We start from the raw sequence: 70,132 nt of genomic DNA on the forward strand, positions 1-70,132 counted from the left end.
TGACCATTAGAAGAACTCACATACTGAGAATGTGGCTCAGTGGTAGAGCACCAGCCTAGCATGTGTGAGGCCCTGGCTCTCATTTATAGCAATGCAGCAAAAGGAATCTGTTTGTGACCTCCCCACAGTCATCCTAGATGCCTATGCTAAATGCCAAGGCTCCTGGTGGCTGGCCCTTCCTGTGGAATGCAGTCTCAGTGTCCACTGCTGTCCCTCTGTGCTCAGTCTCTGGTGACTAAGGAGGCTTTAGTCTGTCTGCAAGGGTCTGGCTGAGGGCTTTAGGAACTAAGGTTCTTGCTTCCATATCCTCCAGGACAGCTTCAGCAGAGTACCTGAAGGCAGCTCCACACTAAGATGGCTTAGAGTGCAGGGGTATCTTTTACCCTGTGTCTCTCAGGCTACCCACCTGTTGATAAAAGGCATTTAGTAACATCAAAAGGCATTTAGTATCATCAAGCATGGTGGTGCATGTTTATTATTCCCACACTGAGGAGGCAGAGGCAAGAAGGATGCTCTTGAGTTTTAGGCTACTTTGGATTATAGAATAAGACCCTATCTCAAGTCAGCTGGGCTGCCCTGAAGCCCCATGGGGGTACCAAGGCCACCATGGGACTGCCACATCATGGTGAGATCAGCACCCAGAATTGGGCAGATCACCTGGAGCATTCTGTGCTCACAGCCCATGACTCATGGACACATACTCATTGGCAGAGGCTGCCAACCTGGGACAGCTGTGCCCCTAGCCTTGGGCTCACCTTGCCTGTGCAAGCACCTTTTAAGGAGGGGGAACTTGGTTTCCCTCCCTCTGCCAGCTCTCCACATCTATCTAGGACAAATCAGACTCCTACCTGGGTTCATATCTGGTAACGTCTTTTTTTTTTTTTTTTAAATGTGATGTTGGGTAGGTCAATTTCTCTGAACCAGTTCCTTTGCTTATAATATGGAAATAATCCTTGCCTCATCAGAGTAGAATTAAATGAAGTAATTTATGTAAAAAGTGCTTGGCACCTTTTAAGGGGTGGCAGTGGGCTGTAGTAGGGCAGCCTGTAAGTTCTGACCACACCCCTTTTTTACCTGCTATCTTTAGTTACTCAACTCTGCTGGGCCCCTTTTCTGCAAAACAAACCCGCATTCCCTCTTGGCTTGTGAAGATGATACATTTTATAAGATGATGGAGGGCTGGGGATGTAGCTCAGTTGGCAGAGTCCTTGCCTATCATATATGAAGACCTGGGTTCAACACTCAGCACCAAATAAAACTAGGGGTGGTGGTGCATGCCTGCAACCCCAGAACTCCAGAGGGGGAGGAAGGACGATCAGGGGTTCAAGTCCATCCTTAGCAAGCTCAAGGCTAGCTGGGTGTACACGAGACTGTCCCCAAGCAACACGAGGACATAAAAGAGAAATGCCTGGCCACTGCTGGGTTTCACGACCTTGGCCATGTTCTCTAAACTTAATACTACTTGGAGGCTACTATAAATGAAGACAGGGCACCAGGAGGCTGCCATTCATTTACCTTGCTTGTGGTCTCAGTCAAACAGTCACTAGGTCAGTTTCCTTTTCCTGGACCTGAGGTCTTCTGGCCCCTGCACACCCATTCTGCTTCAGCAATGGCAGCCTTCTTGTTAAGTCTGCAGGTGGATCCCTTGGTCCCAGTGAGTTCTAATGGAACAACGTGTGCCACTGTGAACAAGGCACACACCAAAGGACACTGCAAACTCAGTTCGGAGGGTGTCAGGACTTTCTGTCATCAAGTACTACAGACTTGCAGACAGCAGACATCAGGTACAAGTGGCTACTTAGCCCCAGAAAGGCTTTAGGCTGGCTTTTCTTGGGTTGGGCAGCCTGGCACTCTTCATGGCCAAAGGAGCTGGAAAGAGAACAGGATGGGTAGAGGGTCCAGTCCCAAGGACCAGAACTTCCTGTGGGCATACTTAAGACGTGCCACCCAGCTAGGGGTCAGAAGCCAGTCTAGGAAGAAGGACCCTGAAGGGCTGAGGAGATCATGGCTAGAGTATAGGTATTTATTTGTTTGTTTATTTATTTATTTATTTATTTCAAGACAAGGTTTTTCTGTGTAGTCCAGGCTGTCCTGGAACTACATGGACCAGGCTGGCCTTGAACTCACAGAAATCCACCTGCCTCTGCCTCCCAAGTGCTGGGATTAAAGGCGTGCACCACCACCGCCCAGCTTAGTTCAGGGTTCTGAGACAACCATTTTTGGTAGAACCCCAGCCTGCATTCCTTGAGCCCACATCCACATTGGGGAAAGGCAGAATGTGCTCTGGGCCTTAGGAAGCATAGGCATGCATGACAGCATGATGGGAACAGAAGTCACCAGAGGGGCAGGCAGTCTAAGAGGGCTTGGGGACAGCAGTGGGCCCAGGAACACACATCCACCCCGAGCGCTCCTGGCCCATAGAACAGAAGTCGGTGGCAGTGCAAACCTGGTTTTATTGGTCTGACTCATTCACAGCTCCTCCTCCTGCTCAGGGAACCAGAACCAAGGCCCAGCTAACCCAGGGAGGGGACAAGGGAGAGAATGGACAGCTATGGTGTGTGGGCTGGGCTTTGCTCTTCTTGGCAAGAGGTAGAAGGGTCACATAAAGTTCTTTATTATAGACCTACAAAAAATGAGAGAAGTATACATTACTCTCCATTGTTCAGCCTCTGGTTTCCTTTTCTTTTCACAGAAGGACAGGAGAGGAAAATGCCAGAGGGAGGAGGGTGGGGCTGGTGGTTCTGATTGATCAGAGGAACTCAGGACCATATGGACAAGGACTGAGCTTGCAGCCAGGCTCCAGGCTAGCCCAGGCTCCTTCAGCATCTAGGGGAACAGTGACAGGCCTAGGAGGAGCAGACAGTAGGAGGCACACAGGAGGACCGCACACCATTGGCAGCACTGTTTCTCTGCAGGTCACCCTGGCGGAGGGCTGGCTCTGAAGCATCAGTGGCTTCTAGGTTTGGAGATCTGTTGCCAAAGGCTGGACCCACAGGGACAAAACAGAGGGGCAGTGCAGGAAGAATAACAGCTCAGGGCTGGGAGTTCTACTAGGCTCCTCCCCAAACAGGCTCCAGCAAGCAAGGGCAGCCAGGACTCTTTCCTGCTTGTCAGCCAATCAGCTTCTTCAGGAAGGCTTCCAGCTGGTCCTCATCCTTGATGCCCACAAACTTGTCCACCACGTCCCCATTCTTGATGGCCAGCACTGTAGGCACAGCTGACACCTGGGTGAGGGAACCACAGACCAAATCACTTAGAGGTGAATATGTCTCACGCACCTTTCTCTAGCCTCCGCAGAGAAGGCCAAAGTCACAGGTTGCGCCAAGGAAGGGGGTCTTCTCTGGGTGCAGAGCCTGGAGGCCCACCCACTGGAGCTTCTTCCATCACAAGCTCCCAGCGGTACCCTCCCCCCAACCACATGATGATTTGGGTGGAATGATGAGATGAAAATAACTGGTGTGAGCTACACGCTGGGCTGCTTTCTGAGCTCAAAGCCTTTCTTCAGGTGCCAGGCACGGCATGGTTTACCTAGAATGTTTGGGACAGACATCAGATGTCTACTGTGGTGGTCAGGGAAGCAAGCTCCACGGCTGGCTAACCTAACCTCATTTCTATCCTGGATGACCCCTTTACTACCTCAAGCCTTAGCTTTCCTCAGCAAGCAGAGACACTAAGAGCACTTTTAGTGGACTATGGGGATGGCAAGCGACACACCTGAAGATTCAGCACAGTGGGTGTGGTGAAGCTTGACCCCATGAGGACCACTTTGGTGGGCTACAGTCAATGGTATCAGAGACCAGAAATTCATACAGCCGCTTCCTGTGCACCGTGGAATGGAGACAGCCATATGTGGCCCGAGGCTTATTAGGGCTGGCAAAGGTGCATTCCTGACCCATGAGGCACCCACTCCCACAGCTCTGGGGACCTATATAGATTACATGAAATACAGATGAGGCTAGGGCGCCTGGCATGGCGTGCTGCCCAATGATTGGTATTTGCTGGCTTAATTTACATACAAGTTAATTAGGTCTTCCCACAGGCGGAGGGATGTGGGGTGAATCACCTCAGAGGCCAGACTGAGATAATGTCCAAAGTGAGGAAGAGAGAAATAAAGGCCACTTTGGCCCTATCATACAGGCCTCAACTGTTATGTGACAGGCCCTGCAGCCATTCCTAATGGGGAAAACCCAGCATGAAGGACACAGTTCCAACTTTTTTTTTTTTTTTTTAAAGTATCTCTGGCCCCTTGTCCTTGTCAGACTCTGGCATGGATGGTAGTATTAACAGCCCAAAAGCAGGCTTGCACTGTCTCCAGGAAAAGGCAGGGACCAGCAAAACAGGCCCTAGGAAACACCACTGGGTGTGTTCCTACACCATCTAGTGGTTGATGAATGAACTGCAGTACCCTAAGGCTGGCTTCGCTCAACCACTAACTTGGCTGAAACATTCCATTGGTGGACATTCCGTCCCTTTAAAATAAATACTCCATTTTTAAGATGTGGTCTAGGGTTGAGGGTGTGGCTCAGTGGTAGAGTACTTGCCTAGCAGGCATGAGGCCTGGGTTCCATCCTAGCACTAAACACCAAATCAAGCTTCCCTTTGTCCCAGTGCTCTTGGCAAGCCTCTCTGCTCTCTCACTGGACAGTTCAGAGTGGATGGAGTTTCCCTCCTGGGAGGTTCTGCTGTGTGTGCAAGCCTCTGTGCATGCTGGTCAAGGGCTTTCTCAAAGTCTGAACAACACACATGTAATCAGGCATGCACACAGCTACAGGCTCCCAGAACCCTGTTTCTAGTGGGGTAACTGGGTTGTGACAGAGGCCAAGGTGCCTGCTTAGTGTTTAGAACATGGCCATTGCTGCTAGTGCTCAGGCCCTTGTATGTGGTCTTAGGATGGGGGGCTGGATGGTGAAGGTACATGCCTCGGGAGGCAGAGGTAGGCAGATCTGAGTGAGTTTGGGGCCATCCTGGTCTACAGAGAGTTCCAGGACAGCCAGGGCTGTTACAAAGAGAAATGCTGTCTCAAAAAAAAAAAAAAAAAAAAAAAAAAAAAAGAAAGAAAAGAAAAGAAAAACCAACAACACTAACCCTCACCCCAACTGCTGCCAAAAAAATAAAAACATAAAAACGGTGGTGGGAACACAAACAGCCTTGGCTTCCTCCCCAGTTTTGTCGACAACATTGAATCGGGGTTAGGGAAAGGACATGCTCAGACCTGCTGCCTGTCCATCCTGTTCCAAGAAGCCACCTGAGGCCTTCTAGCCTGGTGGAGTGTGAATGCTCATGAGGCCTCTCCCCACCAACCTGAAACATATCTTGTCATACCCACTAGCAACATGGCTAAGAAACCACCAAGGCAGGATAGACACCACGGGATGCTGGTGACCTCTGTGGCCAACTGAAGAACTCACAGTGGGTGGAGGGTGTGTTCAGGTGTCAGGGAAGGCAGCAGACTAGACTACAGCCCCTAGGTTGCTGTCACTGAGTGACATCCTAACCCTCCTACCCCATTTTAGAGATGAGAAGACTGAGGCTCAAAGCACTTATTCTAAGAGGATTCAGAAAGTCAAGCAGGGATTCAAAACAAGAAACAAAGTCTGTCTGGTTTTGCTTTTGCTGGAGGGGGAAGGATCAGAGCCAGAGAACACAGACCCCAACAGGGTAAAGGCCATCAGAGAAGCATTCAAAGATTTCATGCTTTAAATGAGAAATGCCAAATGTCTTGTAAAAGGGCTTGGTTACAACAGAGTTATTAGAAAAACCATCATTTAACAAACAAACAAAACAGGGTTGGAAGGATGGCTTAGTGGGTAAAGGCACTTGCCACCAATCTTTTTTTCCCCCCTGGAGACAGGGTTTCTCTGTGACTTTGGAGCCTGTCCTGGAAGCTCTGTAGTCCAGGCTGGTCTCAAACTCACAGAGATCCACCTGCCTCTGCCTCCCGAGTGCTGGGATTAAAGGCATGCACCACCAATGCCTGGCTTGCCTCCAATCTTAATGCCCTGAATTCAATTTGTGGCTGGTACTCACATGATAGGAGAAATGACTCCCACATGTTATCCTAAACATGTTCAGATATGGGGCTGGGGAGATGGCTCTGATGTCATGTCAATATAAAGACCATGTAACCCTAACTCCCATGTAAATGCTGGATGGGTATGGTGACTGCCTAAATTCTCAGTGCTCCTGAGGCAGAAAATCCTGCCACAAATGGGCTAGCTGAACTAGCTGATCAGTGACCTCTGTGCTCAAATGAGAGACCTGCCTCAATGAGTAAATGAGAGACCTGCCTCAATGAGTAAATGGAGAGCAAGCAAGGAAGACAGCCAACAGCAACTTTAAGCCTGTACAGGCACCCAATACATACACATTTGTGTGTATACACAACCATTCCTGGAACTCTGGGTCATAATTTTCTTCAGGAAGAAACCCAATGTTTTTGGCAAGAGTGCTCTAGGTATATGCTTTACCATTGAGCTATACCCTCACCCCAGACTCTGTGCTTTGAGAATTCCATAAATGCCAGGGAGGTGTGGTATAATTCAGCCTTACAAGGCAGAGACAAGGGATCTCTACAGCAACATCGTTAGCAAGCTCCCAGTTTGAGAGCTTGTTTCAATGGATAGGTGGAAGATTGATAAAGGTGATTTCCAATGTCTACCATGGGCCTCCACATGTGCACACAGGCATGTGCACACAGATCCCTACACAAGAAGACCATGCATTACACATGTATGAAAAAATGGAAAGAAATAAAGAGAATATTCCAGGAGGACCAGTGGGGTTGCTTGGTGGATAAAGATACCTGCCATGAAGTCTGATAACCTGAGTTCAATCACTGAAACCCACATAATAGAGACAACTGATTCTCACAAGTTTCCCTTTGACCTCCACATGTGTCACGGCATGTGAATCCATGCACACACATACAGTGATGATAAAAAAAACCAACCCAGTTCATATTCAAGTTTGAGAGGCACTTATTTCCAAACAGAGCAATTAGAAATTATTAAAATACCATATATTTTGAATGGGTTAATGATTTGTCTATTGGGGTATACATGCAAAAAAGAAAAACAAAAAGCCAAACCAGGTTGCAGACATGGCAGTTGGTAGAGTGCTTGCCTCACATTCCATCCCAATTTAAACTGGGAGTGGTAGTACATGCTTCTAATCCCAGTGCTCAGGAAGCAGAGGCAGGAAGATAAGGAGTTCAAGGCATCTTTGCTATGTATTGAGATTGGGACCAGTCTGGAACATGATCCCCCACTGTCTCAAAAAAATTAAATAAAAGCTTTAGACAAATCACTCCAGTATTGACAGCAGCTGTGTCAAGATGGTCCAGGTTACAAGAGATGCCAGCTTGTCAGGATCACACCTTCAAGTGTAAGGCTGAGAGAGCCATGGGGGACAGCAGATGGCCTATTCCTTTTCTATTGCCCCTTGCCCCCAGGAACTAGCAAGGACTCAATGGTCAGGAGTGAGATGGGCATGTTGTGACAGTCTTGCACCCCCTAAGCTGAGATCATGCAGAATAGGAGTGGGGGTTGTCAGTGACACCCCAAAAACCTCAAGGATTCCCCCCCCTTTCAGGTGCAATGGAAGTCAAGAGTGGCCACGAAGAAGCATGCGGGAGTTAGGACAGCTTGAGGGCTTATGGTGGGTAGAGGGAGGACAAAGGTCCCAGAGGACTCCCTTACCTTCCTGTCTTGCCACAGGCTGTCAACACTCAAGCCATCCCATTTGCTGGAGTGTAGGAGTTATGGCTGGGAACTCATCATCTGTGGGACCTCTTTTGGTGGAAGTGTGATTTACATCTTACTAGTTCCCAGGCCTTGGCACATGGATAGTTTGCAGACCTCTGCCAAAGACATGATGCTGAGGCTGACATGGTAGCATCTGGAGGTCCCAGGAGGCAGCCTGGAAGTCTTAGGCTGACCCTTGCCCTACGTGGCTCCAGGCCTGAGTTCCTACCAGAAGGCCACACATTCACATTTGCTGAGACCCAGGGCCCAGGGTATGCAGTGAGTGAGCTAGGGAAAGTCGGGGGGGGGGGGGGGTCTCAAATGTTGAAGGGCCCTCTGACGGAGCAACTGGTGGGAGGGCTTTAAAAAAAAAAAAAAGCAACTCCTTTCACCCATGCCCTTGAGCGACCTGGTTTATGAAATCTCAAGGATGCTGTGCATCAGCAGCAGTCATCAGTGGCCCTGTCTTCCCACAATTCATTTCCTGTCTTCTGAACCAGGTAGCTTGACATCTTTTAACTAACCACCCTGTTCTCTGTCCAGCTCAAGGATGGACGGCAGCTTTCACACTGCTCACCCCTCTGTTTGTTGCCATGGGCTCTGGTCAGAGGGTGGATAACTATTACTTCAGCTGGTCTGGGGGATGTAGGCATGGTTAACTGAGTCTGGGTGTCTAAACTCTGAGAATGAAGCCCCACCCTGCTCCACATCCTCCAGCCTCTTGCATCCAGAGGGAGGGAGAGGTTTACCCTGGCCTTGGGGTTTCAAGGACTCCAAAGATGTGGATTTTCACAAGAATGTTTTTGGAGCCAAGGTCTTGCTATCTATCCCAGGCTGTCCTGACGCTGGGCTTTCAGGCATGTGCCACCATGCCTGGCTTGCACAAATTCTTCTGAGTTTTAAATATCAATGCCTAGTTTCCCCTTTCTTAAATCACTCTGACAGCCAGACCAAACATGCCCATGAACCAGGGCTGGCCCCCAGGCAGCCAGGTGTGACTTCGGCTCTGGGATAGGGTCACTGTCAGTACTAGGACCCCATGCTCCAGCCTGGTCTGCTTTTCCAGCCACAAGGCCTCTCTCCTACCTCAACTGTGGTGGTCTAAGGCCCACAGGATATCCCATAATCCTGGACAGGGTCTGTGGCCAGCTGTGGCCAGCTGAGTGGCTCTTTCCTGAGACATGCACACTTATGTCAGTACTCTGCTCTCATGTCACCTCCTTGGAAAAGACAGATGTAATGACACACACCCAGAGACACTGAACTTGGAAGGTAGCAGAGGATCAGAAATGCAGGGTCATTCTTACGTGGTAACACCGAGCCAACCTGAGCTTCAGAAGGCTCTCCCTCAAAAGACCAAACCAGAGAACAAAACCAAAAGGACAACAAAAGAAGTCCCCAATCCCCACCGCTTCCATCGTTCCACAGCACCCACCAGTGTTCAGATATTTACACAGATGTTATGGTCTGAGTGTCCCCAGGCTGAAACTCCAAAGCTCTCCAAAAGCCAAGTGTTTCCCCATAACTGCCAACTGAGAGTCTATATCTGACATCAGTAAGTGGACCACAGCCCTTGGGCCAAACTCCGTTTGCTGTCCATGTCTGTAAACACAGCTACTGGAACATGCCACAGCCTTTACTTCGTCCTGTGGCTGGAGACTTAGACAGCTGAGCTGCTGTAGCAGACACTGTCCTGCAAAGCCTCATGTATTTACCAACCCACCCCACCAGCTCCCTTAAAGATTTGAAGTTCTTTTTTTTTTTTTTTTAAAGAAGATGTATTTTGCTGGGTAGTGGCGCACACCTTCAATCCCAGCACTTGGAAGGCAGTTGTAGACAGATCTCCAGGTTTGAGGCCAGCTTGGTCTACACAGTGAGTTCCAGGACAGCCAAGGGTACACAGAGAAACCATGTCTTGGAAAAACCAACCAACCAACCCCCACCCCCAACCAAAACCCAGTATTTTATTTACTTACTTTTTTTTTTAATGGGTATGGGGATTTTGTCAACAAGGGCCAGAAGAGGATGTTTGATCATCTGGGACTGAAGTTACAGACAGTTGTGAGCTGCCAAGTGGTTGCTGGGAATTGACCCTGGGTCCTCTGCAAGAGTCAGTGCTCTTAACTGATGAGCCATTTCTCCAGCTCCACGGGTAAGTGTTGTCTGCTGCCACAACTAACACGTGGCACCAGGACTTCTGTTGGAGCGGAATGCTCACATAAACAAGCTAATTTGACCCTGTCTTTTTGTTGTTTTTGTACTGAGACTAAGGCTCACTTTGTACCCAGGCTGGCCTTGAACTCGTGGCATTCTCCCTGCCTCTGTCTCTGGATTGTAGGAGTGAGTTCCCACTTCTGGCTCCTGCAGGTATTTTGCTCACTGCTTCCATCTCTTTCCTTCCCTCTGTGTACCCTTCACTCACACTTCAGGTCAGAAGCTCTGGAATGCAAAGTCTTCCCTGTTCTGGTCACTTCCTCCCAAAACAACCTGCAGTGTCTTTCCTCATACAACTTTTCATTTCATTGCAATAAGCGTCTCACCATGTGCTTCCTTCCAACAGACCGAAGCATTTGGGGACAAGGATGTCCCCTTACCAGTGCCAGAATCACCCCTGCCTGTCTGTCAGGGCTCATAAGCAACAGCAGGTTGCATGTGAAGCAGTAGCTGGACATGGTGGCACAGTCCTATAATCCTACCACCTCAATGGCAAAAGCAGGAGTATCAGAAGTTCAAGGACAGCTCAAGCCATATGAAACCCTATCTCAATAAATAAATAAACAACAAAACAAAACAAAACAAAAACAATAGAGAATAACCTAGGGCCATGTAACCCATTTCTGAAGGGTGTCAGGAGACCTCCCTCCTAAGAGCGTTAGAAGAATACCAGACAAGCCACTTACTGGCTATTGGGTGATCGCCACCTTGGCTTCCCTGAGGCAACTCCATGCCAAAACATACCTCATACTCGATGGCAAGGTCTGTGTGGTCATCAATGTCCACTTTGGCCATCACCACCTTCCCATGTTGCTTGGCCACCATCTTCTCTAATCGCGGTCCTAGGATCTTACAGGGCCCACACCACCTCAGAAGGTAAGAAGGAACATAGTCAGCCCCGAGAATGCTCACTGCTCCACCTGTCTCCCCAGAGCCACCCTGAAACCCACATGGACTCTTGAGGGCAGAGCTGAGGGGTGGGGAATCCAGGAATTATGTGAAGGCCAGCCTTCTCAGGGATATGCAAAATCTTCAGAGAAGGCAACCCCTAAAGAAACCACAACCTGTGGAGTTCTTGCAGATGACAAAAGGGCAGCGAGAATAGCCTGGCATTGGGGGAGGGGTGTGAGTGTCCAGTCCAGTAATTCATGAACTAGGGAGAGGGATCTCTGGGCATGCTTGTAGGGGATGGATGATCTTGAGGTGGGAAGACCCACCAGTTGAGGGTGGGTGGCACCACCTCTGGGATACGACTGAGTTACATAAAAAGGAGAAAGTGAGTATGCAAGTTGGCTCAGTGGGTGAGCGTGCTTGCTGCTGGGCCTGACCAACAATGCAGTTTGTCTCAGGAGCTTACATGGTAGTAAAGAGTCAACTGCAGACGGCTGTCCTACCTCCACTTGTACACCACGGCTGGAGCATGCATGTATGCACACACACAATACATAAATGTTAAAAAGGAGGGGGCTGGGGAGTCGAGCACAAATATGCATCTTCCCTGATTCTTCATTAAGGACACGATGTGTCCAGCTGCCCCAAGCCCTTGCCACTGGGATGTCTCTGCCATAATGGGCTGCATTTGGCCCTGTGAGCCAAACCTTTTTTTTCCTTAAGTTTCTTTCATTAGGGTATTTTATCATAGCAACAAAAAAGTAACTAAGATAGGGAGAAAGAGGAATAGGAATTTGAGACTAGCCTGGACTACATAGTGAAGCCTGTTAGAGCTGGGTCAGGATCACTTCAGGGTTGCTAAAATCATCTTTGTTTCTTTCCCTTTGGCGGGGGGGGGGGAGTGGTTTGAGTCAAAGTCTCACTATGTAGCCCTTGTTAGTCTGGAACTCACTTTGTAGACTAAGGTAGCCTCAAACTCAGAGATCCATTTGTTTCTGCCTCCTGAGTGCTGAGGTTATTTTTTTGTTTTATTTTTTTTGGACAAGGTTTCTCTGTGTAACCCTTTTACTCCAGGACTCCCCGATTTCTTATTTTGTGTCATCTGCTGAGGATCACATTGTAATGGACATGAGTGATCCCTCCTTGGCTGGGGAGTGGGAACTCTCCTAGGACAGAAGCCGTGTTATCAGTATCATCTCTGTATATGGTGCCACAGATGTGCCTGGCACTAGGTGAATGAACCTGAATTTCGGTAATATTTTGTTTAAGATCTAACAAATAAAACTTGTCTGAAGACAGAGTGCAAAGCTAGCCACACTAGTCAGCCATAAGAGGTCAAACAGTGGTAGCACACACCTTTAATCCCAGCAGCCACACTAGTTGGCTATAGAAGCTGGGCAGTGATGCTGCATATCTTTAATCCCAGTACCAGAGAAGAATATAAGGCAGGAGAAGACAGGAGCCAATGCAATGTTCAGGCAGTCTGAGGACAGGATTGTCCTTTTGGTCTGAGCCTTGGTAGATGTAAGAACTCTTTAGTGGCTTGGATGATTTTCTTTTCTGATCTTCAGGCAATTTTTATTTATTTTTTAAACTTTTTAATTTTTTGTTTTTTCGAGACAGGGTTTCTCTGTGGTTTTAGAGGCTGTCCTGGAACTAGCTCTTGAAGCCCAGGCTGGTCTCGAACTCACAGAGATCTGCTTGCCTCTGCCTCCCGAGTGCTGGGACTAAAGGTATGTGCTACCACTGCTCGGTTCTTCAGGCAATTTTTAATTGTTAAATCATAAACAAAATATCACTACACTGAATCATACAACCTACCTTGTAGGGGAAAAAGAGTTAGCTCACTGATCATTCCTTTTCAAAAGCTCTCTACCATAGCAGGAGGGCAGAGTAATCGCCTCCCACAGGGCCCTGGCTGTCAACTCTTGCTTTATCCTTTTCTTAGACGGGGTTTCTCTGTCAACAGCTCTGGCTGTCCTGGAACTCACTTTGTAGTCCAGGCTGACCTCAAACTCATAGAGATTTACCTGCCTCTGCCTCCAGAGTGTTGGGATTTCAGGAGCATGCTACCACACTGCCCGGCTTCTGTTTTATCTTTTTCTATGAGCTGGCACATGCCAATCATCTCTTATATGGAGGAGGTGGAGGCAGGAGAGGCCCAAGTCTGACCTGGGTCACACAGTGAGACCTGTCTCAATCCAACATCCTTACCTCAAAAACTTCCATTTGTAGATTTCAATCAATGAATAAACCTAAATATCTACAAAGCCAGCCTGCAAAGCCTTATCTCAGGTGAAAAGGACACCCACTGGCTTGTCCAAGGTAACTTGGTGAGTCAGAGAAAGGACCAGAAAGAAAACAAAGAGCCCAAGAGATGTGTCTAGAAAACCTCCAAATGTTAATCGGACACACTAGTTTCTTCCAGGATGCTTTATTCTATGGGATCTGTTGGCTTTTTGTTTGAATCAAATCTAAAGGTCTGGAAATGAAAACCACGATAAAATGCAAGTGTTTATGTATCTCTAAACCACACTCCTATGGTACTGAGATGACACACCTCCTGCTTACCCCATACACACTTGGGTACCACTATGGTGGCACTGATAACGTTTTGCCCACTCCTTCCCATAGTTTTGTTAAAACAAAATGATGTTACTCCACACTGGATAAGACTGAGTTTTTCAGGCATCCAGATACAAGACAGAGGCACAATGCAGCACTCATCCTGGTCCGCTCTACAGACTATTTGTCAATAAATCTGTCTCCTACCACACTATGCTTCTTAAGGGTAGGTACTGGATCTCAAAATCTTCATAATGAGTTTATGACTGAAGCATTGAACATGGGTGTGAGCAATAGTGCACACTGATGGGCAATGCAAGACTGCCCCCAGTACTCACTGCGCATGAAAATCCACAACAACTGGCGTCTCACTGTTGACAACTCTGTCTTGAAAGTCAGGTCCATCCTGGACATTAAAGGTTGTTGAGCAGACTCTGGTGGTGTGTAATGTCCGGGCTGGGCTGGGTGTCCCTGTCAGACCACCAGGATTGTACTTCGGGGTCTGCAGGGTTCTAGAGGTGAGGGAAGTCCACCCACCCTGAGGGGGCTTCCTGGGGATGACCGAGGTCAGGAACCTCCTCAGGAGAAGCCGCTGAGCCATCTGTGAGTGAAAGAAGCAGGAAGAGCTGGGCTACACAACAGGATGACAACACACCAGGGAATTGAAAAGTATGTCGAAGTACTAAGGTGCTGGGAACGTGCAGAGCTAGAAGCAAAATGCAAGGAAATACTGCAATATATGATTTTTAAGGACCAGGACTTGTCATTCCTGCACTTGGGAGGCAGGAGGATATAAATCAAGTTCAGTTTGGGCTATAAAATAAAACCCTGTCTCTAAAATCTCCACACAACAACAATATATATAGAGGTGAGTGAGGAATGAGAATCACAGAATAGACATGTTAGACAGAAAACAGGCTGATAATCCAAAAAGAAATAAATTCTGAGGTGGAATTATAAAAGGTAGATGGAAGGAGGTACAAAGCTTACGTGTGTTACATGACTGGTTCTCCCAGATCAACTCTGAAGAAACTGTTTTAACACCATTCACATTCAGGGCAAGCCAGGGCTCAGGTAGTTTAAGTGACATGCCCAAAGTAGCCCAGTTTTAAAAAGGACAGTTAATTGGAACACAAGGCCATCTGTAAAATCTTTACTCTATCGATCGCTCTTTTAAACTGCGTTTCCATGGGAAATTAAGGAGAGAAAAGGGAGCTGTCGAAGGATAAGCAAAGAAGAATCCCAACTACGGAAGGAGGAACTAAGAAGCATAGGAACTAGACATGGGGTACCAAAGGAAAGGGGGGAACGTGTGAACGGAGGGAAACGGAGAGACCGGGAGCACAGGGCGTGCGGCTGCCGAGACCAGGTCCTCCCTCTCGGGTCCCCCCTCCGCTAGTGGCCGGCCGGCCTGCACAGCAGCGCGCCAACCCCGCCGCCCAGCCCACCCCGCGAGGTTCCTACCTCCCGGCAGCTTGAGCAGAGGGATGCACAGCTCAGTCGGCTGCCCGTCAAGGGCACTCCTGTTGTCACTTCCTCAGAGGCGGGACTAGCGTCATTTCCGGGAAAGATTACCCGGAGGCGTATCTTCGCAACTTGGGGGCGACTCAGTATTTTCCACCAATGAGGATAAAGGAAAAAGGTACGGGCGAGGAGGCGCGACCGGAAGGAATGAGATCCTAGAGGAGGGGCCGGAAGAGGTGTGGGACCATTGAGAGTGAGGGAGGGTAGTTAGAGGGAAGGGCGGGGAGGAGGGAGTGGCTTTGGAACAAATATCTGGGGCGTAAACCCTCTTGGCACCGCCCGTCCCTGAATTTTGGTTCGGGAGGGGCTGGTATGTTGTGTTCCTCTTAATATCGAGGAAGGACGCACTGTTCCGCAGAATCAGTGTTTAAAGGAAGGTTTTCCCGGGCTGGAGTTGTGGCTCAGTTGGTAGATCGGTTGCTAGCACACGCGAAGGTTGGGTTCGATTCTCAGTATCACGTAAACAGGGTGTGATGGTACGCACGTGTTACTCCGGAACCCCTGAGGCTCGAGGGCTCAGGACTTCAAAGTCATCCTTGACTACATAGGGAATGCTTGAGACCTCCGCCCCCGAAACACACACATCCCTACGTGGACATCAAGGGATTATTTTGTGGTCCTTGGCCTTGTCTGCCCAGCGCAATTTATGGTCATGGGCAAAGTCACTGTCCCTAAGGGTGGTGCTTCTAAACCCTCAAGCTTCTCTCTTTGGAATTGTTGGGGAAGTGGGCTTGCCTTTGAGACCCAAGGTGAAGTGTCATCTGTGAAAGCTTGGGCCCGGGGCTTTTCTCCATTTCCATTGGCATGAGTAACTGAGGTCTAAGTACCTTATTCCTACATATTATAACTCGTATTCCAGCTCCTTACGGTTCTGGGAACACATTGCTGCTCATATCCTCTTCCACACCTTTGCTTACTTTGAACTTTTGTCTCTTAGTACTTAGAGCACCTGCCCATCATGTCTTCTCTGAATAGTTTTACTTCCTTCTGTCTAGTGCTTGTTTTGTAACCCTTCATAACACAGTACAGTGTCTATTCTACTAGGTATATGCTTTCTCAGAGCAGGAACTTGTGGTTGTCACTCATCTGCATATACTTAAGAGCATTAACCTGGTACCCGGCCCAGAGAAGCCAGTAAATGCTTACTGTTTAGTAGATTCTTACTAAATTGAGGCTCTTTGTACACATTTCAGCAAATGGTGTCTGTCAAACCCTTATGAGACGTGTTCAAGCAGAAGCAGATAAATTGGCAGAACTCTATCTGCCACACCATTTCAAACCACTCTCTCATTAGTGGTTTGCTGAGGTGTCTCTTGTATTTTGCATCTGCAGTTGTTGCTGGAAGGCTTTTCCAGACTCCCCACTGGAGAAAAATGCTACTAGGTACTAGGCTCCATGTTTCTCTGGATCCCTTTTCTGTCTCCTCCAGTGGGAGGAGGACCTCCTCTTTGCAACTGTCAAGCACCATTCTTCACGCTTTGTTTTGTTGTCTGTTCCCTTCTTTTCCTTCCCCTTTCCCCATCCCTTCTTCTTGTCTGCTCCTTCCCTCCCTCCTTTTCTACCTCCATTCTCTCTCCATCTCCCCTCCTTCCTTTACCCCCTTTCTTTCTTAGAGTCTCATTTATTGTAGATTCTGTTTTATGCTATGGATTGAACTTAGCAAGCATTCCACCAACTGAGCTGCATCCCCAACCCCAGGGTCTCTTTATTTCTCACTTTACTGCCAACCTTGCAGTGTGTGTGTGTGTGTGTGTGTGTGTGTGTGTGTGTGTGTGTGTGTTGGTCGAGGGAGAAATGTCTCTGCAAACACTGGGGCCAACAGAGTAATGACCTACAATCTGTGTGAGGCAAGAAAGGAGCCCAGTTCAACACAACTCAGTAGCTAGGGTTGGCTCAAACTTTGAGAGTCTGACACTGGGTACTTTATTTTAGGCATGTTTAAGCACAACACAATTTGGAAAAAAAGTTCCCTGGTGGCAATGAACTCAATCCCATGTGCTCAATAGAGTGTTAAACATGAGTACCTCAAAACTCTTTGTAAAGTGCATGTGATATCTTTCATAAAAATGGCTTCTTGGATTGACTACATGCGACATCTTCAGGGTCTGGGGAAGGATCTGGTGTGGTTTTGGTCATACAGTAGCACAGAAGTCACCAGGCTGTTAGCCACCTCCACTTCCAGCCTTCTAGGTGGAAAACAGGTTATACCTCTCTCTCCTGTTGGAGACACAACTCTGGTTAACATTCCTGGTTTCCATGGTGCTTATATGTGAGTATAAGATCCTCAGTGCCCCTTACCCTGCAGGGTCTGTCTCCATTACTTGCCTCAGGATCTGACATCATAGGAGGTGCCCAGTGTCTCTAGGAGGTACAGTAGAGACCCAAATTGAGTCTTCTAACTTCAAATCCACTTTCCTCACCACATTCCATGGCCCCATTGTACCCTTCCAAAACATGGCCATGCTCTCATCCAGGCCATTTGGGCCACATCCTGTTGTTATTTGTCCTCTGTCCAATTGGCAGGTCCCAGTGTCCTGCAGAGTTTTCCTTCAAGATAGACTGAGGCAAACAAGTCTACTTGCTCTAGCCAGGCACTGCCATGCTCACTGAAGGCAGGAAACTGGGTCAGGTATGGGCAGAGTGGTCAGTCATTCTATCTTGTCTGATCTCTTGTCTTAGCATCTGTCCTCATCTGGCATGACGACCCCTGGAGGAATATCAGGCCTCCCCATCTCTCGGGCTCCTGAGGTCAGCTTCCCTTGCTGCAGCTCTTGCTGATAATGCCAGGCACTGTCTGTCAGGGGTGCTCTTGCCCCACTTACTTCCATATCTGCTTTTCTCTGTCTCCAGTGCTTTGTCTTCCTCAGCCACCCACCCGTCCTATTCAGCATTTTCACAGCAGTTTCTTGAGAGCGAATTTCCTTGCTTGATCTGTATTCAGAATTCTAAAGCGGGTCCAGTTCTGTTTATTCCTATTCTATAATGACCTCAGGTCTGTTGGTCCAGGCTTCTCATCTGAGAAATGAGACCATTATATCTTCCTTAAAGAGGGGCTGTGAGCTGATCGGTGGTGGCCCATGCCTTGGGAGGCAAAGACAGGCAAGCTTCTGAGTTCAAGGCCGGCCTGGTCTACAGTACTGAATTCTAGGACAACCAGAGCTATACAAAGAAACCCTGGCTCAAAAAACCTGTGGAAAGGACAGGCTATGGGAGCTGGCATGATGTTGGTTCCCTTTCCAGCAGCAGGTAGAGAGCCCATGACAGCAGGTTGCCAACCGGCCCCTCAGGGACTTGGTTGGTACCAAGTTGGTACCAAGCACTTGGTTGCAAGTGCTCTTAACTGCTAAACTGTCTTCCAGCTCTCTGTGATCAATTAAAAAAAAAATTAGCTCAGCATGGTGGTTTGATCCAAACACTATAGTGGCTGAGGCGGGGGTTCAAGGACAGTCTGGTTTATATATCCAGTTCAGCCAGGGCTCCCTAGTGAAACCCAAAATAAATAAATAAAGAAGAAGGAGAAGGAGGAGGAGAAGGAGAAGAAGAAGAGATCAGATTAGAGGCCTGGGATGTAGCTTAGTTGGTAGAGTGCCTGCCTAGTGGCACCAGATCCTGGGTTTGATCCCTAGCACTGTATCATGGTGGTGGGTGCCTATAATCTACCACTTAGGAGACAGAGACAAGAGAATCAGAAATTCAAGATCATTTCAGCTACATATCAAGTTCATGGCCACCTGGCCTACACGAGGAGACCTTGTCTCCTACAAAATAAAACAATAAACCAGAATGGAGTTGAAAAAGCTAGAACATGCCAGGTGTTACCAGCAGTGCTTTGTGTAGTGTTTGTTACTGTGTGTGTGTACACTGCTGTGTGACCAAAAATAATCTTTCTCAGTGATGGTCTTGTGTACTTAGCCTCCTGAATGCTGAGGTGACAGCCTTTAAACACTTCTTTTACTGAGAGTCACAGTCAGAGGGTTTGAGATGTACTAATATGCTGAAGCATTACCATATTAATGGCTAGCACTGTTGTCAGCCTCTTGCATATTTAACTCATCACATCCTGCCACTCTCTGAAGCAGGAACATTGAAGCCACAGCCTTAATCTTAGAGGAAGACACTGAAGCACGTGGGACACACAGAGAACAGGGTGTGGCATCTTAATGCGGCTATTTCACCCCCAGAAGATTCTGCCTTGGCTCTAGAGTGCTGCCTTCTCTCCCAGCCCCCAGAGAACTGCCAGCCAGCCCGCACAGGCCATCTGAGGCCAAGCCCGGAGGGTGCTTGGCAGCATGCCTTAAGCAAAGAGTCCACACGATGGCGCTATGGTACTCACAGTTTCCTCTCGGAGAAGCTGGCAGTCCAGGGCGCAGGCTCCCTAAACCCTGAAGGGCTGGACTGCAGAGGACAGGGCTGCACAACAGTCTCAGTTCAGCGATTGGGACACTGGAGATGTCAGAGTATGAAGGAGGCACCTTGAGAAAATGAAATAAGCTAACAAAAAGTATGGGGTGGCAGGCCACACGCACAGGGGTGCCCCTAGAGGACTTTTTTTTTTTTTTTTTTTTTTTTTTGGCTTTGTTTTTTGAGACGGGTTTCACCAAACAGTTTTTGCTGGCCTGGAACTCCCTATGTAGATAAGGCTGGTCTTGAGCTCTTCTAGAATGAAGGAATCAAAGATGAGTGCCTCTTCTGGCGCAGTTTCCATTTTGTTGGTAACTTCTGATGTTTCTAGCTCTGTTGCAGAATAATCTAATTCAGTTTCATGCCAGTTGTGACTTTCATACAGTAGTCTGTACAGTATCTCGTCCAGTACTATGAATGATGGAGGTGGCTTGGGCAGCGGGCTAATTCCAGGTCTAGGCTGCTTGTGTGTTACTGAGGGTCAGGTCCAGTGGCTGCAGGGCAAGGCAAATGTGCAGCTGTGAGTGGAAGAGGACTCAGACTCCTTCCTCTTTGCCAAATCTTGCCTAGCTTGCTCCTTCAGCAGGAGGCAGCTGTGGGCAGAGGGCTGTGCTGGAGAATGGGAGGCACTTCCACCAGGGCTCTTGTCTTCCTCTGCCTCAGGGAGTGACTCAGGCCATCTCAGCAAGCTCCTCTGTAGCAATGCTGTATTACAGAAAGGCCGGAGCTTCAGGGTGGAGAATTAATGAGCAGCAGTCTGTGGTCCTTACCTTAGGCTTGCTGTTCAGGCACATTACCTGTCTTTTTGTTTTGTTTGACACAGGGTTTTGCTACGAAGTCCTGGCTGACCTCGAACCTGCAGCAATCCTTCTGCCTCCGTCCCCAAGTAAGGAGATTACAGATGTGTGCTGCCACACCAGCTTAACTCATTTTATCTCAGAGGAAGTGAAGTGCTGCTGTTAGAAACTGAAGGCTGAGAAAGCCCAAGATCAAAAATCAATCCAGGTGGCAGAATTGGAACTCAAAGTTGGATACCCCCAAAGTTTATGCCTAGCAGTTCTGCTCTATATATCTTTAAATATCTAAAATAAGAGGTAACATGGCCAGAAGGGCATGTTGGTATACATTTGTAATCTGATCACTCAGGAGGCTGAGGCAGAAGGATTGAAATAAGTAAAGACCAGCCTGTGGCACATAACAAAACCCTGTTCAAAAAAGAAGTTTTGTTTTGTTTTTCTCACAGGCCCAGCTTCCTTTCTGTAGAGATGACTGGCATTCTGTTCAAAGGAACCACTGTCTAACAAGGTCATTTGGCTTCTATTTTGGAGTTTAAAGTTTGGTGGAGAGAACCCACCAAGAGTAAAATGAGGCTTTTACATCTTTATTCAGGTATTAATTTTGAGGCAGAGTTTCATGTGGCCCAGGCTGGCTGGCTTCAGATAGACTGCATAGTGGAGGGTGACTTTGAACTTCTGGTGCCAACAAGCCTGGATTATGTGGGGCTGGGATCTCCTGCATGTCAAGCTGGCACTCTTTCTAACTAAGCCACATCTTTTTTTAAAATTTTTTATTATTATTTTACATATCGATCCCAGTTCCCTCTCCTACCCTCCCTCCCTCCTTCCCTTCTCCCACTCTCCCATGCCCCCCCTCCTCTCCCACCCACACCCACTCCACATGTAGGGTGATCTAAGCCATATCCTTAATCCATATTTTTTATCATTATTTTTTATGTTTTAGAAATATTTTTGAGAAAGGATCTTACTGTGTAGCCCAGGATGGCTTTGAACTTGTGATCTTTATGTTCAGCCTCCCAGATGCTGGGATTGTAGGGGGAGGGAGATAGAGAGACTGAAATTTGGGTAATATTTGGTACCTGCAGAGACTCTCTGTTCTACATGATTCTCGATCTTCCTAATACTGTGGTGACTCCCGGCCATAAAATTATTTTCTTGCTATTTCATGACTGTAATTTCACTACTGTTATGCATTGCAATGTAAATATTTTTGGAGATAGAGGTTTGCCAAATGCTTCCCTAGTGATAGTCAGGTGAGCCAGAGGACCTGTTTTCATGTAGTTCGCTCACAGGGCTGCTGTGGCACTGGCTGGCAGCTTGGCTAGGCATCTTACTCCTGTTCTTGTGGGCTTCTCTCTCCATGGGGTTTCCACACAGGGTAGTATTGGGCACCCAGATACTGGGAGCTGTCAGTCTCTTTAAGGCTGTGCTGGGATATTACTGTTTCTACCTCTCTCCTTTGGTCCACCGTGATTCAACAGGCAGGCATGGATACACCGCCCATGGTGGCCAGATTTTGGAGCATCTTTAATCCACGGCAGTGCCTTAGATCAAGGCTTCTGGGTACATCTCCCAACACACTTGTTTAAATTTCAGTGCAGCTGGTGGTGGAGATCACCTCATGCATTTTGGTTGTTGCTTTGTTTCAAAACTGCAAGGCCAGATGATAATGCCACATCCTAGACACTCCGAGATACTCCACCATCATCTTTTCCTGTTTTTTTGTTTTGTTTTGTTTTTTGTTTATTTCTTGATGATTTGAAACAACTTGAGAGACTAGGTTAGCAATGATAGCACCTCAGAGGGAAATGAAGAAGCAGGTGACAGACTTTTGGAAGACTTTGCAATGGGGCTTCTGAGGAAGTGCTAACAAAGCAGACTTCTTTATGTAGACCAGAAGCAGGAGTGAGACAGGCTCGCCTGTTTTTTTTCCTTTCTTTTTTGCTGAAGTACATCTGTTGCGTGCTATTTTTTTTTTTTATTTCTGGTTGATGGATTGGTTGTATGATGCACTTAGACTAGATACTTGGGCTGCAGCGTCTCCTACTTGACCATCAGCTTTGCTCTAAAGCAGATTTACATTCCATCTGGGATGCCAGCTTGAATTAAATGCTTTTTTTTTTTTTTAAAGCCCTCAGTCTGACAGAGATATTTATCCAGTCAGCATTTCCCCCGTATTTTAAAAATAAGCAACTGCAGTGGAAAGATGCCACTGATGGCTTATTTTTGAGAGAAGAATCCAGTTTGGCTTGGTGGCTGATGTTCTAATTGGCTGTGGAGCAGAGGGTACTGAGATTGGAGCCTGCCAAGGGCTGATGTCCGGTCTCCCTTCCCACTCAGAATCTACTGTACCTTTGTGGGGGAGGGGGTTCACTTGGCACCTGCTATGTAATCAATACCACCTAACTGTCCCTTCACCTCCCCCCAACCTCATATGGGAACCATATGTCTTTCTAGGTTTGAGAAATCTTGAGCTAGCAAGATGGCTCTGTGGATAAAGATGTTTGCTGCTAAGTTTGCTTGTCTGAATTCAATATCTGGGACTTAGATGGTAGGAGTGGAGAACTGAGTCCCTCAAGTTATCCTGATCTGCACATGTCTGCTGTGGTGTGCATGCCTACACACACACACACACACAAAATACAATGTAAAAAAATATAAAACCCATGGAAGTTGGTGAGAAAACAAAGCATTAATAAAAAAATTAAATAAAAGGAAACAGACACACATGAAAACACAGCTCCCAAACAAAAGAAAAAAGAATTGTCACCCATTGTTCACTTGAAGGAAACCCATATGGAGGACAGTAAGGTGGCCATTATAGTCAATCTTCATTGTCAATTTAATTGTAGTGAGATTCATCATTGACACATAACTTGTCTGTAGAAGTTTCAGAAAGGTTTAAGGAAGAGACAAGACCAACCCAGAATGTGGGTAGCAGCATCCCATGAGCTGGGCTCCTAAACAGAATAAAAAAGGAGGAAATGAGCCAAGAACCAGTGTTTAGTTCTTTTTGATTCCTAACTAGTGAGGCAATAGCCAGCAGCCTCACATTCCAGAGGCCACGCCCACTTCAGAGGCCACGCCTTCTCCACCATGACTAACTGTGGCCCCTCACACTGTGAGTCCAAACCAAACACCTTTGAGGCTAGAAAGATGGCAGTTAAGAACACTGGTTGCTCTTCCGGAGGATCCGAGTTCAAGTCTCATCTTGCTCAGCAGCTCACAATGCCTAACTCCAGAGTTAGGACAGTCATTTCTACTCATGTGGTCATGGTGAGAATGGAATCGGTGTAAAGCATGTATTAGTCATCAGATGCTGTGTAACAAAATTCCCATCCCTTTAACAGCCTAAGCTGCATACACTGTCTCAAATCTGTAATCAGGAATCTGTAGTGGCTTGTCTGGGTAGTTTTGGCTCAGGGCCTCTCATCAGGCTCTGTTGAGGTGGAGCTGTGGCTGTAGCCATGCATTATGCTAAAAATGCCTCTTACATCCTAAAAACAGGAACTTTTTCTGGATCTCACACCTTAAGGTCACTTAAGGCTTAAGAGTGCTGTCCCTCTATACTCACTCAGCCTCAGCCTGTTTAACCTGCCCTCAAGAGGACAATGTAACACTACTTGCCTTGGACTTCCCATGTAATCTGCCTTTATAACCTAAACCAATGCATAGCTATAATCTTTTTTTTTTTGAGACAGGGTTTCTTTGTATAGCTTTGGAGTCTATCTTCTGTAGACCATGGCCTTGAACTCACAGAGATCCACCTGCCTCTGCCTCCTGAGTGTTGGGTTTAAAGGTGTGCGCCACCACTGCCTGGCTGCATAGCTATAATCTCAAACTATGTATTTTTCCAGGCCCCTGATCCAAGAGGAGTGCATGTGTGTTACTATAATCATTTTCTGGAAACAGCAAATATATGGAGGAAGCAGTCATATAAAAATATTCATAAATGTTGACTGCATCATACAGATATTGCTTAATAAACAATGATGTTTGTAGAAGTGTTTGTTGTCTGGGTCATTTGGTGTCTGTTGGAGCCAGTGACTTAATCCCTTGTAAAACTGTTCAAGATTTCTATAGTGTTCCACTCCTTCCCCATTGAACAGCTTTCTGTGCTGTTCAGTAAAGGAGGGGGCAAAGACACACTCTCAGACATACTCAGAGAGACACAGACAGAGAGACAGATTCACGAGACAGCCTTCAGGCAGGCACAGCTCCAGACTCATACAACAGACAGACAGAGGACAGAAGACACAGGGAGCCTGAAGTAGAGACTTCAAATAGATTAAGTGACACTGAGGGGACCTGCTTTGGTTTCTTCCCTTAATGTGACACCAGTGCATTATTGGTGACTGGGACTTAATTATGAATGCAGGTGTTATACTTACTGGTTTCCCTAAGGTCCATGTTTAAGGGCACCCGTGGTTGCAGGCAGGTCTCATTACTGGGCCACATGGTTTCTTGTGTGTTTGAGGTAGGTCTTGTGTAGTTTAAGGTGGCTTCAAACTCAGATGTGACTGAGGTTGGCCTTGAACTACTGATTTTACCAAGCTTATGTGGGCTTTTAAAAAATATCATGTAATGTATCCTGGGTTAGCCTCAAACTCGCTACATGGCCGAGTGCAACCTTGACTTTCTGATCCTCCTGCTTCTGCCTCCTGAAAGAACTGGGATTTCAGTTGTGTCCATTATAGGCAACTGATCCACATCCTCAGACCACAAATTCACTTTTTAGCCCACTGCTTTCCAGGGCTTCAGGGACACCCCTACTTGTAAACAAATGCTATGGGAGTCCACAAGAGCCCAAAATAAAGGGACAACAAATATTTATTTGGGGAACACTCACTAATTACATTTGGGTAGAGAGCTGCCATGGTCTTCTGCCCAGGGGTGCTGGAAGGTGCAATCAGATCTTTAACCACCACACAAAAGAGTGAGATCCTTCTCTCCACTATCAGTCCACACATAGCACCAAAGAGCTGGTACCCCAAAGCTATTGGCTAAATAAATCTCCACAACAACCACTTTTATCAGTCAGAAGGGATTGGGGCTATCCAAGGCATTAGAGATCAGTACTGGGGAGTCTCTTCCAGAGGAGTTTTGTCTCTGATTTCCTATCATTTATTTGGGAGAAGATGTTTCCAAAGATGGCCATACTGTGCTCATTCATCACTTCAGAGACTCCATGTGAGTGGTGCGTGGCTGAACTGCTCACTTCCTTTAGCCTGGACAACCCAATTTATTTATTTTGTTTATTTGTTTTGAGACAGGATCTCATTAACCCCCCCCCCCCCCCCCGTTTCTGACCGTGCCTCCTGAGGACTGGGATGAAAGAAAGTGTTTCTTCTTTTCTTAAAGACAAGGTCTGTGTATTCCAGGGTGACCTTGAGCTTTTGTTCCTCTAGTCTCTATCTCCTATTTCCCAGGTGCTAGGGTCACTCACAGGTTCATTCCCCATACCCTGCCTGAGTATGCTTCTTTCTTGATGCATGGTGCTCCTTGCCTCTAGTGATCCCAGCTAGGGTAGCCCACTCCAGTCACACCCTGGACCCTCTTGCAAGGGTTCCCATGTCCACTCTTTCCCAGCAATCCCAAAATTCAAGAGCAGGAATGGTTTAAAAATAAATGATTTTTATTTCAGTAGCATATAATCATATTTGAAAAATAATCACAAATTTGATCACAAGAGGGAAAGAGACCCTTGTCCCACGGCCCCAGCAGGGCCACTGCTGACGACCTGTGGTTTCCTATTTTCACAGCTGCAGTGGCTGCTCCATCTCACCTGGTTGCCACCTGTGTAGGCACGCACATCAGCCCTTCCCTACACCATGTAAGAGAAGATCATGAAAAGTTACTTAGTATTCCTCACCTATTTCAATCAGTCCCTTCACCATAATTAGTTTTGTTCATGCCTCTCAAAAATTTTTATTTATTTTGGGACAGGGTCTCATTATGCAGCTCTAGCTGGCCTAGAACTTGCCAGGTCAACCTTGAACTCACTCACAGGCGATATTCCAGCCTATGCCTTGGGAGTGCTGAGATTAAAGGCATGTACCACCACACCCAGCCTAGATTTTCTTTTTTAAAATTTCTCTTTTGAGACAGGGATCTTGTTAAGTTGCCTATACTGTTCTGGAATTCTCCATGTAGCCCAGACTGGGTTTGAACTGCCTTGACCATGCTAGTGCTGGGATATTGGTGTATACCACATCCAGCTTGCCTTGTTTTCAATCTTTTCTTTAAATAGTTATGGAGGAGTGGTCCCAGAGGGATTGGCTCAGCACTTCTGTTCTTCCACAGGACTTGAGCTCAGTTCTCAGTCTCCACATATGCTGGCCGACAACCTCCTGTAACTCACACCCTCTTCTGCCTCTGAGCTTTTGCACTTATGTACATACCACACACAGACACAAACAAGTACACATAATTAAGACTAAATCTTAAAAAAAGTTTATGTGGCTCAAGCTTGTAATCCCAACACTTGGAAGGCTGAGGCAGGATAATGACCAGGAGTCCAAGAGCAGGCTGGGCTTTGCAATGTGTACTAGGTCAGGACATGGTTAAATCCTATCAGTGAAAAAAGTAGAAGCCATCCCTAGTCAACTGAGCAAGAACAGAATCCTCCGTGTTGAAAACAAATAAGGCTGCCTGATATTTGATGGAATCAACCATCTGGCAGATGAGAGGAAGCAGCAGATGTCATACACAAGGGTGTCAGCCAGCTACTTGTTAAGGCATTGAAAAATTGGCTCAGCCAGCCTTAGTGAGTGGAGAGCGAGATGTGAGGAACAGGATTTGATTTCATGGGGTGGCAATAAATCAAAGACTCATTTAAAAATGCATTGGAAAAGGGTGAGATGGCAGGGTCCCAGTTTGGCTTGCCGATCAACCTGGGTGAAATATGGTAACTCCGACATCCTGGCTTAGGGAGATGATTCAGTTGGGTTTGGCCCTGTGTAAACTTCCCTAAGTAGGTACAGGGGCATACAGCTCCTCCTGGTGACATGAGGTTGTTGGATTGCCCTGTTAGAGCCTGGTAAGCACTGGAGAGGAAGGTGGCTGCAGGCAGGTCAGGTGGTTAAGAGGGCTTGCACCCAGGCAAGATTCTTCTGTGGGGAAGAGAACACTCTCAGGAGGGGCTTTGGGCTGACATGTCCCTGGACATCTGAGTGGCCCCCATGAAGAATGACAGAGGGATGGTGAGAAACAGTACCTGTGCTCTGGAGTTATGGGAAATCACATGATCACCCTGCTGCCTTTGTGGGCCATGCTTTCCTCATGGCTTATTCCTCAGTGAGACAAATCTATTGGCTGAATGTGGACTCTGGTGAGGATAGGCAAGGAAGAGGAGAGTAACATCAAGGCAGCCAGGAGCCATCAACATTTCCATGCCCAAGGCAGCATGTGTAGCAACACCTTAAACCTGCCCAGGCAGGTCTCAAAGAAGATGAGGCTCAGGGTGTTAGACAGCAATGTGGAAAAGGGACACAGAGGTTGCTGATCCCTGGGAGTGTGATCCTGGGGACAGGGTAGCTCTGAGGTACCCTGCTCCTGAGAAGCCAGCTGGGCAGACAGCCTTGCAGGAGTTTGCTGTCCCTGTCCTATACCAGTGCTCTTGGCCTGTGACTGGGGTTCTTCTGAGAGCCAGTGCCAGGGAGGGGAGGGCAGTGTGGAAAGAGAGGGCAGCATGGAGCAGGCCCTCCTGGATGAGGACCCTAAGATATGGTTGATGCTTCTGAGTTGGGGAGCAGAGATCCCAACTGTCTACCCCACAGGTGAAGACCTCAAGCTTTCATTCTAACATGCTTGATATGGAATTGAGGGGTTTCAGCTGCCAGCTGTCCCCAGGTAGACCCAAGCTTATCTTCAGAGTGAACCAGAAGGGAAAGGAGAGTGGTCCTAGCAGCAGACACACCAGGCCAGAATGGTGCTTAGTGATTCTCCAAGTTGGATACAAGCTGGCTGTGGAAGGCATCTCATACCTGGCAGAAGATACCCTCCACTTAACCTTGCATCTAACACTCAGGGGGGCCAGCACAAGGGACGCCACCACGTGATTGTGCCTTCAGCACTCTATAGAGTGCTGTCACATTGTCTGTTATCTCTATGATGGTCCTGAGAAGCTTGAAAGGTGGGAGAGAGCCTGGGAAAAGGGCCCTGGGGGGGCACCAGCCTCCATAGTCCAGGAGAGGATGCTCAGAGTTCCTCCTTGTTGCTGTCAAGGGACTGACCGGCTGAGGGGTGGTTACCAAGCCACCTGCTGCTGTCATTCATGGATGTGTAGTCCTGCAGGAGCCTGCTTTCCACACCATGTTGCTGAAGGCTCTTGGTACTTGAAAGTCCCTGCATCTTCAGGTACCCCTGCTGACAAAAGGGGGGCAGCCTCTGGCGTGTGAGGGTGAACAGGAAACAGGACTCTATACAAAAGCAAAAGAAGGTGTCAGGAGGTGAGAGAAGCATGGAGAGGAGTGGGCAATGCTGGGGACCTGGGGAAGTGCTCATCAGCGGCCCTGCACAGTCCCTTCCAGCTTTCCAACCTAAGCTGCTGTGGTAGTTTGAATGTAATTGCTCCCATAAGCTCATACAGAGTGGCACTATTAGGAGGTGTGACTTTGTTGGAGGAAGTGTTGGGGTGGGCATGGAGGTCTTTTTTTGCTCAAGCTATGCTCAGTGTGACACTCAGTTCACTTCCTGTTGTCTGAGGATCCAGATGTAGAACTCTCAGCTCCTTCTCCAGCACCATGTCTGCCTGAATGCCACCTTGTTTCCTGATGTGACAGTAACAGACTAAATCTCTGAACTGTAAGCAAGTCTCCAATAATGTTTTCCTTTATAAGAATTTCTTTGGTCATTGTGTCTCTTCACAGCCATTAGAAACCCTAAGACAGCTGCCTTTCCTGGTGTCTCACACATGACCTGATGAGGTCATGGGTCAGGATACCAAAATGAAACAAACCATAGAAATGATTGGTCCCAGAACTTTGCATGGATCCAGAGGCCAGGAGCCATCTCTCCAGAGCTGACTCCCAGCTGTTCTTCTGGAAACTGGCTTTTGTGTGGAGGGAGATCAGCAGTTAGCCTCACTTTTTTAGCTCAGAACTGCCTGTAACAATATCTGAGCTACAAATACTATGTACAAAGTCCTTTTCATGGGCTGGTAAGATGGCTCAATAGTAAAGGTGTTTGCTGCCGAGTTTGATGACCTGAGTTTGAGTACTGGAACCACATAGTGGAAGGAGAGAATCAAGAGATGTTGCACATGCACATACTAGCATGGGAAGAGGAAACCTTAAAAAAAAAAAAAGACAGGGTCTCTTTACACATCCCTGGTTATCCTGAAACTTACTCTGTAGACAAGGCTGGTTTCAAACTCAAAATCTATCTGCCTCTGCCTCCCCAGTGCTGGGATCAAAAGCAGGTGCCACCATGCTGGCCAAATTGAAGGGTGGGTGGTTCATCCCTGGGCAGGTGGTCCTGGATTGCTGGATTGTGAGTAAGCTATGGGGAGCACAAGCCAGTAAGGGTGTTTCTTCATGGCCTCTGCTTCACGTCTTGCCTCCAGGTCCCTGCCCTCCATTCATGATGGATTGTAATTTGCAAATGTAGGCAAAATAAACATTTTATCTTGTTTAATAATGGCTTCAAAGTTTAAGAACAGAGATTCAGCAATTAGGCTCTGCAAAGGGAAGCCATCATAATGCATTTCCTCTAAGTGAAAAGCTAAGAGTTCCATTTAGAATATAGAATAGAGAAAGCCTTACAAAGAGAACCCCCCCTACACACAAATCTTATGTGCAGTTGTTAAATGCTATGGCAAAATGTACCTTCTATCTTGGAACTCATGAGATGGAAAAAGAAATCCATGTGGCAATGATAAATATCATGTAAAACAAACAGGCATTAAATTTGTGGAGAAATACATAACACACACACACACACACACACACACCACCACCACCACCACCACCAACACACATTCATATTCTGACATCAGAGTGTTGTGCCAGAAATCACCAAGTCTATAGTGAGATTTCAGTATGGGATCCCCTGAAGTGAGTAATCCTAAACCATTATAGCTATAAGTATGAAATTTGGTTCTGTTTATTAAGGCATTCACTGGGGGTTTTCTACATCTTTGGGGGAAGACTTTTCACTTTCTCCATTCTCTTTAGTTCTTGTGAAAAGGAGGGGGATGTTATACAAAGAAAGATGAGGGTTACATGGGGAATGGGCCAAAAAGGGCTCCACAATATCCTTTCTTGCTTCACCTCTGATACCAAGTACAGAGGTCTTGCCAAGGAAGAGAACAGATGCAAGGGTAGCCATGTGACCATTTAGCCAGCATGACTTTCTGATGACATTACCCCTCTGTAGGACGCAGGGTTCCCAACTTTCAGAGGAGGCTGAGGCCAGAACCAACAGCAATGGTTAAACAGCAGCTGGCCTTCTTCTGTAAGGATTCATCCTAGCTCAGGACAGTAACAAAGCTGGGAGGATACATCAGTGGGATGACTTGGGGTGGGGAACATACCACTGGACTTTTGTGGACTCTTGAAGCCTTGGGGGATGGGAAGGCAGTTTGGAGCTGAGGGCTCTCTTTTCTAGGCATTTCAGGGATCAGCATATGAGCAAGGTTGGCTGCTCACAGACTGCTAGAAATACAAAGGGGTTCAGCTCTGGCTCTATGGGCTAACCAAGATAGGAAGACACTTAGATGATCAGGGCCGGATGTCATGCAGTAGCAAATCAGCTCCCAAACCATCATTTCAAAGTAGACTCAGCATACAGCAGGATGTTCACTGACTTGGCTAGAGTCACTCTCCAACTTAACATGGTATGAATAGTATTGCAGATTTGACAGGTGTCTTACACATTCTCTCAATTATAGAAAAAAGCACAGGTGTTTAAAAGGATAACAATATTGGCTTATTTCTATCACTTTCTCCTCTACCTCATTTGAGCTCTTGCCTTAGGTCCCTCATTCAGCTGTCATATCTGCCTTCCAATTCACTGATTCTCTCTTCACCTCTGTCTAATGCACTATACCAGCTCCTTATACCAAGCTTCTCATTTCTAGAATATTTTATCTCCATTAGTTTTATTTGCATCTTTTGAAAAATTGTACAATTTTGATAGTCTCTAACTATTCAATACATATTCTCCTGTCTTCTTTTTATTCCCCTTTCCTCCCTTCCCTTTTCCTGTGCTAGGGCTCAAACCCATGCATACTAGCACTCTAACATTAAGGCATCCACCCCACCCTCTTGGGAATGAACTTGGGTACCTGCATAGAAGCTTCGCAAATCCGTGTCCAGACAGTTTTCCAGGAAGCGCCTCAGGGGGAGGATGTGCCCCACTGGAGCTGTCCAGTCAGTCAGGAAGTCCTCCACTATGTGATGGATGGCTATGGGCCGAGGCAGGGGCCACTGTGCAGGCCTGAACCGCATATCTTGTTCTGTGAGAGGAGTGAGGCATCAAAGCCCTTCATACCAGCACCTCCCCCTGCTCTCATGGTGGCCTTCCTGGAGAGCTCCTCCCAGGCTGTGGTCAGCTTCGCCACTAGCCACCTTCATGTTGAAGGAGGAAGAGGAAGCAGACCTGCTGCCTGTGGTTTGAGAGCAGCATGGGAACCATGACTACATGGGGATCATCTAGGCTCACTTCCCACTGCTGTGGACCCTGCCCTCTAAGAGCCCAGCCCACAGGCCGCTGGACCAACACCTGACCATCCCTAGAAACTAGATTCTAGGAGGTGACCAATCCTAGCTGGCTAGTATTTGGGCAGCCTACTACATATCTGCTCTTTACACACTCTGCCTTCTACCTGTTGAAGCTACCTTTGCCACTGGGAATAATCCCCAGCTGGGCCATCTCGTTCTTCTTTTGAGACAAGGTCTTAAATAGCCCAGGCTGACCTCCTGCCTCTATTTCCCAAATGCTGGGATTACAGAGGGGTGTTTCACTACACTCAGTTCTGAGACAGGAGCTCACTGTACAGCCTAGGCTGGCATTGGGTTTGTGGCAAACCTGCCACAGCATCCCCAGCGCTGGGGTGACAGGCACCTGCCTGGAGCACCCTCTTTAACCCAACGCCCTTCAAGCTCTGAATTGAAAGACATGGGGCCTAGGCAGTGCCCTAGTGCTACTGGCATTTTGTGTATACCCTTCTGCAATCCTGTATGAAATAACTATCACCATCCCATTTTATTGACCAGGGAGCAAAGTTCAAAGAGGTTAAGTAAAATGGCCAAGGTCACACTCCTGTGATGACTGTACCAGGAATTTTGCCTGGCACTTCTGTACTCTGCTGGCCTACTTAGTCTTTGTCTGGTTTATTATTGTATTGTTTGTACAGGCACACATGCCACAGAGCCTGTGTGGAGGTCAGAGGATCATTTTGGAGAGTCAGTTCTCTTCTTCCACATTTATGTGGATTCCAGGGATTAAACTCAGGTCTTCCATGGTAAGAGTCTCTACCCATCCAGTCATATTACCTGCCCTCATTCATTTTTCTTAATACGCAGCTACAGCACCTACCCTCACTTTTAGACACCACAACATAACAGCACCCCTTTCTCTACATGGTGCCCAGAGATCATGCATGGCTTATGTAGGTCCCCTGGGATGCCCTCTATCAGCTGCAGAAGTTATGTATGGCCTTGTGATGACTGCTATATGGAAGAGACTGAGCTCAGGGAGGATGGAAACCAGCTCACCAGTGGGGAGGTGTCTGTAGTAGTAGATGACAGGGTGAAGGAAGTTAGAACGCCAGGCATCTTCTATGTGTGCCACAGACCGGTCGTAATAGAAGACGTCCTTCTCAGGTCCAGAGAAATTTTTGCCATATTCCATGTTGATGACAAAGAGCCCATGGCGTGCTGTCCTCCCTGTGAGTGTCTCTAGCTGGGCCAGCATCTGCATGGGGAACTCCTCCAAGTACTCAAATGCTGTAGCATCCCTGTGGGTGGGAAGCTAGGGGAACTCAGAACCAAGGAGGGATGTGGGCTCACTGGGAGTGGGCGGGTACATCCAGCTCTCCACAGGTACAGTGGTATGGACTAACCAGGAGTCTCTCACCCTATGATATCACTGTGGCAGCTATGCATTCTGGCAGATTCTAGAAGGCAAAGTGGGGAGAAGCTTGCCACGTAGAAACAAGCGAAAGGGGGTCAAGGAGGTCATGGGGCACAGTAAAGGAGGCAGGGGGTGGTGATTGTGGGTTTAAGTGGATGGGGAAGGGGAGCTGTTGGCCTGTGGGGAGTTGGGGCTCAAGGACAACAGTGTGACTTTCCTTTTAAAGGATGGCTGGTGGCTGCATTGAGGGCACACTGACTGTGGTAGGAGGCTGCTGGGCCAGTATGGGTGACAGGCCTGGATACTGACTAAGCACTGGGTCCTGCCAAGAGCACCTTGATCTAGACAGCTCTGGCACTCATGGACTGTGTTCTGAGGATGAAGCAAGGTGGGGTGCTGAGCTCCTGGACTTCCTGTGTCCTTGAACTTCATGTTCAGAGGTCAAGGTTTTGGATCAGGGCATGTCCTCTGACTCAGGGGTCTTCCTCTATGTCTCACCACCTGTCCTCCCTTGCTGTGTCCTCACATGTCCTGCACTGTGTCCTTAGGCTTTGTGTGTCCTGTGATTTGCCAGTAATCCCTTCATCTAAAAGGGCCAAGCTGGTCCTTGCCTGAGGGGACTCTTCACCCTTCAATGCTGCAAGGGAGTTATGTTCATTTTGCAGATAAGGCAAGAAAGCACAGAGCTTAACTAACTTTCCAAACCACGGAGTAAGAAATCCACAGCACACCTTGTGGTATTTACCTCACTGAATTTCTTGCCAGGAAGATTTAGCCTCTGCAGGCCTCCTTTGCATCAGAAACAACTGGGCCACTCGGCACCAGAAGCAAGGGGCAGGGTATATGGGTAAGATGGGGTTGGGGGAGATGGAATGGGAAGGGCCACTCACTCCTTCAACAGGATGATGTCAGCCAGCACACTGAACATTTGGTACAGCCCAGAAGCCTCGTTCACACGCCGAATGATGGAGCTGGTCAGCTGTGTGATGGGGTGCTCTGTGGATGGCCAAGAGATGCCATGGTGCCGATGCTCCAGAAGCCGGTGGACAGCACGCACTGAAATGGCCAGAGGGAGGAAGGGCCAAGATTTTATCTTGGCTCACTGGAGGGAGGCCCAGGCCTGGGGAACAGTGGCAGTGAGAGCTGTGTATAAAAGGCCGGATGATAAATATTCTTTCTTCATAGCCACACACAATCAGGGACCCTCCTCCATTCCATCTCTTGGGTATCAGGCCAAGTATGGGTGGTTGGATTCAGTCTGAATGGTCCACCCTTGCTTGAGGCCATCTGAACATGGAAATTTCCCTGCCAACTGCTGGGCGCATCTAACCCAGACACAGAGCTTTCCACCTCCCATTTCTATCTAAAGCCCCATGGACACAGTGGCTGCTTTCTTTTTCAGCCCAAAGCTACCTGTCCCTGTCTTGTTCTGAGATTTTTTTTCTGCAAAGTGGTTTTTCTTTACATTTGGTGCTTTTTTTTTTTAAACCCTGTCATGGAATGGCCCAACGCAGACACTTGTTCTTCCAAAGTTAATGAAACACCTCAAGGCAATGAGGTTGTGCCACAAGCCATGTATTCATAAGAAAGGGGCCATGGTGGGCCTGTTCAGGCCTCTGGTTCCCTGGAGGAAATAGTGGTCAAGCTGAGTTCGCAAGGTGTAGGAACTGAAGCTAGAGGAGACTGAGAGGAGCCTGGGATGGAGACCACACTTGGCACCTCGTATACAGGCAAGACCTGTATAGAGCAGGTGACTGCATGCTGAGGCACAGGACTTCCCAGGGCCTGAAGAGAAGTCATGAAAGATCAAGGTTCAGAGAATAGCAAGGTTTCCCCCATTGTTTTCAGTACTGTGGAAGGAACCTGGAGCCTTGTACATGTTAGACAACTGCTCTGTCACTCAGTTACATTCTTATCTCTTTTTTACTTTGAGGCAGGGTCTAAGTTGCCCAGGCTGGAGAGGGTAAGGAAATATAAAACCTAGTCCTAAGGTGACACAAGTCATCAAACCAAATGGAAAAGGAGGATTTGAACTCAAGGCCATAGTAGCCAGGCAATATGGTACCCACTGGATGCTACCATTTGAGGAGATGTGAGGCTGCCAAGTAGGATGTCCCACCAACACTTTTGTGCTTCCAAAGATGCAGACCAGGGGGTTGACAGCTGGTCTCCAGGGTTGTCACCTGCCAGGAAAGCCAGGGACTGCCATTCTAAAGCATCAGCTAGCAGAGGCAGCTCAGTCGGCCCTACAGTGCCCACTCTAACCTGTAGGTGGGGGCAGAAGTCTCCCCATGCAGGAGGGCATGAGGATCCATCAGTCTCTGCTGAGTTTGCTACTACTTCTTACTTTTTATGTCACACACACACACACACACACACACACACACACACACACACACACACACACACACACACAAACCCACTAGGCTAGTGAGATGGCTTGGGAGGTAAAGACAAACACCTGCCTTCAAGCCTGAGTGCAAACCCCAGGTCCTATTTGGCAGAGGGAGAAAACCGACTCCTATAGGCTGTCCTCTGATCTTGACACATGCTGTGGCACATGTGTGCCCCCAATAAGTGATTACAGAGTCCTTTCTTTGTGCTATTTTGTGTTTTTTTTTTTCTTTCAACATTTCTACAATTAGCACACAATTCTTTGCATGAACATTATCTGTCTTGTCTTCACCAAGGAAACAAAACACAAACCAGGTGTGGCAGTGCATATCTGTAATCTCAGAACCAGGGAAGCTGAGGCAGGAGGGTTGCGAGTTTGAGGCTAGCCTGGGCTACCATACCCTGATCCTAACACAAATGCTTCATTACTGCTACTCCTTACAGGTCATCTTTCTTTCTCTGGCCTCAGCACTGTGCACCCTGGGCTGGAGGTGGAGGACACACAGAACACTGAGGCCCTGAGTGAAAGCTTTCTACTGGAGTCCTGGTAAGGAGGATTGTAAGACCGAGTCTTCCATCCACTGAGTGCAAAGCTAACACTGCAAGCACAATCCATACCAAGCTGATGTAGCACCCGACCCTGAAAAAATGTGGGTAACAGCTAAAAAGCTCACTCAGCTGCTCCAGTCCATTGCTTCCTCCATAGAGGGGAGAAAGGGCAGGAAAGGCGGCTCTCTGAAAACCAGAAACCAAATCAAGCACACAGATCTCTCTGATCCTCAGATGCTTCCTCCGAGAAAGCAAAGGCTGTGCTGGCCAGATGGCTCAGTGGGTAAAAGCATTTGTTATGCAAGCTGAAGAACTGAGTTTGAGCCCCAGAACTCATAGTGAAAGAACTCTGACTCCTGCAAGTTATCTTCTGACCTCTGCATGCATGCCATTGCACTTGCACCACACACACACACACACACACACACACACACACACACACACACGAAGAGTGCGGGTGGTACTGCAGGGATATGTGTGCTTAGCCTTTAGAATACACTTAACATGGTAATTTATTCCTCCCCTTCATTTTTGTTTCCTGTTTATCCTTACCATCACAAAGCATCAGTTTCTGGTTGGGGATTATTCTCATGCAATAAATCAAATCCTCCTCCTCCTCATAGTACTGAGACTCTAACACAGGGCCTCAGGCACTCTATGTGAGTGCTCTGCCACTGAGCTATGTCCTCAGCACCCAAATTACTCAAAAAAAAATTTTTTTTTTTGTATTTTACAGGTAAACATTATCAAGATAGTAGAAGAGTAACATGTTTAGCAGTGAAAATTTTACAAAAGAATTGACATAATCAATTGGAATTTTTCACGGATGTGTTCCTGCATGCTTCATGAGCTGCTTCATGGGGCCACACACTAGGGGACACACTTAGCCTTGTGAAGGTGGCATGTGTGAGACCACCCATTCCCATGAACATATGTCAATTCAAACTGCATGGGACTAAGCATGTCACAGGCTACCCTTAGAGATAGCTACTGCTATGCTTTTTCTAGACATATCCCCAGACCATGAAAACATCCTTTTGATGCTTTTGGAAGCAGGGAGCCGGGGATAATGGACCTTCAGCCAGCCTCACCTGTGTATCGGAATCCATGGATGAAGCCGCCAGCAGATTTCCGGTAATCCACTGAGTGGCTAGCAGTCCCAAGGATAAAGAGACCCCGGCTTCCTTTGGACTCATAGCTAGCTCTGATCAGTGGGTACTTCTTGCTGAACTCAGTCCCTGAGGAGAGTCTGAGAGACCTGCATGTGGAGAAGGTTGTTAGGAATTAGAGTTGCTGGGGACAAGACCTTTGGCACCCTCCTCCATTCTCCCTCTTCTGAAGTCTACTGAGTGCCCAGGGAGGTCTGAAGGTGTTGGTGAGGGATCCCTACCTCCATCCCAACTGGACTCACTGGTTGAAAATGGAGAAGTCGAACTTCCAGCCCAGGCAGCGGATGACACGGTCATAGGCCACCCGCATGGCAAAGTTGTCATTGTCATCCTGGGGGAGGGGAATGGAGTCTGCACTCTGGCTGCTGTTGTTCTCCTCCAGGAAGAATTTGAGGGTGATGTGGAACTTGCCCTTGCTGTCCTTCACGAGGGCCAGATATTCCAGGTCTGACTCCAGGAGTCCATCTAGTGACTTCAGCTGGTAGGTGTCCAGCAGGCCATTGTTGATGGCTCTGGGAACCACGAGCAGGCAAGAGAGGAAAGAAGGAAAGCCCAGGAGGGCTGCCTAATGCAACCGAGGATGGGGAAGCTCCCTCAATTAGGGCTTTCTAGGTTTTGAACCCAAGGGAAGCTTAATCCCCATAGAAGTAGCACTGGGAGGTGGTGCACTGTTCTCTTCTCCTTTTTTCTTTTGGTAAAGATAAGATTCCATGTAGCCCAAACTGGCCTCAAATTCACTAAGTAGCCAAGGATGACCTTGAACTGTGATCCTCCAGTCTCCACCACCTGAGTGATGAGTTGAGACTACCGGTGTGTGTCACCACACCTTGCTTGCGTGTACCTGGGGATTGAACCCAGGGCTTTAGTACATGGGAGTTGAGCACTCTACCAACTGAGCTATATCCCCAGGCCCTGGTGGTATAGATCCTTAAGAGGTGGAACCTAGTGGCAGCTCACTGGGGTAATGTCCTTGAAGAGATTAGGGCAGTTCTGGTGTGATCCCCAGTTAGTTCCAGGTAGAGGGTTGCTATAGAGGAAGGGAGCCTGGGCTCTTCCTTGTTCTAGCTTCCTGGCTTGTTCTGCAGCCCTTTTCTCTGGCATATGTGCCTGCTGCTGTGACACCATCTGCTATGAGGTAGGTGCTGGTGAATGCTTGTTAGAGAGAGCAATGTACTGCTCGACTTAGCGCCTGAAATCATGAACCCTGCCTCAGACATTTTCTTATAGTATCAAGAAACAGCCTGGTATAGGATTTATAGTATGGAACACACAAGAAGGGATGTAGCATACCTGACATCTCCAACATAGTGGGTGGCCCAGGAGAGCCGAACCCGGGAGCGGCTCAGCATGTGGACAAAGTTTGTGACCCCCAGGATGTTTTCTGCTGTCTCGAAGGCTGAGTTCCCACGGCCCAGGATCAGCACATTCTGACCCACAAAGTCTTCAGGGTCCACAGATACAGACTCATAACCCTCTACATGTTCAGAGCCAGGGAAGTCAACCAGTTTGGGAACTGACAAACCAGTGGCTACAAGCAGGACACTGCAAGTGGGGACAAAGAAAGATGCCTTAGTTGGTCAGCTGTCCTCAGTGTGGCTCTCCTAGCTTCCTCAAAGACAAGTCCACTAGTATATTTGCCCATTTCCTCCCTCTTCCATTTACTGACTCATCCCAGTGTGCCTCTCTCCAAGCTAGCCACACTCTTTCATTGTTTTACTGGGAGGATGCCCTACCTGGGGATTAAGTTTGCTCATGGATGTTATCATAAACCAAAAACATTTCCCCTAGGTTTGAATACAGCATTGAGGTCAGTTCTCCCATTGCTCCCCTGGCGGGGGGGGGGAGCACTTCAGCCTGGCTTGAAGCTCCTCTCCTGACTTGCAGGCCAGGCACACATATCTACCCACACTCTGCTGGTGTGTTTATCCTATCATCTTATCTACCCTTGGATCTTGTACACTCCTTGGCTGGTGTCCTGGCTCATTTCACAGGTGAGAAGACAGAGGGCATGGTGGGTCAGGGCATCAGAACTCTTCAAAGCAGTTCAGCTGCCATCTGAGTACAGAAGAGCCTGACTCCAAAGTCCTGCTGTTAAGATATGGGCTTGATATATAGAGCCCAGGCTAGCCTTGGATCTGGCAATCCTCTTGTCTCAGTCTCCCAAATGCTGGGGTTACAGGCATGTGCACCATCATGCCCAGCTCCGCTCTTTACACTGGTGAGGATTATGGTGGTGGAGTGGTGGGAGCTGGGTATCTGGATTTTGCTGGCTGCAGAATAGTTTGACTATAGGGTAGTTTCCATGTAGAACTCATCCACTGAAGGGTCACATACAGGGAACAGACTCTTGTTTTCCCACCCTTGTTTTCTCTGCTCTTCACTCCCTTCTACCCTAGCAAAATTATCTAAAATTTAAGAGTCTCAATCAGGACATCTCTCCCCTACCACCCCATTCTTCTCTGGGTTGCAAGAACAGATGAACAGTAGTTATACACTTGTCTGGAGCCAGGAGTGAGGCTGAAAGCCAGCAAGGAAGCCTGGAATATCAGAAAGAACACAGGCTTAGGTCTCAGCAAAATCTCAGCCCTAATGTAGCCCCACTGTTAGTGGTGCGACAGCATGGTGTTCAGCGTCACTGAGCCTCAGATCTGCACCTGCCAAATGGGTATTAGGGAACATCTTTTCTAGGTCCCTTGTGAGGATTGAACAAGTTTGAGGTGCCCACATGTCTCCCATGCCAAAGCAAGGTAATATCGGCATCTGGAAGCAGTGTTTATTGGGCTTCTGCTCTGGTTCTGTTCTAAAATTCTACTGGTCAGTGTCTAATGCTGGCTGGACACTTCACTCTGCTTTTCTAGGCATGGGTTTTGGGGATACTTATTTTAGAAAACTATCAGATGTGTTCAACCCATGATCTCTACGCCACACAGGGTCCACGATAGCTGCTGTGAATGTGATCCAATATACCTGGAAAGCTTATTTAAAACACTTATTTAAAACATGAGGCTTATGTAAGTTTGTGTGTGTTTTGTGACTTGACTGCATGGTTTTTGAACTTGAATCTTGAAGATGACAATGTAGTGTTGCCCTGTCAGTGTCAAAAGACTGGACCTGTCTGCAAGGGTTTGTGGGTACAAGCTATGCTTTACATGCAGTACCCAATACCAGAGGATCATAGAGAAGGCAATGAAGCCTGGCAAATGCTAGAGGATAAACTGCTAGAATTTTCCAAACATACTCAGCCACAGCTTTGTAAGGACATACCTTAAGACATGCTGGCTGTACTAAACCTCAGCACTGAACCCATTCTTGGTGAGGCCCAGCTCCAGCAACAGAGTCCTTACCTGCACTGGTAAGCCTGGCTATTCTGGTCGGTCAGGATGAAGTAATGGCCATTCCAGGCATGTGGATCTTTGTTCAGAGCCACGTGGGTGATGTTTGTATTATATAGCACGCGGAGCCCCAGGCACTTCGCGAAGTCACCCAGGTAGTGCACCATGTCGCTGGCATCTGGGAAGTAAGACTTCGAGTAGTGTTTGAAGAGCAGGTGTGGGTCGTCGCTGAGCAGAGAGTTCCAGTCGTGGCGGAGGTTGAACTCGGCGTTGGCCTTGCCTGTGTGCCGCTTGTTGATGCTGATGAGCTTGCGGTGGCGCGGGTATCGTGTGAAAAAGCTGCCAGGCGCTGACTCGCGTTCGAACACCTCGTAGTCCCTGCCGGCCTGCTGAAGGAGGGCGGCCATCTGCAGGCCGGCGGGACCCGCGCCCAGCACGCAGTAGTCCCGGTGCGGATGGGTGCACACCACCAGGTGCAGGGCCAGGGCCAGCAGCAGCCCCAAGGGACCCATCCTGCAGCACAGCAGAGGGGGTACCTCGCACCTCGTAGCTGGCAGCAGGTGACAGCCGGCTTTCCGGAGGAACCAGAAACCTGGGGCAACCTGAGGGACCTGGGGCGGGGCCAGGATTGAACCCCAGGACCTAGGGACTCATCTATCATGCCTTCATCCCCCCCTAGGTGGGATCAAGGGCCCATAGGAATCCTGAACCCCCACAGCTCATCTCCACAGTCTTCTTTCCCAGGGCGCCAGACTCCCCTATTGTCATGGTAACTTCCACCCCAGGGAAGAGGCAGTTTCCTCAATTTCCACGCATTCTGGATGCGCCCTACATTTTGGGGGGCCTCCCCAGATAGGACCCTTCAGAGATACACTCACCCTCCACTGAAGGGGGCCTGAAGGAGGTGTGGCCTCTAAGGCCCCGCCCCAGCCCCCTGGATCACATGAGGATGCCCGGCACACCTGCCGCAACCTCTGCTCTGCTTCTGGCGCGTGCGCAGTGCCCAGGCTGCGCTCCTGACCCGCACGCGGCCGCGGTGGCCCAGCGATGCTCCCACCTCAGGCTGCAGTGGAGGGAAGCCGCTGGCTGGCTCCTGCCACGGCGGCCACGCCCCTCCCCCTCCTAGCCAATGGCAGGGGGTGGGGTCACGTGCGCCACGCGCAGCACGCCGGGACCGGTGGGGTGGCCAGGGCAGGAGTTGTGTGCACGTGCTGTGAGCGCTGTTCCTGAGGGTAGAGGCACCCGGGGGAACAGCAGGTTTGTGACTAAACACCAGGCCTCTGCTTTTGATCTGTACTAATCCACGTGTCAGAGATGAGAGATTCTTGGAGAAAATCTTGGCATTCATATCCCTTTATTTCTGTAGCCGAAGACTGTTAGTTTTATGGGACTGATGACAAGAGTAACGGGGCCATGACAAATGAGCCCATTATTTGCCAGACTTGACTAGTCTAGTTGTTGACTAGTCTAGTCTAGTTGTTGGAGTGGGCAAAGGAAGCAATTCCCAGAACTTTGTAACTGACTGGTCAATAAACGTTTACAAGTGAAAAACGTTTGCGTAAGAGCTAAAACCAAAGCCTCAAATTGAAACCCTGTGCAGAGGAGAATGGAAGGAGGAAGAGGATCTGAATGTCCAGGCTGGCCTCCTTGGGGTGAGTTACTTCCCTGGTTAGAATAGTGTGTGACTGTACGAAGAACAGGGCAATGCAGACTGTGGTGAATCAAAGCTGAGGGTTCTTAGGGAACAGAGCTGGGAAGGACTTTGCTGCAGCTTTGCATGGCTGGAGCTGCTTCTAGAGGCTTGCTTTGGAACTGCCCACTTGTTCTCCTAATTTGCTTAGAAAGTTACACCTTTCTGATTGTCCTGGTGAAAACACACCCAGGAATGCAGCTGTTTTTGTTACACCTTGGACCAAAACAAGAAAAGTCCCCTAGGGGCAGACACAAACTATTTTGTGGTCACTGTGGAGACCTCAGCCTATAGGCAGTTTAGTCTGGAGCTGTCCTGGCTAGACACAGTACCTCACCCAAAATAAGGTTTCATAGCTGCTGTGGACAGGACATATGGGCACTGGAGGGAACTAGAACCTGCAAGTTGGTTTGGTGAGGGAAATGAAATGCTGGTCAGGACCCAGTCCTCAAGCCAAGAAGAGGGCTGCAGCTAGGTACAGGGTTTCTAACCATAGGGTAGAGCTACAGGAGCTCTTGCTGGTGGATTAGGCCAAGACACTTACCACACCACTTGTAGCCAAGGATGTTGCAAATTACTTTCCTGGGCTACAGTGAAACTTTCAGAAACTCCCCAGTTTTCTGCTCTGCTTCCCAATACCTGGATGGTAAAGCCAAGCACCCTTTGCTGGATTCTTAAGTTCAATTGTGTTGCTATAACCTCCATCTTTAGGAAAGCAATCTTAACCCTGAACCTGTTTATCTACATAGCTGCTTCCACCCACATTGCAGTTCTGAAGGGGCAGGTTAGGCATTTGTGGAAGGCGTGGGGCCATTACCCAGGGAGGATAATTATTAAAGTGTTCAAAACAGCACTCAGAATAGTCTACACAGCCTTAAACACATACAGTTGTTATGTGACACACTGCTTTGTGCAGACTGGCTTGACACTCTTTCTCCAGCCCAAGCCAACCTTGTAAACCATTAGAATTGCCACCCAGCAGACTACAAAGCCGTCTTCAAGGCACCAGTTGGGTCATGCATGGTAGGGCTAGAGGACTCCTCACAGAGCTCTGAAACAAAACACTCAAGGCCTTCATCCCTCCAGGGAATGCAGTTTTCACAATGCTCCAGCAGTGATGGAGCCAATGAACAGCAGCAGATTACAATGGAAGCACAAAATGAAGGAAAAGAAACCAAACGGACTTAAACTTTATTCCATCTGCCACAGAAAGTAGGAGCCACACACATGCTGCCCAAGCGCAGCTGGGTGGAACACTAGTGTATCAAGCCGACTCACTTAAGTTTCTTCCTCTGAAAGAAAAGAACAGTAAGAGAAGTGAGCCTCACCATGTGATACATTGTATCTTTTCCCTCTGTACCTCTGAGGAACCTGAGTGCTAAAGGGAGACCTCCTCTTGGCTGAGCCCTCCTGACCCTTCTAGGGCTGAACAACTTTCTGTATTTGCCAGCCAGACTTTGCAGTCATGTAATTGATCCACAAGGCCTTGCTTCCTCTCAACAGCTGCCCAGGGCCTTCTCTAGCTGTTCTCCCTAGTCTCCTTTGGGTACTGGGAGTGCCACCCCCACAGGAAGTGCCAGGAAATGCTGCCAAGGTGAAGGTGACCACAGCACTAGCTTGGCTCTCTCATCAGCCCTCAGAGGCCCACTCTGCCCACCTTCCTCTTCCTCCTCTTCTTCTTCCTCATCCTCTTCGTCCTCCTCAGAGCTGAAGGTGCCATCAGGCAAGCTGTAGACTCGGATGACTTGCTTGTTGGGGTCCTTGAGGATGAGATATTTGCCCTCCTCCAGCTTCATGCAGATGTCAATGACACAACGTAGGATGCCCCAGGCGTTCTCTATGCTCAGGTTGATCTGGCTGGCAAACTCATTGGGCTTAAACTGCTGGGTACCCAGGATGACATGACGTGAGGAGTCCTTTACATGGTACCGGGACACATACCTGTGGGCGAAGAGGATGGGGAGTCATATTGGGCAGTACAGAGATGGCAATGCCTGGTTTGCTGCTTTATCCAAAGCAAAGGAGGCAAGTAGCCTTTGGCCCAAGCTGGTGCCGGTTCCGGGGCACAGCAGTCTCACCCGAGCTTCAGGTACTCAGATCCAGCTAGCAAAGCACAGCAGGTCCACCGTGCTAACTTGTAGCTGTTGTTCTTCAGCTCAGTGGCAATGACAGCCCCGCGCTGAGAGTCCAACTTCTGCCGCCAGTCAACGCCGTTACAATGCTGCAGAAGGAAAGCTGGTTACTGGGTGAGGCGGGACCCGCCACAAGGCCTCAGGGCCCCGTCCTCTGAAGACGGGCCCACTAGGGAGTGAAGAATATGCCTGAGTCAGAGGCATATTCATATGTGGTGTGAAAAGGGGCTTCACACTGTGCCATGGTGGGTGAGCCTCAGGTGGGGTTGAGGGCAAGAGCCCAGCACCTGATGCTTCATACAGATTTCCAGATGTGGGGAATGGGGCAGTCCAAGGTCACAGGGCAGGGAGGTCCCCACCAAAAATTAGTACGACAGATTCTACCTTTCCCTTAAAACTTGGAAATATGCTGTTAACCCCTAGAGAGTGCCATGACACTAAAGAACCCTGCCAACACCCTGGGGACAATCACAGGTGGAGATGAACTGAACAGAGTGGACAAGTCAGACAGAAGTTAAGACACCAGACAACAGGCTCAAGGACAGAGTGCCTTAGCAGACTCCCAAACGGAGTAAGAAGATAATGGACTCTGGGGGAAGGAATACCTGAGTGCTGACAAGGAGCAGGAACTGCAGCTGTACCACAGCAGTGATCTGACTTCTGAACTCCTATAGCCAGCTTCCAGCAGACACTCTTCTGGGACACACTCAGTTCTAGGGACAGTCACTGCCACCCATGACATCTCAACAGAGAGCTACAACTTGCCAGATGTCTGCCTACCACACTCCAGTTGTATGTGCTGTTTTAGGGCACAGGTTTCTTTTCATGTGTTTTTGAAGTATAAGGTACTCTGGGACAAGAGCTGCTTGGGGATTTACCCTAAAGCTCCAATCTCACTTGTGAGTGAGGTAGGGATGTGTGATTTCAGAACACATCAGGAAAGACAGATGCTACAGTAGAAGTCTGGGTGGAGGCCATTGGCCCCACAAGAGAATGGTTTTCTGAGACACATTTTGATGGCAAGCTAACCAACACAGGCTGGCTGGGCCCTACAGTTGTCCTTGCCAGTATTCTTTATCCTGTACAGAGGCAACAGCCCTGCCCCTCACTTCAACAGAGCGTCAAAGCCAGGGAGAAAGAATGATGCCTGACCTGATCGTCCTGGTGGACTGCCCACAGGTGTACAATGGAAAGAGAGCTTGTGTGTGCACTCAGGTTTGGTCCAGCTCTTAGAGCAGAGGTTCTCAACCTTCCTAATGTTGCAACCCTCTAATATTCACATTGTGGTGACCCCCAACAACAAAATCATTCCATTGCTACTTCATAACTGTAATTTCGCTGTTACAAATCGTAATGTAGATATCTGATATGCAACCTTCCAAAGTGATCACGGCCCACAGGTTGAGAACTGCTGCCATCTTAAGAGTCTTTTGAGGCTAGTAATGGCAGAGCTGGACAAAGGGATCACAAGGTAGCAGTGAGGCTGAGTATATACAGAAAGAGGTCAGAGAGAGTTGTTTCACAAGAAAAGATGAGGTCAAGGTCAGATGTGTAGAGAGATGGAGACAATGGTGGCCAGAATGAATAGACAAAAGGTGATAAAAGCAGAAACCTCTTATCTTAGGCTGTTCTCTGTCAGCAGGGACTTATGTGGATGAAGAAAGTACAGCCCCCACCCACTTGGCTCTGTGAGCACTTAAAGGCTGGCCATCTCCCTCCAGCCCACCCCACTACACACAACAGGGAGATAGCTGTGATGGCGCTCACCCTGGAGTCCCACTCATTCAGCGTTTTGATGTTGATGAAGGACACTTCCCCATTGGCTCCAGTCATGACGCCATCGTGTTCACAGCGGACAATAAGGTCAATATCATCTCCAAGTTTCCACCTGCGGTAACTACAAGGAAAGCAAGATTCTTTCTCTATAACATCCGCTGCTTTGGATGGACCACCCCAGACAACACAGGATAGAGTCTGTGCCCCAATCTGGCCACACTCCCATCACAGCTGACATACCGGTAAGCAACAGAGGCAATCTCATTCTTATCCATGTCATCCTCCACAAATGGGTTTGGGTTGGGGAAATTGTATCTTTCTCTCCCCTGCAGAAGTGACAAAGCTTTCAGGAGATGGTGTTGATGTCAAGTCAGCAGACCCAGCACTGCTTTATGTCCTTGAAGGCCTGGGTTCACCTGTGCTAAGGGCTAAACCCAACATATCCCACTGAGTGACCCTCCCTGCTACCTTCTTCACAGACAGACTGCTAACCTAACAGGACAGTAATGCCCTTCATACTTCCTCCTTCATCCCAGTAAAAGGTGGACAATTTGTCCAATATCACATCCTTAAGGCAAAAAATGGCATTTGAGCAAAAGGCATTTTCATAGCTCATCTGTGTGAGACAAGTATTAATATTGTAACTTTACAGAGAGGAAATATAGCCAAGTATACGGACCTGTGCCTGGCCAGCTCCACACCACAGTTTAATGCAAAGCAGAGGCTCAGCAGCAGCCTCCTAAACTACCTAAATAAGCAAGTCGGTGCTACCCACCCTCTCCTCTGTGCTCACCATTCTCAGGCACTGCTGGGAGAAGTTGTGGTTGATGTAGGTGGCCTCCATGGCCAAGTTGCGGGGCGAGTTGAAAGAATTGCCTTCATCTTGAGGGGGCTCATTGGCTGTCTCACTCACAGTCAGGAGGTCTGTAAAAGCCCAAGTATAGATGGTCACCTGCTCAAGTAGCCAAAAGCCACTGGCAGTACGCAAAGCAGCATGGGTAGATGTAGAGACCTAGACCCATAGGGGCCCATTACCAAAGAACTGTGTTCTGCTGATAGGGTCTCTCCCCAGAATATGTGTGGCATGTGTGGGGAGGTGGGTGCATGACCTTCCGTTTGACCTAACACCAGCAGTCACACAGTAAGAAGCCATTCCTTCTCATTCTTTCTGGATTCCTCAAGAAAATATGTCTGTTGACAATTTAACAAATGAGGCTCAAATCTCAAATAGAATCAGATGGCATTGTTTTCATACTGCCAGTTTGCAAGTGATTCATTAATGGTGTGTATATATACATGTGTGTCATAAAATAACACGCATATGTATTTTTCTTTATTGTATTATGAATGTAGAAGCAAAAAAGTCCAGGAAAGTTTTGTGCAAGTGAACAACAAACAGCCACAGTGATGGTGTGAGGACTCTGAGCCAAAGCCCATGGAAGCACTCAAGTGGTCTCTTCCCTTGGATTCCAGGAGGATGAGAGGGAATTGACACATGACCCATTCTCACACCAAGTAATTATTCAGAACAATACCGGTGCCCCTAGCTGCTCCCCAGACAGGCTGCTTACCGAAGTCAGAGTTGTCCCTCTTGTCAAAGAAGAGTTTAGACCCGACTCTCTGCACGACAATGTCCCAAGAGTACACGGAGCGCGTGCAGCTCATGAGTGTGGCCAAGATGGCGTCAGTGGCAAACACATTGCCCTGTGTTTTTGCCAGCTGCAAGGAGGGAGAGGGAGACAGAGAGTGAAGTGAGGATGCTGAGGTCACCGAGGAGGGAAAGGACTCCCCTAGTCACCCAAGGAGGCTGAAGCCAATTGGCTGGCATAGCTGCTCAGTCACTGTGGAGGCATAGGCCACACTCTGCTCACTAGTTTCCAGCCCAACACACCACCCTGTCTTTACAGGGGAGAAAGCTAAGGCTCTAGTGTGATACAGTCTGCTTGGCAAAGCTAGGGTCTAAGCATGCTTCTGTTCACATTTAAGCCCACCCAATGACAAGCCTCCACTTCCATCAAATTCTAAGTCTGATCCAGAATAATATTATCTAAGGCCTGGACTATGCACACAGTTAGTTCTGGTTCTGTGAGATCTTCACCAGTCAATCCACAAAATATTCAGGGGAACAAAAATGACCGTGCCTAATCAATATGTACACCCTCTCTGTGTCAGGTTCCTCAAACAACAGAGTAACAACTGCTTATGTCTTAGGTGTCCTAAGCAATCCAGAAAGATCTGAAATATATGGACTAACAGGTAAGTTACATCATTCATAATGAAGCACCTGTGAGTTTTGGTATCCATGGGGTGGTCCTGAATCAACCCCCTGTGACTACTGAGGGACATGTGCATGTCTCACAACCTGTTCTTTCTGGAGTCTCAATAACATTCCTAAGAATGGGCAGAGGGTGCACACCTTCCGGATGACAGGGTCGTCTGTGGTGGTGACAGTGTGGAAGATGCGCTTGATGCTCCGCAGAGGCTTCTCACTCCGAGTGGTGATACGGTCAAAGGCTTTGTCATAGTACTCTAGTGCACCACAACACTCGCTGAGGAAAGAGGGAAAAATCAAGACAGATCCTTCCTACTTCTCTTTTATGCTGTGGAATCAGAAGTCTTATCTACTAAGTACAGCAGGCACACCTGTTAATCTCATCATTAGAGAGGCAGAGGAAGGAGGATGGCAAGTTTGAGTTAAGACTCAGATACATGTGAGTGCCTTGTCTCAGAAAGAATCTTCACCCAGAAGCCTAACATGTATGAAAGAGATGGAATCAACCTCCTTGGAAAGGAGGCAAATCTTCACTACCAGCTGTTTCCTGTCCTAGCACCAGAACATAGCAACAGTCCCATACAGGCACCTCAGTGGGTGGTCGTTCAGCCTAAAGCTCTGGCACTGGCACCCCACTGCCTTAGCCCGACACCCTTGCTCTCTGTGAGTATGCACGGTATGAAGTCTTCTAAAGATCTGTCATGCTCCTTCTATCTAAAGCACTTAGAGACTGACCATCTGACCTTTTGTGAAGATACCAGGGTGGAGAGAGACTAGAACAAATCTGCTTTGGAATTGCTAGGGCTTAAGGAGACATAGAACCCAGCTGCTCCATATGCCTGAGTGTAGTGGGCAGCAGCAAAGAAGCTACTCACATGTCTTGAGGCTCCGACACTTCCAAGTAGCGCATCTTCATCAGCTGAGGGAAGTCCATCTCCTCCTTCACCTCCCAGTCACTGCGAACTTCAACTGAAGAGTCTCGGGGTTTCTGTAGATAAAACAGGGAAATAAATTCATAACTTAAACAACTGAGCAAAGGAGGTATACTCAGGAAGGGCTTTTATTTAACCATTATGGTCTTGGCTGGGTTTTTTGAGGGAAAGGGCTTCTGTGTGTAGCACTGGCTGTCCTGGAACTCACTCTGTAGACCAGTTGGCCTTGAACTCCTGAGTGCTGGGATTGGTGTATGTGGTCTTGGCTTTTTATTTTAGGCAGTATCTGTGACTTGTAGAAGTTCATTGAAGGGATCAGGGAGTCAACATGGGACATCTCAGGGCATCAACTACGTGTTTTTGACACAACAAGCACCAAAATTTCACCAAAATACAACTTTTACAATTTTAACATCATTTCCCCTTTACAGCACTGGGGAATGCACCCATATTTTTGTGCATACAAGGCAGCCAGTTCATTGCTGGGCTATACTCCTAGCCCAATCTCCACTGTTGCTCATGCCTGCTATTCTCATAGCTTTTACGAAGGTGCTAACATTATTCCTAACAGTGCCAAAGTTGAAAGGTGAATAGCTGAAGGAAATGTGGCAATCTATATAAAGAAATGCTATTTGGCAATAAGAAGTACAGCCAGTTCTTTGTAAATGCAGGTTTTATAGTCGTGGGTTCTGTATCCCAGGGTCATGTGTGAACTGAAAATATTCCAGGAGCAGGAGGACCACTTGAGATTAAAAGTGATACTTTCAACCCATATAACCCAGAGGTGAGTTAAAGTTCATGAGGGGATGCATATATGATATATGCAAATGCTATACCATTTTATGCAAAAGAAAGTCAGTACCCACAAATCTTAGTTTCTTTGAGGGTGCCCAGAAACAATCCTTAACAGATATGAAGGAAAAAAAATGAAAAGACTGTACTAGTACAGTCTTTTGCTAGTACAAGTTACTAGTATTAGGGGACATATCTTAAAAATACCACGTTAAACAAAGGCCACAGATTATGATTCCATTTATATGAAATGCACACATCAGGGAAATCCAGAGACAGCAAAGAGCAGTGCTGGCTATGACTGGGGAGGACAGGACATGCCTAAGGGCACAAGCTTTCTTTATAAGAGGGACACAGGTCTAAAGCTGCCCACAGTAACTGAGTACACTAGAGACCACAACTGCACTGTATGACTCCTATCTCTGAGATAAAAAGAAAACAAACATAATCAATTCCCAAAAGAATTCTACCTGTGACTTCTGGTCCCATTTCTGCCTTACTCCAAATTGCTTCTGGAATTTCTTCTGCAAGCGAATTCGTTCTCTGAAAAGACAGAAAGAATGCTGTGTTTTCAGTAGCTTTGTCTAGCTGAATTGAAGTACTTTTCCTGGCTACTACCAGGATAGAAAATGGTGGCTTAGAGATGAAGAGAGCATGTTGGCACACACTGGGGTGACAACAGAGACACACTATCCCCCCCAGAACTAACTGTAGGGGTCTCCTTAGTCCAGTTACTGGCAACCCTGGCTAGGGTGCAGAGGCCACTGTGCTCAGCCTCAAGAACCCACAGGATACAGTGTATAAGGTGCTGCCTGGAAGTAGGCACCCAGAGCCACTTCAGTTCTACCTGGTGTTGCTTGTTACCCCCAATAATGAAAGACAGCCAATCCCTGCCCTGGGTTCACGATTTCTGAATACATCCCATTTGGGAACACAGCTTTGATCTGGCAGGAACAAACACTTACCTCTCTTTCTGCTTGGCACTCTTGGGCAGCGTCTGTAGGTTGAACTGCACCATGTTCCGGCGATCTTTGTCTCTGCGGAGGTTCCGCTGGGAAGCAGGAAGAGACCCATGTTACTTTCTTAGTCATAGCTTTATTGGTATCTTGAGAGCAAGTCTAGGGTGTTAAGTCCCAAGTTTCTCTCTATGTTCTTTTACTCTATAGCATCTACAGTATTTGGGTTAAGGGGAGAAGCACTTGTGTTAGCTTGGACTCATTTCCACTAGTGTGAGCTTACTAGTTTTACTGGAGATGCTACGTTTGCATCTTTATGTAGCACCCAACCAAACCACCTAATTAACAAAGCCTGCATGTTGCAATTAAGTGAGGAAATAGGTTCCTAGCACAGCTGTGTGATGTCTGACCTATGGTGAACAGAAATCTAAACCCCTTCAAAACATCCTTGGACAAGTTATAAAGCTGGTCACCAGAAAGTCTCATGGTAAGAGCTGCGGGTGCTTAGGCTGCCAGCCCGTGGCCTACCTGTGCGAATCTCATCCGGTTCCGCTGGTAGGCAGTCTTCTGTGTGCGGGCTGTGTCCACCAGCTGGAAGCTGGTCTCATCCTCCTCATGGAAGTAGGCATATTGACTTCCCCCACCAAACTGAGAGGAGTACTTGTCTGCAGGTAAATGTGACAGTGTATGCTAAGTGCTTTCTACAGGCTGCACACCGCATGTGCATGGCAGCCTTGAGCACTGCTCTCTCAAGCATGGTTTTGGGACCTGCAACACTTTTGGGGACCACAACCAGGAGCTTGAGGTGTGCAGACTCACTGCCCCTGCCCAGACATGACAGATGGGAACCTGTATTTATACACGATCCCAGGTGATTCATACACACATTTAAGTTTTAAGAGCTCGAGTTTAAAGAACTTACCAAGAGAGCCCAAGCATCTCAAGCTAACCCACTTCACCTCTGCCTGATACAAGTAAGAATCTGAGTGCACCACCACTGCCATCACCGGAGCCATGGACACTATCATCAACCACAATAGACTTTCTTTCTGACCTCATCTACCTTAACTTAGCAGTCTAGGCAGCCACTTGCAACCATGTAATTGGTACCAAAAAAAGTACTTTCCTTTACCAGAATCTTAAAACCAGGGCCTAAAGCCTACAGTCCCTGACTGATGGCCTCAGGAAGTCCCAAGCAATAGAATGCAAATGGAAGCATACTCAATGTATGTTCAGGAGTCTGGCTATCACCCCTACAATAATTAAGAATTTGACTTTTGGGTTAGGGTTAGGGTCAGGGTTAGGGTTAGGGAGTATTTCCAAAACCATGGTCAGAATATATCCCCAAGGACTATCATTAGCACTCCTTTTTAGTGTGGAGCTCATTGAACAAAGCAACAATCTTCCCAAGGCTTAAATGTGGATAGCTCACTGAGGAATACTTACTTGTGTATCTCTTGTCTTGGTATGTGGCCCCTGTCCAGTCTGCAACCTGTTAGGCGTGAAGACAAGAGGTCAGGTGAACAAGCTTCTGCTGACTCAGAAACCCAAGATAGTAAGGGAGACAGAGTAAAAAAGTCATCAGCTTTGCCTCTGATGCTTCTGCACATAGCTACCCCTCCTCTGACTCATTCTGGAGGTCAAGGGCTTCCTCAGCTGGTGTCCCCAAAGGAAGCATAGCCATGAAGAGAGCAAAAAGGAAGTGGGACTGTGGAGTATCTACCCCAGCTGAAGGAACCCAATACCTTCCCCAGCCGATCTCCTTTGCTGAAAGGCTGGTAGGGCATATCCCGAAACTGCTCAGGAACGGCACAGGGACCCCAGCCCGACGGGTTGTCCTGGATCACAGGAGTCATGAACTTTGCCATCGTCTAAAACCTTCAAAAACAAGCACCATGAACAGTATTATGAGGAAAGGCCACTGAGTTCCAAATACCCTGCGCTGCACTGACCCTGCATTACAGAGGCACACACAGCAGAGCCCTGGGCTCTCGAGCAGCACGGACAGGGCTTTCTTGTAAACTTCTCTAAGAACACTTAAAACTCAGAATGCTGCTGACACCAGCAACATGTTCTTGTGTCTCATTAATTCTAGGACATATTCTTTTTTGGTGAATATCTTTGAAACGAGGCCATGCCTTATGCTTGATGGGGTGTCATGTCTTTTCTTTCTTAGTGTGACATAAGATAAAGGTATCTCAGATTCATGAAATGTGGTAAAAGTGAGATGAGTTCCCTCAAAAACACCTTCACCAAGGCACCCAATACCCGACTTCTCTAAGCCCAGGCTCTAAAATAAAGAACCACAGTGTAGGGACCACTGTCAAAGCCTTTTTTTTTATTTTTATTATTTATTTTTTTATAACCAAGTCCATTTAAATGAAAACATTTATAGACAATATTTGGGAATTTGGGTGTCGTTCTTTCCAAACTACTTCCTGCTGGTAAGGAGCGCTGCACTATCAAAGTCTTAATAGTTACTATGCCACACAGTTACTACTCAAGATACACAAATACCTGGGCACAGAGCACTTTAAAGACCCCTGGGCTGGTGAGATGGTGTAGCAGGTAAAGAAGGAACCAAAGTGGAAGGAGAGAACTGACTGACTCCCAAATGTGGTCCTCTGACCTCCAGTGAATGCCACAGCATGCATGTGCTGGCACTCACACAAAGCAGCAAAAAGCAAAGCAAAGCAAAACAAAAAAAAAAAAAAAAAACCAAAAACAAATTCCCAACCGGGTGATGGTGGCGTACACCTTTAGTACCAGCACTCGGGAGGCAGACGGATCTCTGTGAGTTCAAGACCAGCTTGGTCTACAAGAGTTAGTTCCAGAACAGCCTCTAAAACCACACAGAAACCCTGTCTCAACCCCCCCCCCCAAAAAAAATCCCCAAGTCCCTTAAGTGGGTCCTGGAATTTGACTTTCCTTTCTGTGTCTCTCAATTTTCCATCATCACAAATCCTGTACAGTGCATGCAGCCAGGGAAAAGCATTCCTAGGTGACCCAGGTCATAAGAAACTTTAGAGCAAAAACAGCAAGGGCCGGGCCAGAGAGATGGCTGCAAAAGTGGCAAGTGTATATAAACCCAAGTACCAAGACAATGTTCTCACTTCTTATAGCATAGCTCACTAACTCATTAAACCCTTCTAATGATCATGTGGGGGCAGTGGCCAGTTCCGTCCCCATTTTCCAGGGGAAAATATAAAGGTACAGTGAAATAAAAGTTGTAATGTTGGATGATTAAAAATTTGAACTCAGGCAGTGTAGCTCTGGAATTGAAGTCTATGTAAAGCCAAGGCTCATTTTAGAAAAGTAAAAACCAATATAACTGTACAATCCAGTGGTTTCCTGGACATTTCCCATCACAAACCAAACTAAACCAAACCAACCAACCAAACAAACAAACAGAAAACATGCATTGTACAATCCACAAGAAGCATCTGACAGAGTTGGGTGGTGGTAGCACTCAGGAGGCCAGCCTGGTCTACAGAGGAAGTTCTAGGACAGCCAAAGCTACACAGAGAAACCCTATCTCAAAAAACCAAAAGGAAAAAAAAAAAAGAAAGGAAACCTCCTGACAATGTTCAATGTCCAGAGAGTTTAGTAATCTCTCCTCCTTTCTCCACCATAGGGAAGCTGAAGATATTTAGGTGACAGGAATATTCTTGGGAACTTCATCCCCAAATATGAACTTATGCTAAGCTGTAGGAAGAGAACTTGGGGGAGGGTGTGGCCTTCAAACAGTAGGAAATAAAAAGCCACCAGCAAAGTGTCGGTACTGGTACTGTGCTGGATAGATATGAAACACTGCTCCCTCACACCATCATCTTTGAGAAAGTTGGCTCTGATAACTCAAGCAGTCCATCTGCCCACCATCTCAAAACAGTTTCCAGGGCTGTCTGCCTAAGCCTGGCCTTCTTTAGCTATACTGTAGTTTGGGGGCAGCCTGACAACCTGGGCCTTTAAGCTATACCCACATTACCATCTCAAAAGCAACTTTAATTTTAGTTGTCACAAGTTGAAGATAGTTGAAGGCTTGATATGCATCACCTTCCCGGATAGGCAGGGGTTTGGAGTCCTTTGGCTTCTGCACATGTGAGCCAGAAAGTAACTGATAGGGGAAAACTAAAACGACAGCTGTAATGGGACAATACGATGTGGCTCACTGTGGACACTACAGACGGAGCCATGAATTCCTGGGCTCGGCTTCACGGCAGAGTGGAGCATACTCCTCTCAGTCGCCTGTTTCGGAGCAGAGACGGAAATCATTCAATGCCCCCCCGGAGGGGGGTACTTCGTCCCCACGGCTCTGGGCTCCACACCGTGTGGGGTGTCCTGCACTAACAGGGTCGCGCCTGGGACCACCCAAGGCAGATTCCCGCCCCGCCCCGGAGCGACGATAGGAGAGGACGTAAAGAGGCTCTTCCGGGAGACCCCCGAAGCCAGGCCTAGCCCAGGTTGGCTCGAGAGGTCCGCAGGTCTCTGCGAAGCAAGCCGCTCACCTGCAGTGGGCTCCGCAGGCCCAGATGGCGACAGATGGCACAGGTCAGAGACTGCGATATCCTCGATACTCCGAGGAACCAGGACAGGAGGAAACTTGCGCGCGCAAGAGCCGGCGCCGTAAACCTCGACAAGCGCTGTCGTAAAAGCGCTCCCACTTCCTTCTTAGTCAGCGGAAAACGTCGAGCCGTAAAGCGAAGACACAACCGGAAGTCTGTCACGGCTCCTGGCTTGATGTCCTCATTATCCTCTGAGGTGCGAGACAAGAGTGGGGGTGATTACGTCAGCGGCATCCGGGGTCGCCTAGAACGGTTCAGAAATGAAACGTGGCGGCGCGCGGTGCGAGGGAAGCTGGGGCGGGGAGCAGGAGTCAGCTCCGCGGTGTCCCACAATGCTTCGCGGCTGCCTCGGCCCTTTTGCCTCCCACAATGCCTCGCGGCTCTCGCTGGCTCCAGTCTGGTTCTTGGTCGGGTTGAACCTCCGCTGCAGAAGGCCTCGCTCGTTACCGGTGCCAGTTACTTGCAGGGTGAGGGGTGGCAAGTGACTGCGTGGTCCGGGCTGCTAGAACTTCGAGATGGCCGCCAGGGCTCAAACCCTTGTTCCACAGATCTCAAGCCTCATTATTCAAGGGAGATTTCTGGTTGCTCATTGAAAGTAAAATAAAATAGGCCCGGCGCATTTTAGGTGGCGCATGCCTTTAATCGCAGAACTCACGAGGCAGAGGCAGGTGGTTTTCTGTGGATTCGAGGCCAGCCTGATCTACAGAGCGAATTCCAGACCAGCCAGCACTACACAGAGAAACCTATTTCAACCCCCACCCCCCCAAAAAGTGCCTTTTGTTTACCCACCATTTATGACTAGCCTGTCTGTATTCTAATTTCAGCCGCATCTTGAGTTCCATCTCCTGTCACCGTATCATCTCCCCTCAGAGCTTGATCTCTTTATACTCCTGGTGGGTTGCTCCTCAGCATGGTCAAACGTATTCCCACACAACTAGCACTTCCTAGGGAAGCATAACATAACATAAACTAGCTTTCCGTGGCCTGACATCCCTGGCAACCTTCTCGCTTCGATCCCTGCTATTCTGTACAGCCTCTGCTCTGGTCACCATGACCTGTTCTCATTTCCCTCTCAGCAGGCCCTACGCTTGCTGTTCTTTCTGCCCTGAAGGTTCACTGTCACTGCCTTGGTCCTGTGTGCCTTTAAGAGTTGGCTCCTATCCAGAAGTGGCATTCCATCCTGAGGTCCCTGTAGTCTGAAATTGAGGCAGGAGGATTATAATGCCAGACAGGAGCTGGTGAAATTGGAGACGGTTCCCAGAAAAGGCACTGTCTCACTGACATCAAAACATTTTTAAAAATTAGGGTCTCACTAAATTGCCTAAGCTAACCCTGAACTCCCAGCACTTGAGAACCCGAGGCAAAAGGATTGCTCCAAACCTAAGGCCAGCCTGGGCTCTATAGCAAGACCCCAAATCAATGTAAAATTGAGATGTGTCCTAAAATACAAGGAGACTTGTATCTTTGCTGAACTGCTTCCATGATGTCTCTCCTGTTTTTGTGTCTTTTTCCTTTTTGCTGCGGATCCCAGAGGCCATCTGCTACAGCCTCTACTGTGTCAGAGTTTAAACATCTTTCCCCTGTTCTAGCCCAGATGTTCTGCTTTCTCCATATGGAGAAGGATGTGAAGGTTCCTTCCTCATTTTCTGCTCAGTATGTGGCTTGTTCTGTTATGGTGTTCCTGCCTCCTGCTCCAGACTCTGATTCTGCAGTCTGTGTCACTCCTGTGCAGTGGCATTGTAGAGTGTGCCCAAGAAGTGTTTTGTGGACCAAAGACCTTTAGAACCTGCTTTTAGAGATAGGAAGTAGGACAAAACAACAAAAAAAGATTCCCCTAAGGTCTTCACATTCTTCCCTATGAGTGTGTGTCAGTTGGTAGAGTGCTTGTTTAGCATGTACAAGACCCTGGGTTCAATCCCCAGCACTGTGTTAACCAGGAATGTAGGCACATACCTGTAATCTCAGCACATAAGGAAGTAGAGAAAGGAGGATCAGATGATCAAGGACTCAAAAAACAAAAACAAAAAGTAATTTTCAGCCTGAAGTTCAAGGCCAATTTGGGCTATATAAAACTTGTTCGCAAAACAAAAGTACATTCTTTTTTGCTTTTTTTTTTTTTTTTTTGAGACTGTTTTTCTGTGTAGTCATGGAACTCACTTTGTAGACCAGGTTGGCCTCAGAGATTCACTTGCCTCTGCCTCCTGAGTGCTGGGATTAAAGGCATATATCATTGTCATCAGCTCAAAGCTTACATTCTTGTCAGAAAGTGTGAAGTTGGGAACTGGGGCTTTTTTCACTAAAGAGTTTTCACAATCTCCTTGGGTAATTGAGTAGTGAACTTCGTATGTGCTAAGATTAGCACAGGGATTTATGTGCTAAAACCTTGTGTTTCAATTATCCCCAAGATTACAGCATGTATTGTCTATGTAGACCAAGATTGCTTCCTACTCAGAGATCCACCTGCCTATGCCTCAAAGGTGTGTGTCACCACATCCAGCACTGATCACATGGACAAAAGAAGATTAGAGAGGTACATTAGTTACTCAAGTTCACATGGCTAGTGAGAGACCTCTACCCAGTCCTTCAGGATTTCTTCCAGCAACTGAAAGGTGTGTACTCCATCCACTTGGGGTGTTTGGTGTGTGGAGAGGGAGGCTGAGGTGGAAGGAAAGGTGTCTCCTTCTAAGAAGTAACATTTGGGGGCTGATGGTTCAGCAGTCAGATCACTGGCTGCTCTTCCTGAGTACCCAGGTTTGCTTCCTAGTGTTCACATGGTGGCTCACAACCATCTGTAACACTAGTTCTAGGGGATCCAATGCTGTTTTCTGGCTTTTGGGGGCACCAGGCATGCAAGTGGTGCATGGACATACGTGCAGGCAAAACATCTATACACATTAAAAAATAATTTTAAAAACTGACATTGACCAAGAGCTGAAGATAGGCAAACAAGGCAGGTACCTTCTCTCCACACTCTCATCTTCATGTGTCTTGTCTTTTTGACATTTGTATTACGTGGTAATTTGAAAGAAATTGGCCCCCAAAAGGAGTGGCACTATTGGGAGGCATAGTCTTTGTTGGAGGAAGTGTGTCATTGTGGAAGCGGGCTTTGAGGTCTCATATATGTTCAAGCCTTGCCTAGTGAGGCAGAGCACTTCCTGTTTTCTGTGAGTTAAGTTGTAAGAACTTGCAGCTCCTTCTCTAATACCATGTCTGCCTGCATGCTGCCTTGCTTCTTGAACTGTAAGGGAGCCATCACAATTACATATTTTCCCTTTTAAGAGTTTCTGTGGTCGTGGTGTCTCTTTACAGCAATAGAAGCCCTAACTAAGACATATTGTCTGAGTACTTACTGAGTCACATGTCTCTGGCAGCACTTGGAGCCTTAGGTACAGAGTAGGGGCTTAATAAGGGTTTGTTGACTAAGTAAAGGAATGAAAGAACTGGAGTCCAAGGGCAAGGAGGCATTCTTCCCACATCGCTAAGAGTGATGCCTTGCATCAGGATCCTTTGTGTTTTATGGTGAACAGAGCTGATTCTTGTTTCAGAGAACTTCCATGTAGATGGAAGTGACCATAAGAGCCTGCTAGGCCTTCCTATATGTCCCCACAAGTCACATCTGGGAGCAAGAATCTCCATCCTGTGCTGTAGAAGTGCACGTTCTAGAGTCGGGTGGTGGTGGTGCATGCCTTTATTTAATCTCAGCAATTAGGAGACAGAGGCAGGCAGATCTCTGAGACCAGCCTGGTCTACAGAGCTAGTTCCAGGATATCTTCCAAAGCTACAGAGAAACCCTGTCTTGAAAACAAACAAACAACAAACCAAACAACAACAACAACAACAAAAAAGTGCACGTTCTAATGAGAACCTCCAGTGCCTCAAGGAAGGATGTAACATTTACTGAATGCTGACTGACTATGCCAGGCAGGGTGCTAGGTGCCTTTCATGAATGACTTAAAAAAAAAAATGAAAGTTCTGTAAGATGGGCAAGTTTCCTATTAGTGTTAGGCAGAAGGAGGTTCCCAACATTTGAGTATATGGCTCACAGAGCTGGGAGCAGAGGCAGAATTAGATGGCAGGTTTATTTGTTTGTTTCAGTTTTTTGTGTTTTAGGTTTCCGTGTTAGTCCTGGCTGTCCTGGAACTTACCCTGGAGACCAGGCTGGCCTTGGACTCACAGAAATCTGCCCACCTCTGCCTCCCAAATGCTGGGATTAAAGGCATGTGCCATTGTGAATGCCTTAGACTTTAAAGCTCCCTTACCAGGTGTTCTAGTGGAGGAGGCCTTGACATGATTCTGTCTGTTTCTGTCTCTCTCTTTCTCTCACACAGACTCTACTGTAAGTGTCAACAGGATTCCAAGTTTTTTCCTATAGGCTGGGCTCAGGGACTGCAATTTAAAGGGAAGAGGACTCTGGGTTTGTGTGGGAATGTCCTGTTGGTGTCATGCTTGTGTGGTGAACGGAAGAAGACCTTCTGAACACTTTTAGGGGCTGAGTCAACTCCTGTAGTTCAGACTGGCCTTGAACTTGTAATCATTTTGCCTTGGACTCTACAGTGCAGAGATGACAGATGTGAGCTATTATGCCTGGCTCTTGCTTTGAAATTTTTATGTAAAATGTTAACTAGTGTATATTACTTGTCTAATTATGGTCTTTATTATGACATTCCCACACATGTACATGAGCATACCTTGATCATATTCATTCCCATTGCCCTTTCTCATCACCCTCCTCCCTCTTGCCTCATCCTGTCTCATACCCAGGGTTCAAGAAATCAGAGTTTAGTTTTGGAATAGCAGAATGCTGACAGATTTCTGATGCTACATGGTGGGCAGCAGGTAATACATTTTCCAGTTCTGAAGTTGCTATAGGAGTGACCTGACCTCTCAAAGCTACCATGTTATGGGCAAGCCCCGGCTTTCCACATGGACTCACCACATAGGTAGACCTGAGAGCATCAATATCTTGAACTTTTGTGTTTAAGGTATGTCATGACTCTATCATTCTGATTGTGAAGGGAATGTTTGGCCTAATGAAGGGTGACCATATAGTTTATCACCCAAATTAGAACATGTTGAAGAGAAAAGGGGGCCACTATGAATAACTGTATTAGAAAAAGATGTCAGTGGTGGGATGTGATGTGTAGAGTGCTCCTTTCTGAGCACCAGAGCAGCTGTGACTACTTGTAGGAGACCCCTGATATCCTGCCTGTTAACTATGTAGGAGGAGGTGGGAAGGGTCATTGGACCTGAGAGTCCAGTTGCTCTCTCCTATACCTGGGCAGTAGGTAATTCACTCCTAACTGACCATGGCTCCATGGGTTCAGGTGGTGCTAGATTATATAGACTGTGGAAGGTTGTTAAGGGGTGGGAGTGGCTTTCTGGTGGTGTGGCCACTTTGGGGTTACCCATAATTCTGGAAGTAACCCTACTTCCATGATCTGGAAGTAAGGCCACTAAACTCAGTGGTTCCTCATGGTGGACTTTGGTGGATTTATACTTTGTTTGTTACTGAGCATTATAAGGAGGGGATAGATATTTGTTTATATCTCCCCATGGAAGAAATTCTCATGACACATGGTCACTGTAGGCTCTGCTCTGCTATCTGTTGTGTGTTAGTGTGTGAACCTGAACTACCCTCCACAGGCTTATGTCTTGGATGCTTTCTCCAGCTGGTTGGTGAACTATTTTGGGAGGTTGTGAAACCTTTAGGAGGTGGGATATTGGTCACTGAGTGTAACTTTGAGGGTCATATCTTCCCCTATCTCATGCTAGCTTAATCTGCCTCCTGGACTGCCATTGTGTGCCCATGTTCCCACCCTCCCGTGAGGATGGGGATGTTCCACCATATCTCCTAAATCATGACTCCAAGTAAATCCTCATTTTCATTGTTTCTGTTAGGATTTTGGTCACAGAATGGAGAAGTTCACACTATTCAATAAACCATTCCAAAATCTGGCTACTGAAATGGCAGCAAACCTGACCTGGTCTTTCAGTTCCTTTGGGTTGGGCTTGGGGAAGGCTGGCTGGTAGGCCCTGGCTTGGGATCTCTGGGCCTTGGTAAAGGCTGGCTGGTAGGCTCTGGCCTGGGGTCTCTGGGGTCTGGGGAAGGTTGGCTGGTAGGCTCTGGCTTGGGGGTCTCTGATGCTGCTGGGTTAGAGTGATGGAGTTGGGGTAGCTGGAAGATGATGATGTTTCTCTCTCCACTTTGTCTTGAGTCTGCCTGTGTGTGGACTCCATGTGGGGAATTTGGGCTTCCTTAACATGGTGGTCTGTGACAGTTATGCAGACCTCTGGTGACTTCAGAGCCAGAAGCCTTGTAGCCTCTGCAGTTTCTCAGCTTCTTGAGGTCACATGTGGGTCAAAAGCTTTTCCAGAGTCAAAGCAAAGAAAGGAATGAAGATCAGTGTGTGGAGGTTAGTGTTAACTGTCAACTGGACATAATCTCCAGTCACCTGGGAGATGAGCCTCTGACATGCTTATGGGTTATTTGATTATATTAATGGCTGTGGAAAGGCCCATCTTAATTGTGAGTGAGACCATCCCTTGGGCTGAGTATCCTGGACTATATAAAACAGAGAAAGAGTGTAGTGAGGTAGTCAGCCAGTGTATTTCAAGGATGTACTGACCTCAGAATGGAAAGCAGGATATGTGTTACGTTGGGGTAGGGGTTTTGCATTTGTATCTACAGGAGAAGAAAAACTATGGATACCATCTAAGTTAATCAAGATCCGAGTTGAACAAGAGAAACATCTTAATGAAGAGAAATGACAAGTCATCCAACAAACTAGGTCCTATGAGGTGTGCGGAGGCCTCTCAAAGGTAGGGGAAGTGTTCTGTTCTTGTTTTTACAGGAAAACAGAGAAAACCTATCATCAAACAGCCAAAAGACACTGAACATGTAGGTGCCTACAGAAGAGAAGACAGCTCTTCAGAAACAATCACTTAAGGAAGCAGAATCTGATATATGGTAAAAAAAAATATTTAATTGTAGTAAACTATTTCTATATAGAAATCTATTTCTCTCTACTATCTAGTATTCCTGAAGTCCCAAATTTTGTAAACCAATGCTGGCTTTGGAGTTGGATTTGGCTTTCCTTCTCTAAATTCAAGCATGTTGTTAAGATTAAATTCATGGTTTCTGCCTTAAATCAAGAAGCCAATTGGTGTAAGGCAGAAGAAAACAAAATCTGGGGACTCATATCTTATGCAATTTTCTCTCTGAAATCCTAATTTTCTCACATACTTTTAATGCTTATTGTTGTCTTTCCCTAATGCATACCTTAAAACTTGAAAATTTTACTTTAATATTGATGTGTAACTTTTCCACAAGGAATAATAACGATTCCTAACAGCAGTCTTTGAACTTTCCGGAAAGAAGATGGGGCCCCACATCATCATTTCCACTTGACTCAACCTGATGCATCGGAACTACAAACATCACCCTAAAACCGGTTTGAGACTGTTTTGCTCGAGACAACTCATGACTAGCTAGCTGTAATGGTGCACCTTTTTATTACACCCTGGCCAGTTTCAAATAGAACTACAGTCAAGAATTTTCTGCCACACAGTGACTAACTACATATGTCACAGCCAGTTCTGTTGAGAAATTTGGTTGCTAAAAATTTTCTTCCTACAGGATCCATTGGAGCAATCATCGTCCCATTTCAGCAGGAAGTAATCTTAATATGACTACGCCCCCTTTCCCTACCCTTGGAATTTTGGGATAATAGTCATCGTCTTTGGGTTGGTTTTAGTTATTTGGGATTGGGTGATGCTTACACTCGGGTTTATCTTTTAGACAGGAATAGGGAATGGTGGGTAAAGGTATGGTTTAGATGGGATATAAGTAGATTAGCCTATTTCCTTGAGAATTTGAGTATGAATGAGATAGTATTTTACAGCTTACATTGTTATGTATTCCTATGTGGTAAGCTATGTAAAATTAAGTTTATATTTTGTTATATTGTGTTAAATGTTTCCACTTATAATATTTATGCACATTATTTTTTACCATATTCTATGTATGTATACTTTTCCTGTATTCAAGACATTTTGTATATTGATACAATTTGGGATATTTATCTTGCTGCCCTTTATAGTTCTACCTCTTGTCTTGACACTTATACTCTACCTCTATTTTAGGGATTTACATGTAGGTATATGTAAATAGTTATATTGTTTAAGTATTTGTTCCTGCTTTACTCAGGAAAGTTTTAATCAGTCTTTTAGCTAAGTTCCCGAGTATTACAGATTATCTTCACTCACATTTCCTGTACCTATGAGATTAGTCAGATATAGATGCTTAATCTTCAATCACTTCATAGACATGCAGAACATGGCATTTAAATGTTTTAATATTAGTACTCCATTGACATGAGACACTGTTGCTCCTGACAGCACCGTGCACTTTCCCGAAAATATGTTGGACACTGATATTGCTCCTGCTGGAGTTCAATCTCGCCTCAGCTAATGGCCTGTTGGGCATAGAATTGCCCCCACCTTGACCACTGATTTGGACATGCAGTCCTATGTGCTTGCAGGAGACAAATATAGAAGACTGCTTGACCTTGCCAAGTCAGGGTAAGACAGCCATTCTATTTCCCTGCTGTTGTTGTGGTCTGTCAAGTTCTCTTGGCCTTAGCCAAATCTGGGTGTACCAACGTCGCTGTGAGACCTAGGGTGACTGTTCAGGTGGCTTGCTGTTTCTGTCCTTGCTGCACCTTTTGGAAGTTGTCCATCCGCATTTCCTGTCTACTCTAGTATTGTTAATTTCCTTCTCAGGTCTTGATGAGGTTGAAGATTAAACTATCACAACTATTATTCTCTCTTCCTAGTTAGATATATTAGGTACTAGACTTACGTTTTCCAGCTTAGGACAACTCTATTGTAAACTCCATTATGCCCTCACCCTAGGACTAGATATGTAGGTCATTTTGTTCTCGATTTTCCTTTTCTTAGAGCACACTTGTTATTCACTGTTTTGTATATAGTTTTGTATTAAGCCTAAATCTTTTCTTTAGACTAAAAGGGGAATTGTAGTGAGGTAGTCCTTCTGTAGCACTGACCACGCCCATTGGGGGGGTGGAGCGATGGGCGGAGGTGACCTGAGGAAGGAGGTTGGAGGGGGCCAGGAAGGCGCTCTCTCTTTCTGGCGTGACTCGGACAGGAGAGGATCGGGTTGAATTTCCTGGTGTTCATCTGTCTAGGTTGTAAGTTATTTCTCCCTGAATAAACATCTATTCGGCCTATTTGTTTATCCTGATCCTTATTTACCGCAATAAAAGAGCACTGAACATAGCCTAGTTCACTGGTCTCTTCTGACTTAGATGTGCTGTACTCAGCTGTTTTAAGCTCCTGAGACCTTGGCTTTCCCACCATGATGGACCATAAGCTGAGACTGAGCTAAAGTAAGCCCTTTCTCCTGAAGCTACTTTTGCCAGAGTATTTTATCACAGGGAAAGGAACTAAGGTGTCATGGTGGGTAAGGTACAAGGCTCTGGAGGGCAGGTGGAGTGGGAGGTGTTACTTAGGGTTATTTAGTATGGCTTTTCCCCAAGAATCATTGGTTTGGTTGTCTGTAAATGTGTGACTGAGTGTAAATGTGTGACTGCACTCAACCTGACCCTTTGACCCCAGCAGCCCTGTGTGTCTGGGGAAGCTCTTATCCCTTTAGGTGTCATGGTTCTTGGTCTAGTCAGAATGACAGTGTCTTATATGCTTGATTTGAAAGGCTCTGTCTCATATGCAGACAGACACCAGGTTCTACAGTATTGTCACTGGTGGGCTTACTTTAGCTCAGTCTCAGCTTATGGTCCATCATGGTGGGAAAGCCAAGGTCTCAGGAGCTTAAAACAGCTGAGTACAGCACATCTAAGTCAGAAGAGACCAGTGAACTAGGCAGGGATTGTTGATGTGCATAGTCTTACTCCCAATGAGCCTCCTCTTCATGTCTTAAAACCACAGGGTCATTTTTCAATGAAAAAACAGGCTCAGAGAGGATGTCCTTGCTCAAGTCCAGCTAGTCAGGGTACAGCAGACACCAGGCACACTATAACTAAGGCTGATACTCATTTACAGGGCTAAACTTCCCAGACTCTCATGCTGGGAGTTCTTCACAAGGCTGGGCAAGCATTTGGCTACAGCCCTGCAGTGAATTGGTCAGTGGTTAGAGTTTATGTCAAATCTCACAGAGTTTGAATGTTTATATGTTTTGCTGAAGAAAACACCAAGACTTATGGAGTTCTGCATGGGGCTCACTGAGCATTCACCTATGATGTGGTCAGCCCATTGAAAAATGTTTGCCGTCCAAAGAACTGAGTAGAAGAATCTAGGGCTGACTATAAGGCTCAGTAGGTTAAGGTGATTGCTGCCAAGCCTGATGCCTTGAGTTTGATCCCAGAATCCACATGGTGGAAGGTGAGATCTGATTCCTAATAAGTTGTTCTCTGACTTCCACATATATACTGCAAACACACACACACACACACACACACACACACACACACACACACACACACCCTTAAGAATGAATTCAAATCTTTAAATCAAATTGTGCCACAAGACTTCATTTGAGACTCTCTGTTTCCCATCTCCCAGCCCCCAGCCCGCTTCTGTCCCTCTGAGGCAAGTACAGTCCTTTCTCTTTTCAGATGATGAAGACTTAGGGTTCAGGACACCCCAGAGAGCTGCAGTCCTTAGCCTTTCTGTGGGAGGATGCATCCATGCTAGGGGAAGCTTTTGGCTCAACAGCCTATCTCAGCCTGGGGGTGGGGATTACCACAGCAGCAAAACTGCCAAAGTAGCCAAGCCAAAAGGAGCCTTGGAGTGCACTTCTTGTCCTCAGAAGCAAGGAGGCTGTTGGCCGTTTGTGTCAGTGATGGGTATTGAAAGTTATTTTTTATTTCAGCTGGATGTACACTCACCCATCACAGGACCATGCTCAGAATAGAGAGGCACCTGTTGAGCCATCCTCCCCACTTCCTGTCTTGTGGGCATCTCTCCAAGTGCTGAGGCATCCACTTCTCTGCTCTGCCCAAGATATATCAGGGCTTGCAGCCCTGACAACAGGGACAAAATAGAAACCCCTTTTCTTTCAGAACCATTTAGCTAGTTTACAAAGAGTTTGTTTCTATGGGGTGAGCAATAACCAGGCCTCCTTGTAGCTCCTTCTCCCACATCACACTCTCTTTTTTTTTTTTGCTATTAGAAATGGGCCTCAGGGGTCCTGAGGACAAAGGCAAACTGTTGTTGGCTTTATCTGGCTGGGTGGTGTTGGGTTGGGAGGGAGCACAGCCTTGCTTTGAACAGCACCCCGCTGGTCTGTCTGCTGTGATTTGGAACCTGGTTCCCACTGTCCTGACAGGTGTGTGCAGAGCCTTCTAATTGGGGCCAAGTGACTACAAGTCTTTGCTTGAGGGTCTTCTCAGGCAGTACAGGTAGATGTGTGAGGGGTCAGACTGACTTTGAACCCAGGTTTCCAATAGACATATGACCTTGGGCAGATGACATGGTCTGTAGAACACCCAGAATCACAGTTCTCCTTGCTCAGGGATGGGTCGAGAATCACCTCAGAGGATTGTGACTATTCAAGATGATACCTGGCAAGCAGACTTGGAGTTCAGGTCAAAGGGCTGACAAGAGCCTGGGCAGAGCTTTGCCTGGGGCTAGATTCTAAAAGCAGTCATTGTCAGTTGTGGCTGGTAACTTAGTTCAAATCCTCTCTCCCCAGCAGCCCAGAGTCTAGGGAGGAGACATGGCCATGCTGGGAAGGTGATACTTACAAGGTACCTCATGAAATATGTTTTTTATAACATTTTGTTTGTTTTATTTTGTAATACAGGAGCTTGAATCCAGGGTCTTGTGCATGGGAGGCAAGTGCTGTACTGCCAAGCCATGTTCCCAGCTATGAAATATATGTTTAATTTACATTTCAATTCTGAGTCATAAAGCCACATTTAGGGTCTCTTCCCCCACCTCTCTCTCACGTGTTTTGGAGACTGGGTCTCCCTGGATGTCTTGGAACTCACCATTTAGACCAATTGGCCTGGTCTCACAGAGACCAGCCTGCCTCTGCCTCCTGAGTGCTGAGATTAAAGGTGTGTGCCACTTAAGGGATTCCCTTAAGATCTGGTCATACTGCTCTGCTCTTCCTGACCTCTGAAGAGGACTTGTCCTCTCATCCTTGGGCTTACATATTTGCTACAGTCTCTATCACTTCCTATCATTCCAGGCTCAGGCTTTCTTATATCTCTGCATGCTCCTTCCCTGGCTGTCTGGGGGATTAGCAGATAAATTGCAATGCTATGCTGTGGGTGCTGTGAGAGGGTTGGTAACCCAGCCGGGGCAGTCAGAAGCTCCTCAAGGGAGAAAAGCCACAGCTGCTGCTCCATAAAGCCTGCAGGTGCTGCTGAACATCCTCCTCTTTATGGCTCAAGGAGAGGGACCAAGGACACAAAGTCAGAGATGGCACAGATCTCTGCACAGAGGCCAATGGCTTGTTTGTGGCTGTACAGCCTTCTATGCACAAGCTGCTGCTGGAGCGGCTGCAGCCCTGCCTGCCCTCTCTTTGGGTTCCTTAGAGATTGGAAGGTCTAGGAGCCTGGACTTGAGGCTTGTGCCTGTCATTCACTTGCAGTGTGACCTCTGACTAACCGTTTCCTCTCCTTGAACTGGCATCTTCCTGTGCCAATAGGTCTTTGGACTCTGATGGTCTGATAGGACGAGGACCAAATACTGAGAAAGTGGTCTGTGGACATTTAGACATTTGACAGTCACTATGACACCTGGAAAAGAGTCACCTTTGCTGGGCCTTGAAAGGGCCCCACCCCTACATCTGCCTGAAAGGCCCCTCTTAGCCTTTTGTTAGGTGTGGACCTTGAAAAACATGTTTGGTCCTTTGAGCTTGGCTGTGGATAGGGTTTTGGGCTCCCTCTTGTAGGAGGCACCAAGGTCAAAGCTGTGCTGGGAGAGATGGCTCTGTGCACAAGGGAAGTGAACCCATGCTATACTCTTTGGTCTGTGTATTTAGATAGGATCTTACTATGTAGTTCATGCTAGCTTTGAGCTTGAATTGATCCTCCCGGGTGTCAGCACCACAGGCAGGTTCTGCTTCTGTGTGTCACACTCCCATCAAGTCCCTCTTAGTGGGACTTGATGTACTTAGTGGGACTTGATGTAAGAGCTGGAGGCTGAGCACAGTGATGCCCCACTTAGTGGTGGGCAGGGAGGCAGGGGCATCAGAAGCTCAAGATAATCTCATACTGAGTTCAGCACCAGCCTGGGTTATACAAGACCTTGTCTCAAAAAGAAAACAAAACAACAAAACTCAAGAGCTAAATGTCATGGTATTCAAGGTCACACAGTGTGCAAGTGGGAGAGACAAGTCTTAGGTGGAGGATGAACAGTGCTTTCTGCAGGGGCTGGCTAGACCTAAGCATATGGTTGGGCTGCCCCTTGGGTGCTGTTTTGCCCCTAATGTAGGTAAATGGTCTCAATATTGACAAAAACAACCTGAAGAGGGGCTGAAGAGGTCTGTATGAGACTGACTTTTTTTTTTTTTTTTTTTTGTATTTGTGCTGATGGAACCTTGGTAGCCTCTGGGTACCTCAGCAGTGTCCATCATTAGGTCCTTGTATTCTACACTGTGGCCACAGGATGGTGCTGCTGCTCAATTTCAGGAAAACACAGCTTTAGGGCTTCAATTCTGTGCATCAGATATCCTTAAAAGTGAGCCACTGTCTGTTTATGACTGCTGTGTTAACACATATAAATAATCTCATTATGAGCAATAGCATTGGTACAGAGCTTCCTGCTTTATCAGCTCTTCTGCTTAGCTGGTTCCATCAGCTATGCAGTTCAAGTCTATTAGAAGAGGCTCTTTTTCACTCACTGCTTTTTGAGGAGTAAACGGAGGCACAGAGAGGTGACAGGATGGCTCAGGGTGAAGGGCACATGGTCTTCAGCAGATGAATCAGGCTAGCAGAGTGCTTCCACACATCTGCCCACGTGTGCCTCAGGGTACAGGACAAGGACAGTTCATGATCAAGGGCTTTGAAGAACCTCTGTGGCAGGGGTGAGCATGTATGGGCTCCCTGCCAGGTGCTCAGCCTTTCTGAGCTGTAGTGTGGTGTGTAAGTGCAGCCTCTGCCAGCCTGGAAGTCTCTTTGGGTGTGCTGGCTGGGAGACGCAACCCTGGGCTGCAGCGGGTGGAAAAGACTGCAAAGAGGAGGTCATTCTGTTCTCCACATAGAATTTATAGGGCATTGGTGAGTCACTGGAATTTGGTTCCCAAAGGCTGCTGGTAGTGGAGTGGCCAGGATGGCTTAATTAATTAATTAATTAATTAATTCAATTATCCATTCATCCA

The 70,132-nt window shown here is 47.4% G+C and overlaps 3 protein-coding genes across 5 annotated transcripts; all 3 read right to left on the bottom strand.

Moving 5' to 3' along the window:
* Positions 1 to 2,433: 2,433 nt before the first annotated feature.
* Positions 2,434 to 14,560, bottom strand: Txn2 (thioredoxin 2). The gene is made up of 4 exons (XM_051189298.1): positions 14,403 to 14,560; positions 13,751 to 14,013; positions 10,701 to 10,824; positions 2,434 to 3,224 (listed from the first exon to the last, which is right to left on the bottom strand). Exons 2-4 carry the CDS (start codon positions 14,011 to 14,013, stop codon positions 3,111 to 3,113), a joined length of 501 nt encoding a protein of 166 aa, XP_051045255.1. The 5' UTR covers positions 14,403 to 14,560; the 3' UTR covers positions 2,434 to 3,110.
* An 11,188-nt stretch (positions 14,561 to 25,748) lies between these two features.
* On the bottom strand, positions 25,749 to 41,766 carry Foxred2 (FAD dependent oxidoreductase domain containing 2). Of its 3 annotated transcripts, none has more exons than XM_051189301.1 (9): positions 41,534 to 41,764; positions 40,668 to 41,168; positions 38,614 to 38,865; positions 37,566 to 37,835; positions 37,246 to 37,412; positions 34,102 to 34,267; positions 32,854 to 33,095; positions 31,422 to 31,592; positions 25,749 to 28,554 (listed from the first exon to the last, which is right to left on the bottom strand). In XM_051189301.1, the coding sequence occupies exons 2-9, from the start codon at positions 41,165 to 41,167 to the stop codon at positions 28,334 to 28,336; spliced, it is 1,989 nt and encodes a 662-aa protein (XP_051045258.1). In that variant the 5' UTR covers position 41,168; positions 41,534 to 41,764; the 3' UTR covers positions 25,749 to 28,333. The 3 variants fall into 3 exon arrangements, with proteins under 3 accessions (XP_051045258.1, XP_051045256.1, XP_051045259.1); XM_051189299.1 differs by having other exon boundaries at positions 40,668 to 41,266; XM_051189302.1 differs by lacking the exon at positions 37,566 to 37,835 and having other exon boundaries at positions 40,668 to 41,266; positions 41,534 to 41,766.
* A 1,763-nt stretch (positions 41,767 to 43,529) lies between these two features.
* On the bottom strand, positions 43,530 to 55,851 carry Eif3d (eukaryotic translation initiation factor 3 subunit D). Its single transcript, XM_051189303.1, has 15 exons — positions 55,711 to 55,851; positions 52,951 to 53,083; positions 52,652 to 52,697; positions 51,734 to 51,870; positions 51,215 to 51,300; positions 50,720 to 50,792; positions 49,401 to 49,513; positions 48,670 to 48,802; positions 47,825 to 47,972; positions 47,047 to 47,177; positions 46,494 to 46,579; positions 46,245 to 46,374; positions 44,424 to 44,566; positions 44,003 to 44,286; positions 43,530 to 43,637 (listed from the first exon to the last, which is right to left on the bottom strand). The coding sequence occupies exons 2-15, from the start codon at positions 53,071 to 53,073 to the stop codon at positions 43,624 to 43,626; spliced, it is 1,647 nt and encodes a 548-aa protein (XP_051045260.1). The 5' UTR covers positions 53,074 to 53,083; positions 55,711 to 55,851; the 3' UTR covers positions 43,530 to 43,623.
* Positions 55,852 to 70,132: the final 14,281 nt, after the last annotated feature.

Source organism: Phodopus roborovskii, unplaced genomic scaffold, assembly GCF_943737965.1.
Source record: "Phodopus roborovskii unplaced genomic scaffold, PHOROB, whole genome shotgun sequence".
Taxonomy (NCBI): Eukaryota; Metazoa; Chordata; class Mammalia; order Rodentia; family Cricetidae; genus Phodopus; species Phodopus roborovskii.

Coding starts and splice junctions, on each gene's coding strand:
- Foxred2 (XM_051189301.1), bottom strand. CDS start 41,167: ATGGGTCCCTTGGGGCTGCTGCTGGCCCTGGCCCTGCACCTGGTGGTG. Junction 38,866..40,667: donor AGCCAGGCTTACCAGTGCAG/GTAAGGACTCTG, acceptor CCCCACTTGCAG/TGTCCTGCTTGTAGCCACTG. Junction 37,413..37,565: donor GACTTCTCCATTTTCAACCA/GTGAGTCCAGTT, acceptor CTCCACATGCAG/GTCTCTCAGACTCTCCTCAG.
- Txn2 (XM_051189298.1), bottom strand. CDS start 14,013: ATGGCTCAGCGGCTTCTCCTGAGGAGGTTCCTGACCTCGGTCATCCCC. Junction 10,825..13,750: donor GTTGTGGATTTTCATGCGCA/GTGAGTACTGGG, acceptor TTACCTTCTGAG/GTGGTGTGGGCCCTGTAAGA. Junction 3,225..10,700: donor ACCTTGCCATCGAGTATGAG/GTATGTTTTGGC, acceptor TCCCTCACCCAG/GTGTCAGCTGTGCCTACAGT.
- Eif3d (XM_051189303.1), bottom strand. CDS start 53,073: ATGGCAAAGTTCATGACTCCTGTGATCCAGGACAACCCGTCGGGCTGG. Junction 49,514..50,719: donor AATGGGACCAGAAGTCACAG/GTAGAATTCTTT, acceptor TTTTATCTACAG/AAACCCCGAGACTCTTCAGT. Junction 48,803..49,400: donor GTGTCGGAGCCTCAAGACAT/GTGAGTAGCTTC, acceptor CTCTTTCCTCAG/CGAGTGTTGTGGTGCACTAG.